Source organism: Gymnoscopelus microlampas (genome assembly GCF_963454915.1).
Source record: "Gymnoscopelus microlampas genome assembly, chromosome: 3".
Classification (NCBI taxonomy): domain Eukaryota; kingdom Metazoa; phylum Chordata; class Actinopteri; order Myctophiformes; family Myctophidae; genus Gymnoscopelus; species Gymnoscopelus microlampas.
This window is the reverse complement of record NC_139940.1, coordinates 51014846-51086934: the sequence shown is the minus strand read 5'-3', so window position 1 is coordinate 51086934 and position 72089 is coordinate 51014846. Positions and strand designations below refer to the sequence as shown.

The window sequence follows — 72089 nt, the reverse complement described above, 5'->3', positions numbered from 1 at the left end:
ATTTGTGTCCATCCATCCATCCATCCATCCATTCATCCATCCATCTGTTCATCTTTCCATCCATCCATCCATCCATCCATCCATCCATCCATCCGTCCGTCCGTCAGTCTGCTAAGATGTTTAACTATGCTGGGTGGAGGAACACCTGTAACTACATCTTCATCGTCTTCGCCGGAGTCTTCATCGTTACTCGTCTCATCATCTTACCTTTCTGGTACGCACCCAAACACATGAACGCACACACACACGCACACACACACACGCACACGCATGGAACCTTAGCGGTTCACCTAGTGGTGAAACAACTAATATTTGCTATTTACAAACTCACCAAAATATAAATGCTTAACTTTGTTACATATTGATATTTTAAACTGCTGAGTAAATATATGAATTATTTGCAGATGTCTGTTAGCATAAAAAAAGGTCTAGGAAGACACATTTGTGCAGCTTGAAGCCCTATTTCATACTGTAAAAGCTTTTTGAAAGATTGAGAAGACCTTTTCACCTATATAACGACGTATCCAACATTGGGAGTGCGTTCGGAAATGCGCACTGGGAGCGCACTCACTCACGTATTAGTTTGTATTGGCCAGTGTGCTCAGTGCTATGTATCTGAACACACCCTGGAACACCAGGTTGAATGTGGTTAATAATTCTTCTCCCTGAGTGTCCAGTCTCCTGGGTTCTTTTGTATATCGTTGCTTTCAGGCAAAAACCTTGTATCTCCATATTTCAACTTGTTATGCTTTTTATACAACTTTATGCAACTTTTTAAGCTCACGACACAACATTGTGATGCATTGGAACGGCTATTTTTGCCCTTTTCTTTTATTATTATTTTTTTTAAATGGTGGTTTAGTCTGTTTGTGGATTTTATAAATATTGAACCAATGAAAAAGTATGAACAAGTGCTTGTGACTAGATAATAACTACATTGGAACACAGGTTATTTTTCTTATTTCCTGAAAAGTTGTTGTTGAAAATGTTTTGGACATACAAGGTTCCCACCTGACAGAAACTATAATACGTGAGAATCATCCTGAACAGGATGACTGGATTCTCATTGCTACTATGCTCAACATGCCTTCAGCCACAACTGGATATAGTTGGAGCTGCTTCATTTCATAGGTCATGGATCACCAAAACTGTACGCCCCTTTTAATTCAACTTCAATAAATAGTCAAATAAGGTCAGGTGCGGGTCAAAATAATGAATGATTATTACAGGGTGTATGTGTGTGTCCATGGGAATAATAATTACTAAGTGAATATCCTTTTGTCAGTTCTATTAGCGTCCACATCGGTCAGTCATTAGAAATACTTAGGATTGTTTAGATTAGCTGCTGGGTCTTATTGTGGTGAATGGACTGTTCAAACAGTCATAAAGGTGCAGGTTGACTTTGGGCCATTGCAGCTGCTCGCATCATGGCTCATGTTGACAGTTAAATAACCGCCTGCCTGGATCCTTATGAAATCAATGCCGTCAAATATAAAATAATAACATGATGGACTGTAACGCTAATGAACACACACACACACACACACACACACACACACACACACACACACACACACACACACACACACACACACACACACACACACACACACACACACACACACACACGCTTGCATGCTCACACCATATTCCATATTAAACTCCTGTTAACTGATACTATACTGATTTGTAACATTTATGAGCGAACAGAGACATGCCACATTTCCTAATAATGATGACTCAACGAGGCAATCCAGTTTTGAGATTCTAACTCCCTTTTCTGTGGAATTTCTTGACTTCCGACATCCCATTAGCTGACAACATTGACGCGGCATCTTAGGTCACCAGGTCATTTAGTGCACTGTTTTACAACTAGTGGTCCATGTCTGTCTCTTCTTGGCTATAGTGGTGGACAGGGACAGAGTCTCGGGTCCTTTTCGGGCTCCAACCTATAGCCCTGTACATATTCTTCAGGTATACCAGTGTGGAAACATCACTCTCACAGAGATATGTAGTTATAAAAGGTAAAATACATTTAGCTTTTACGGTAAACTCTGGGAATTGTGCCTGACAATTTTCTTCTGTAGTAGTTAAGCTTAAAGTACTTTTGGAATTGAAGCACAAGCCTCCTCAAATGAACACTGATCATGATGCTAATGTATTAAATTCCACTGACCTCATATCACACAAATACCAAATTACTAAGTTTCTCCAAAATATAACAAAATACGATCTTCACTTTCCTACATAATAACTGAATGCATGGTCATCCAATACCTTCACAGACCACTTGTGGCCCATGGACCACCAGTTGAAAACCTCTGATCTAAATGATTACAAGTTTTTTTTTTTAAATGTCACGATTAAAAATATATAATAATAAATAAAATAAATCTACAAGCTCACAACGGGTCGCGATGCAAGCCGGTGTGAGCTGGGTGATCGGCTATTTTAGATTAATTAATTAATTAGATTAATAATTCAACCCCTGGAACCCCCTCAAGGACCCCTCGGGGTCCACAAACCCCACATTGAGGACCACTGCACTAGAAGACAATCACAAACGTAACATTTGTTTCCCTTCTATGCGTGTGTGTTCGTGTGTGTGCGTGTGTGTGTGTGTGTAGGATCATCTACTGGACTGTGGTGTATCCTCTGACCATGTATGAGCCATTCTTTGGGTATTACTTCTTCAACGGTCTGATGGTCACCCTACAGTGTCTGCACGTCTTCTGGGCCGTGCTCATCATACGCTGCGCCGTGCGCTTCCTCACCAACAACGTACGTACGCACGCACACACGAACGCGCACGCACACACGCACACACAGAATTGACAGTAAGATCTCTGCCGGAAGGATCTCTGATGAAAGAAGTGTTTCTAAACGTCTGTCTGTCCGTCTGTCTGTCTGTCTGTCTCTGTGTGTGTGTGTGTGTGTGTGTGTGTGTGTGTGTGTGTGTGTGTGTGTGTGTGTGTGTGTGTGTGTGTGTGTGTGTGTGTGTGTGTGTGTGTGTGGGTGTCTCTGTGTCTCTGTGTGTGTGTCTCTCTCTCTCTCTCTCTCTCTCTCTCTCTCTCCTCTATCAGGAAAAGGTGGATGATGACCGCAGTGATAAGGATGAGACGGATGACTCCGGAGAGGAGGAAGATGAGGATGAGAGGAAGACGAAGAGTTGCAACGGCCCTCTGCAGAACGGAAACTCACACCACAATCACAACCACAACAACCACACCAAGACAGACTGAGACACACACACACACACACACACACACACACACACACACACACACACACACACACACACACATACTCATGCACACATCTTATTATCTCCATGAGGCGAAGATTTTGAATTCGGCCCGGTCTGTGTTTTGTCTGTCTGTGTGGCTGTCTGTGTTTTCTGTCTTTGTCTGTGTGTGTGTCTGTCTCCATGTATATCTGTCCGCAGCTACTCTCACAAACTACTTGTCGGATCATACTCTTTGTGCACACTGCCAGTAGGCCAAGGACCTCGATTCCTGAATATTTCTCACATCAGCCAACGACAAACTATGTAATTTCTGTGATTCAATCATCGCAGATCAGTCGTCCCTCAAGGCCGTGGAAAACTATGCGGCTATGGACCGAAATCTGTCCGTCCGGCTTACGGGATCGACTCTACTAACTAGCCAATTACAACGCTCTTGTCCCTCCCGCTCATGGGATGAAACCGGTACTAGTCGATCGCAGACATAAGGTTAGCTGGCACGAGCCAAGGCTCTAGAGTGAAATGCCAACTCGTCAAAGTTGCATTGTAAGTTGATAATCTATGTATGTTAAAAACACGTTTTTACGGCAAATCTCTCAGTTACACCAACATTGTTCCTGTGAAGTAGTTTTCTTATTGGTGACGTTTATAAGCAACGATATGTCTGTTTAGACACAAGCCTACTGGAAACTGACCACCGCCTAGCGTTGCCTGCCTTCCTCTCGCGCAGGACTCACACAGCGGGCGAATGTAAGGCAAAAACAAATTTCAAATCGCAACCTTTCATTGACAGGGGATACAAACATAACTGACACAAGGGATTAACAATCACACTTTGCAGATTACACAGAACATTGAATAACAGAATGACGTGTGGGAACTACTGACATTGGAGCTGGGAGGTTCGCGCACACATATTGTAATGTATTTAAGGCACTGACAGAGTCTATACGTACAGGGTGATACATTGTGTAGACAGACCTGGGATGAACATTCCACAATCGTTTGCCGTATCATAGTCCAGGCGTGATATAGCTTAGTTGTATAAACACGGCCTCCATCAATTTCCAACGTTGCTAGTTTGTAAAAGTACTTATTTTCCATAGTTTGCCGACAAATGCAATGGGTACATTATCAGGACACCAGTCACGTTCTCACATGGCATATCAAATTTTGTTATTGTCCTCTGTCTTTTGAGAGAATGCAAGTTAAATCACACAAAGCTCATTCCATTTACCAGGTCTAAAGACAAGAACAGCTGAAACAGCTTTTCACTGCAATAGCGCATGTCGATGTGAAACACTTTCATGTCGAGCCATGTCGTTACAAGAACACTAGTACGTACGCTTGGCCATAAACATCAAGGTTTGCCTTGACATGCCCAGATGCATGGCATCTTGGCCTTTAGGCTATAACACTGTGACATCATGTTTTCCCCAGTGATGTTTGCCCTGGTGATGTTTGCCCTAGTGATTTTTGCCCCGGTGATAATGACAACATGCCACACTACTTGTCAATGTCTTCACTGTTCAAAGTCCATACAGCCTGTCACTCTGGTTGCCCCCTAATGATGTAATGACAGTTTACCCCCCCCCCCCCCCACCTATGCCCCGTGCCTTTTCATATGCACACAACCCCAATGACATCTCAGTGGCCTTGTGGTTAGAGTGTCTGCCCTGAGATTGTGAGGTCATATCAAAGACTATAGAAAACGGTAATCATTGGTTCCCAAGGCTACTTACGTACACAATCCCCAAAACATTATCATCACACAATCCAGACAGACAGAAAGATGGAGGGAGGTATGGCATGCCTCCTGGAGGAGATTTGCGCTCTACTGAGCGCACCTTTCTAGTTGTACTTTAAGTACAATGTAATCTAATCACAAGGTGATGATATACACTACATAGATTAATTAATAGTGTCTTAACACGCACACGCACACACACGCGCACACGCACACGCACACGCACACGCACACACACACACACACACACACACACACACACACACACACACACACACACACACACACACACACACACACACACACACACACACACACACACACACAATCATCCCAGATGGACACTTACATGAAGTGTCTGCCTGGAGATGTTAATAGTGTTCAATTGTTGACTAGTTTGCCAAAATATAAGTAAAGAAGCGAGGGAAGGGTGGAGTTTGAAACGAGGGATGAAGGACAGGATGGAGGCTTTGTTCAAACTGCAAATGGCAAATCCGATTTGTTTCTCAAATCTGATCTTTTGGACTGAGAGCCCACGCGCCCGTGCCGCGTTGTGAGCTATTTTTGGCACACGGCTAAGTATAAATAAGGCATTGCGACACCATCAAGGCCTGCCAAAATACATTTTAGACGACTAAATCAACTGTAGATGTATTTGACTTAAACTAGATTGAAACATTTCAGATTACTAAAATATGACTAAAACTAAAGAACTAAATCGGAATTTTCTGTCAAAATTAACATTGTTAACAGTGGCCAAAAATCGGATTTGGGCCGCCAGTGTGAACAGAGCCGCAGAAGTGAGGGATGGAGTCAAGTATGAGTGGGGATGTGCCTTTCAGACAAACTTATGTTTGCTGCTTTACTTTAGATGGTTTTCCTATGGTGCCTTTATGTTCACTGCTAAAGAACCAGCAGAGAAGCAATCAATCAATTAATCAATCAATCAATCATCATGTCTTATTTGAAAGATTTATGATCAAATTAATGTCACTTATTTCAATCATTTCTTTATCTATGCAATTCCATGTGTCAGCTCCATTTACATGGTCACCACACCTGATTCACAGGGACCTCTAGTACTGCTGGTTTTCTATCCTACCAGGACCTCAAGTATCCTGCTGGTTTTCTATCCTACCAGGACCTCTAGTAGTATATCCTGCTATAAACAAACTCTCAAAATATGAATGACTTTAAGTAAAATAAGAAACAAGATTACACAGTCATAAGGTCATAGGGTTGTAATAAAAACTGCAGTTTTAAATAACATATGAAACTCCTTTGAACACTGTTTCAGAGACATTCTTATTAATCTATGAATTTGTATGTTTTGACTTTAAAACATTTCTTTAGAGTTTTTTTTTAAATCCATGCACTTTTCCCTGGTGGGTATATAAATGAAATGAAGGGCAACCTTAATTTTGGAAAGAAACGCCTACATTCCTCAGGGTGGACATAGACCAGCTTTAGCAAGCTGGTAAAAATGTTCATAACAATAGAAAATGTGGAAAAAAGGAAACATGACACAGACAAACTGACCCAAGACAGTCAGTGACTCTACCTAAAAGGTATAACTGTTTGTCTCATTTCCCCAATGCACTAAGTTGGGCATTCAGATTAGATTGACCCAAGCTTATCTAAAAAGATACATAAACAAGGAAAGGGAGTAAAGGAGAGTTCAACCCCCCTTCTATAGGAACCAGGTGGACAGCACCGAATAACAAAGCTGTCTTATGAGAAAATATATTCTAACGAAACATTACGTAACATATTTAGGAACCCACAGGTCAGTTTACTCTAAGCATTTTCATAACATCATTATCAAACAGTTTTTCCCCCCCATATCAGTTCCCCCTGGAACAGGGTGTGGATCCAGCAGTACCAGGGTTCCATGGGGGGATGGCCATAGTTGCATGGGTACAGAGTCCGCCTGGGAAACAGAAGGTCCCAGGTTCGATTCCCTGCGCGTCAGGAGGTGTCTCTGAGCAAGACACAGCTCCCCCCCACGCGCTCAGGTCTGATCACTTGGGCAGCAATCAGCTGGGTGAAGCTGAAAACGATGATCAAAACGATGATCAAATAGGTATAAATTAAATTCCAGGGTTTGCATCCAGCACTAGGGTACCAGGGTTCCCGGTGGATCAGGGTGTGGGAACCTGTGTCGTAGATTGAATGTCTGTCTTTCTCAGCACGGATTCATGTGTAGTTTTGTGTCAACATTGTCGACTGATGATCAGATGGAGGGTCAGAGGTCGTGTGACCTGGGCTGTATGGTTCTGCTCATTGAGAATCATTTGAGGCAGTGGTTCTCAAAGGACCCGCGTAACTCTGAGAGAACGGACCAAAACGTTTGGTTCCATCTGTACACTCTCGGAGTTACAGACCTGCAAGGGTCCATTTGGATCCCTTTCGGTCCGAGGAGCCCTGAGGGTCCCTGGGACCCTGACTTTGAGAACCACCGATTTGAGATTTTATGATTCCTATGTATGAAACGGGTTTTCACTCATTGCCAGAGTTTATTATTGTTTATTGTGGTTTATAATGTCGGAGATCGAACGTGTTGAAATCAGGTTTCTTCTGCAGAGGCTCACTTGTATGAGGAAATCAATTAATGTATATTTTGTTGTTTATACGTTGAAGTTGTTATTTCAGTATTTCAAGTGCCTTATCTGTAATGTGTGAGATACTCTTTCTCTCTCTCTATCTCTCCATCTCCATAAAGAGTCCTGATCAGTGTTATTTTGTATTTTTCTTTGTTTTAATGATGTCTGAGTATTGTTAAAAATATAACAATAATAATAATAATAATAATGATAATAATAATAGAAAAACAAACGTCATGAGTCACACAGCTGTTTGTCTGGTGTAATTATTTGTTTGTGTGGGGTCACATTGTGTGTTCACTACAGATACATTACATTAACCTGGTAAACCATCCCGGGCGTGTCACTTCGCAGACGCTGATCTTGGCTCTTCCACTTTTTGGTTTCTGCAAAACGCCCAGTCTGGTCTGCAGAAGACACATGACAATGGGAATACACGCGAACGGGACGGTTTACCAGGCTAACGTTACATCACACACAAGTATCTCTATAGTCTATACCAGGGGTCTTCAACGTTTTCAGGCCAAGGACCCCCCTAGCTGAGAGAGAGATGAAGCAGGGACCCCCTCTATATTGTATAAAAATTGTGTTTCACATGTAACTTTTTTTGTTTACTTGGTCTGCTCTCTTTCCTCTCTACACCAAACACCTCTTTGCCAAAAAATAGCCGATCTACAAGCTACAGAGCTTGTAGATCTGCTATTTTTGGCTAAAGTTCTCATCAGAATCGGGATGCTAGAGTTCAAGTGGTTAAGGTAAAAAGAAAAATCACATCACACAAAGATTTGGCGGACCCCCTGTAGTAACTCTGAGGACCCCCTACGGGTCCCGAACCCCCTGTTGAAGACCCCTGGTCTATACTATGGTCAACTCAGCTTCAACTTACATTGTCACATCACAGGTTTACGCTCAGGTGTAAAAGTGAAATTCGTTGTTGTGCAAGCTCCATCACTGCAGTTTCAAGAAAGCTGAAAAGAGATGGAGAAAGAATACAAAAACAGGTCAGATGTCAATATGAGCAGTGAGTGTGATAACTTGTAAATTATATAATAGGACAGGTACATAAGGTGCATGGTTTAACCATTTGAACCCTTGTGGTCCCCGTTATGGGGCAAACATTGGGAGAAGATGGTAGATTTACAAGTACTCGTGCTCTCTCCTCAGTCTCTTGTAGTTCGCGATCATTTCCAGTCTTGCTGATGTTGAGAGCGAGGTTTTTTGATTGATTGAATAGTCAGAAATGTAAACAGTAAGACATTAAGGCTAAAAAGGATAACACAAATAAGTCCTGGGGTCTTGTTTCCATTGTGGTCCTCCTATGTATTTCAATAGGCTCTATGCACATCAGCCATATTGGTAATGAATTGGGCCCCTTCCTTACTTCCTTCACAGGTGTTACCAATGATACTAATTAAGGCTCTGTTCCATTTAGTGTGGCATAGTGGTTGTCTTATTTTCAAGAACCTGCATAACTCTGAGAGTGTACAAATGGAACCAAATGGACCCGTACACACCCACCATAAAGGGCCATTTGGGAACCAAAATGGAGTGTTTCTAGTGAGCCGCCAACACGCATGATATCAGCACCCTGACCAGAATGGAACAGAGCCTTCATTAGTATCATTGGTAACACCTGTGAAGGAAGTAAGAAGAGGCTCAATTTCTTTCCAATATGGCTGCTGTGCATAGAACCTATTCATCAACATATAGAGTGTCAGAGGTCAAGTCAAGTCAAGTCAAATGTATTTATATAGCACATTTAAAAACAACAGCAGCTGACCCATGGTGCTTTCCAAAACTAAAAAACAGGTCAGAGTCCTGGTTTGACCTCGTCCCTGCAGGCAGTCTCATCGTGAACAATCTGGCCCACCACTGTTGTGTTGTCAGCATACTTCGTCATGATAACAGTACATCTCTGAGCACTTCTCTGGTACTGGTTTTGCTTTGGGACCCATGCAACTTTCTAACATTCTATGGACATGGACAAAATATGTAATTAGATTATAGTTACATTGTCATGGAAGCTTGATTACGTTTGTTTTTTATTGTGTCTTTAAAGAGCTGGTGCCATGTTTTTGCACTTTTTCTGTTTTTCATGTGTCTATAGACGGGTTTCCTGTTAGTAAACATGAGAGGAATATGACCGCGCAGAGGAGGGGGAAGCCTATGGGTGCGTTTGGAAATTACGCACCGGAGCACACTCGCCTATTAGTTTGTATTGGCCAGTGCGCTCACTGCCGCTCAGGGCTGTATTTTCGAACGCGCCTTTCACCCGGGCATGCGCAGATTGCGCATTCTGCTCTGTGATGACGTCGCGCGGAAATCCGTCTATGAGGTTGATAGAACTTCATTAAGCCCCCCGGTGGCGGTTTTATGGTGTTTTATGTCTTCTCTGACTATTTGGAGTTTCTTCCTGGAGGCTGAAACTTTGAGGGTCAAACGTGCCAATAGAGAAACAGCGCTTTAGTGACATAGTAAAAACATACCCTCCCCCTCATTATCATAGCACAACAGGTGTGGGCATGAGGAGGAGGAGGGACTAGGACAGGTGGGTGGTGCTAAGGTGGTGGAGGAGGTGCTAAGGTGAGAACCAGGTATACTTAATGAACTGGAGGCGTGTCCACATAAAAACATAATTTTAACAATTTCTGTACACTTTTTTGAAATAAATCTTCCTCCTAGTATAACCATAATACCTGATGATTATGTTTTACGGGGGGGGGGGTCACTGAAAATCACGGCACCCCGTCTTTAAGGAATGGCAATTTTCAACCTCTACCCCCAAAAGCTCAGCACTGCAGGACAGTCTGGGTTCACCTCAGCTGTTGAACTAAATCATCTGTAGTATTCAGATTAGATTACTGTTTTATTTGTAATCCAAGGGATTAAGTTGCTAAATGAAAAAATTGCCAACTACTTTACTTGAGTATTTCCAATACTTGTACTTCTACTCCACTACATCTCTGATCCAAATATTGTACTTTTACTCCACTACATTAATTTGAAAACTTTACTAGTTACTTTAGATTGTAATTGTTATTACAAAACATACATTGATTAACCACTTCAGCCCTATATACATTTTGGCCACCTGAAAATAGCCGATCACTGGCTACAGTTCAAGCGTTGACATTCAAAAGCTGTGTGCTGACAATGCACTTTTGGGACCCACTTATAAAATGTAAATCAATCCGTTTTAGGCCCCTTTAGAATCTAGTCTAGACATGATGCTTTATGGTTGTCACAACAACACAACTTGTGTTGTGACAACCATAAGCATCATGTCTGGATTTGGTTTCTCTCTTCTCATGATTGCGAGTCACAATCATGAGAAAAGAGAAACAAAATCCAGTGTCACATCTGTCTCAATCGTTCAGTTTTCTGCGCAGCTGTTGTTGACATTCCACATGTTACGCCGGCGTTGGTGACCTATCGACATCTGTGTCAGGTCGCTGCTGCAGCTCAGCGTTTCATTTATATATAATTTTCACATTTTCTGTTTATAATGACAAACTCAAATTACCAGGCACCAGGGTTGAAAGTAGTTCAAAAGCAATTAAATTGCCATTCCAGTCTTTTAGAACAACACGGCATGACGGCAACCTCTAGGGCCACAGTATTGTATGGGTCACCAATTTCTGTGTAATGCAAGAGGAAAATGTGGGTGGAGCCAAACCCTGGATCTCCCACATTAAACGTCATCAGTAAATTGCTGCTTTGTCCAATAGGAAGCTGTAAATCTCAGACACTTTTCTGCAGTGGGGGAAAGTAACTAAGTACATGTACTCAAGTATTGTACTTATAAGTACATATTTCAGGTACTTTTACTTTACTGGAGTATTTCCAATTTTCATTATTTTTTACTTCTCCACTATATCTCAAAGGCAAATATACTTTACTCGACCACTACAATTATTTGAAAACTTTATACTAGTTACTTTGTAGAAGCTCACAACCGTTTGTAGATCTGCCATTTTCAAAGCATTTATATACATTTGGAAACTTGTGAAATGGGAAATTCTGCTTTTACTTTCAGTACTTCAGTATATTTTAATGTGAATACTTTTGTACTTTTACTTGTAACAGAGTATTTCTACATTGTGGTATTGGTACTTTTACTTAAGTACAAAATGTGAGTACTTCTTCCACCACTGCTTTTCTGTGTTGTCCAACTTGTCCAATAGAAAGCAGAGGACTCAACTCACTGCGCCCGCCCATTGACAGCCTGACGCCATCTTGGATGCAAAAGGGGTTTAAACCGGAGGAGAAACAGGAAAGGGGGCCGTAAAAAGATGAATAAACAGCTTGATGTGTTGTGTTTTGAAACGTACATGCTGCTGTTAGGTTACTGGATTAATGGCGGTGGACCATTCCTGTGTGAAATAGAGAAATAAAGGAGCTGGACTGAGAGGGTTGACCCACAACTGTTAGCAACATGCTAGTTAGCACAGGAGTAGGAGGGGGTCTGGGGCTAGGATGAAGATAGCAAGGATAGGACGGTGACGTCAAACAATTGGAAGTGTGTGTACACACGCCATAGAGCACTGTCTGGTTCTCAACCTTTTCAGGCCCTGACCCCCCAAAAGAATCCTATTTGAACTGGAGACCCCCCCCCAAAATAATCCTATTTGAACTGGGGACCCCCCAAAATAATCATATTCGAACTGGGGACCCCCCAAAATAATCATATTCGAACTGAAGACCCCCGAAAATAATCATATTTGAACTGGGGACCTCCCACACTGACAAGCACTTGGAATGTAGGAGTTGAGGCATTACATTTAGTTTGACTCGTTTCCACAGATAAATATTGTGAAAATAGCAGATCTACAAGCTCAATGTGAGGCCTTGTTTTGATTGATTGATTGAATATTTTATTAGGCAAAAAATGTAAAACAACACATTTACCTTTAAAATACTTTGTCTAACAGGTCCGTTCATAAAAGTCCTTGCGGACTTGTTGTTGTGAGCTTGTATATCGTCTATTTTAATAGTTTTTGCCTCTTCCTAATATTATTTGGCCAATATGTGACATTTTTCTTTGTGTAGTTCATTGATTACTGTTGATGTAGTAATGATCTTCTTCCTTGCTTTCTTTTTTTTGGTATTAGAAGGGTTACTTAAATTATGACTTTACTGTCATCTGGGGAGACGTTACCCCCCCGCCCCCCCCCCCCCCAAATCGGGGAACCGTCATCCTCATCTTTCAAATCGGGAAACCTTCATCCTCATCTTTCCCTCACAACCACCTGTAGATTGTCCCGTTTAACTCCAGCTACAGAGAGCCAGCCTTCCTCACCAGCTTGTTCAGTTTGATGTTACCTCCCCCCAACAGACCACTCAAACTTTCATTTCAAGGACCCCCTGTTTGGTATGCAGAGTGTACACATGGACCTGTAAGGGTCCATGTGGTTCCATCTTTCTGTACACTTTCAGAGTTACAGACCTTTATTGCATGCATTTGGTTCTCAAAGCAGCACTATGTAACTTCCCTCCTCTACCTCGGATTTTAACCTGGTTTCCTGCGCAAGTGCTGGGATCCTGTGTCTAAGTGAGAAATTACCTTTGACACCATCTAAATGTCTCAATAGAAGAGCAGGGAGACAAAATACGACCACCCCAATTGTATAAGTTATATTGTATTAACACACTCTACCATGCAGATTGGACAAAATGGCTTTTTAATCATAAAAAAAAAGATACATAGTGAGGCTTTAACGATCAATAATTTAGCCACTTTGAGAACCACAGCATTAGACTGTTCTATCATATCTACTGATTTGACATTATACCAGCTTATTGTTTACTTGTTGACCATATGCCACTACTCATGTAAGTCGCTCTGGATAAGAGAGTCTGCTAAATGCCTAAATTGTAATTTGTAAGTAGAGTACACAGGACAAGGTGTAAAAGTTAAAGTAATGTGAAAGTTATTATGTGGTGGTAGTTCTATAGACCTACATGTAAACATATAGAGACTACATTTTACAGTGAATCTCTCTCACTAACTAATTATAATAATAATATATTATTATAATATTATTATTTATTATTATTTTATTATTATTTATTATGTATTATTATTATTATTATTATTATTATTATTATTATTTAATTAAGCCTCAATATGTTATTCTAAAATTAAGCCTTAATATTATTATTATTAAGGCTTAATTTTAAAATAACATATTGAGGCTTAATTAAATAAAAACATATTCATATGTTGCACAGCCCTTTCATTTTCACTTTCAAAAATGAACATTTGCCAGAAAAAATAAAAGAACAAAACTGTCTTTATGTTAAAGGGTAAGACCACTTTGGTAGAGGTTTGGGTTGTGTAGTTACCTTGCCATGATGTAACTCCAAAGGTGGGCAAGAAATCAAAAATAATTGCTCCATTGATTAGAAATTGATAATTCAAAATATGCTCCTCATTGACTTACATTGTATGGTAAAACAGCTCTCAAAGTCACTCTTTTAGCCCATAAATGAACCCAAACATAGCTGATTCAGACAATATAGAACATCACCAAACCCAGTACTGTTTGTTTTTTTAATAAAAATGTCAACTTCCTGTTGATTTTACTATTTGAAGATCTGGATCCGGATCCGCGGATCCAGTCCAGGTTTTCTACTTACAAAATCAACAGGAAGTTGACATTTTTATTTAAAAAAAAAACAGTACTGGGTTTGGTGATGTTCTATATTGTCTGAATCAACTTTATTTGCATTCGTTTACGTGCTAAAAGAGTGACTTTGAGAGCTGTTTTAACGTACAATGTAAGTCAATGAGGAGCATATTTTGAATTATCAATTTCTAATCAATGGAGCAATTATTTTTGATTTCTTGCCCACCTTTGAAGTTACATCATGGCAAGGCAACTACACAACCCAAACCTCTACCAAAGTGGTCTTGCCCTTTAACAGACCTTATTTTGTTCATAAAAAACCCAAGGATGATAAAAAGAAGAAGAAGCTAACAACATGGTTTTATGACTATGATAATAATAATAATATTACATTATTAAATAATGCAATTTAATGTAATAAGCACCATTGCGACACTTCCGCTTGACGGACGTTTGGGTTGCCATGTCCACTTATTATAAGCGACTTTGGGCTTGTTTTTCTGTAAAGTTGCTTGTAATTGGTTAGTTGCAGGTTGCGGTTTGTTGGCCTTGTTTCTAAAGTGTACTAGCTTATTTTTTTTATTTTTTTTCAAAAAGCCAAAGTTCATACAGGTTTAAAGTGCTCATGTGGCCTAATAGTCGTTTCTTTTGGGCTTGTTTTCCTACACCTGGTCGCTTATTCCTCTCACTAAACATGGCAACACTGGCTGGCTGTGACGTCGGCGTCGCATCCTTCGCTGGAGGAAACATTTCCCGCAGCTGAACTATTTGTTTTGTTTATGTTGTTCGGGTCAGACATGTCGTCCACAAACCCAGGTAAACCACTGTTAATATCATTTATCAGAGTTATAAAGCACGCCGTCAACATTTAAAGACACCGTTCCTCTGTTTGAAGAATGGCAGTTTGTTTTTGTTGTAGTTTAAACAATGCGTGACATTAAAAAACTACAGATAGCGTGACAGCTACCAGAGGAGCTAAGCTAACGTCATCTTAACCTTTTAACATTTGACATATTGATGTTGACGTCTATTTTAATCTGATCATCTTTACTCTCACTACTTTATGTCTAAAGTAGACTGTTTGTATTGTCAGATAGGTTGTATGGTCCAGGAGTCCATGGCTGTCTCTACTATAGGTATAGATACAGTGGTGGAAAAAGTACTCAAGTAAAAGTATCAATACCTCAATGTAGAAAAACTCTGTTACAAGTCCAGATTTCAACATTTACTTGAGTAAGAGTACAAAAGTATTGGTATCAAAATGTACTTAAAAGTACCGAAAGTAAAAGTACTCATGCAGAATGTCTCATTTCACAAGTGTTCAAAAAGTATACAAATCTTTTGAAAATAGCAGATCTACAAGCTCACAAGCTTTATAACATTTCCCTCTGAGATGTAGTGGACTAGAAGTAAAAGTACTGAAAATTGGAAATACTCCAGTAAAGCAAAAATACCTCAAATCTGTAATTAAGTGCAGTACTTGAATACATGTACAAGTTGCTTTACACCACTGATAGATAGAGATAATAGTGTTATTTAACTCATTTCTTGTATGTATATCTTATGTTTACTTGTAAGTGTAATAAGGGGGAAGTTTAACTATCAATCCGTCTGCTGGAATTCCCCTCAAGGACCCCTGGGGGTCCCTGAGGGTCCCTCCTGGAGACCACATTGCGAACCAGTGCATTTGACAACACTACAACACTATACAGTGAACTCTTATTCCTTAACCCTAAGACCGGTAACAATCTGTGTAACCACTCTATCCATATTTTATACTCTAGCTATTCAAAAATAGCAGATCTGCAAGCTCATAGCGTTCGCTATGAGCTTGCAGATCTGCAATTGTTTTTAAAATCGTGGACAATTTTTGCAAATCATTATATACATGTTTTAAAGCGAACATTTTTAACACCGATCTGTGCTTCTCGGGGGTCCCTGGAACAACATATTTTGAGATGGGGGTCCATGGCCAAATACATATCATTTTGACATGGAAAAAGTTTGAGAACCACTGATATTATAGCAACATACGTTTTTATAGAACATTTTTTAGAAGACATTCGTAGAATCCACCAGAAGCAAAGATTTGAGTTACAAATGTTTGCCTTAAAGGTAGGATAAGTGATATTTTTGGGTTAAAACAAAAAGTATTTTGTTAAAAGGTTCAAGCACTATATTCTGATAGTAATCATTGCTATAGAGTGTTTTTTCAGTAACACGAGTCTCCCCGTCTCTCCAGCTCTTTAATAAACATAAAATACATTTTCCGGTAGGTGTCAAAATCTCAGCCAATCAGGAGAAAGTACCCATTTTTAAGCTTCATTTTTATAGTGTTCCAGTTCAAATTTTGCCTGCTCATTTCTTAGTGTCATCACTTCCAATTTCACTTGTTTAATCTATATCCTGATTGAGTTCTCTATCCTGATTGGATAAAATTGGAAATTAAACTAAAACTGAAACAAAAATGCATTTTCTGTTTTATAAAGAGCTGGAGAGACAAGGAGACTCCTTTTACTGAACAAACACTCTATAGCAATGAGTACTATCAGAATATAGAGCTATTTAACACTTATTTTAACCAAAGAAAATCACTTACCCTACCTTTAAAAAAAAAATATATATATATTCAAAGATTTGCACAAATTATTTTGTTTATTTTTCAGAAATAGCAGATCTACAAGCTCGTAGCGCGGCACTCAGTGCTGTGCTATGAGCTTGTATATCTGCTATTTTTGAATAGACAAACAAATCTAAAAATGACACAGATTCTTTCACGGTCTAAATGGGTTAAGTCTTAATTGAACTCTCACCTAATAAGGGTCTATTGCTGGCTCCATTTGTTCAATCAAAACTTTTGACTGTAGCTGCTGGAACAATATGCATAGTGAGGTTTTAACAGGCTTTTTGGATTTGAGATGATATGATATGATACAGCACTGGTTCTTAAAGTCTGGGAAGCCCCGGGGGTCCCTGAGGGGGTGCCAGGGGGTCCCCAGCTAAATGAGAAACAGTTTAAAGTGACTTATAAGCCCTGTTTTATTTTTCCCCTATTCAAAAATAGCCTTTCTGCAAGCTCACAACGAGCGTGTAGAATAGATCAGCTATAAAAAAAAAAAACATTTGTTGAAGATTGACAAATCTTCTCTTAAAGGTTCTATGACATTCATTTTCACTTTTTTAATTTTTTATGTTTTTTGGGGGGCTTTATGACCTCAATTACACCCACAAAATCTTAACTTTGAACATTCAGTGGATTTTCTGTGGTCTGGGGTTTTCTGAATAATTAGGCTGAAAAGTAATCTGAGCTTGGCCCTTCGACAGTGAGGTCACTGTCGATTAATCCCGCCCACTCTCCTCCTCGCCCCTCCCCTCCCCTATCCTTTCCTTTCGGGGGGGGGGGGGGGGGGGCGGAGCAGAGGCGATGATTGACAGGCAAAATCCCTCACCAGCGACACCCGCAGGCAAAGATTTCTTTTTTCATTGCAGTTGAAAAGACTTTAGAAATGTGAGAGAAAAACACCTGCCATGGATCAATGGAGTGGATTTTTTTGTTAAAACTTTCTATACACGTTTGAAGGACCATGACAAAGACTTTTAATGAGTGGTAAAACTGAACGTCATGAAACCTTTAAGGGGGGTCCCTGAAACAAAATCTCTTCAGATGTGGGTGCGTCCTTTAATTTGGGGGTCCTCCTGCCCCTGACATGAAAGTGTTTGAAAGAGAACCACTGTGATATCGTTGCTGTCGGACAGAAAACTCATATCGCCATATTTTAACTTTCTTGTTTGTTTGTTTTTCGTCATAAATAATACTACAGTACATACACGCAAGAAATTGCAGATCTACAAACTCAAAATGCGACGTGTTGAGCTTGTACGTGTGCTATTTTTGCTTCTTTTCTTTTAATAGGCTCTATGCACAGCAGCCATATTGGGAATGTATTGGGCCCCTTCCTTATTTCCTTCACAGGTGTTACCAATGATACTAATTAAGGCTCTGTTCCATTTAGTGTGGCATAGTGGTTGTCTTATTTTCAAGGACCCCCATAACTCTGAGAGTGTACAAATGGAACCAAATGGACCCTTACGGGTCCATTTGGTTCCATTTGTACACTCTCAAGAGTTACACACCCACCATAAGGGGCCATTCGGGAACCAAAATGGAGTGTTTCTAGTGAGCCAACATGCACGATATCAGCACCCTGACCAGAATGGAACAGAGCCTTCATTAGTATCATTGGTAACACCTGTGAAGGAAGTAAGAAGAGGCCCAATTTCTTTCCAATATGGCTGCTGTGCATAGAGCCTATTGAATGCTGAAAGGTTATCCGGGTCAATCCGGGAACGCATCTGTGTCATTTTAGATTTTAGTTATAACCATTATTTTATACTTTGGCTATTCAAAAATAGCAGATATGAGCTTGATCTGACATTTTTGCAAATCTATTGAATATATACATATTTTTTTATTTAAAGCAAACATTTTTAACTCAAATCTTTGCTTCTGGGGGGTCCCTGGAACAAAACATTTTGAGATGTGGGTCCGCAACCAAATACATATCATGTTGGGGGTCCTTGACAATGAAAAAGTTTGAACGCCACTGATATAGCAACATAGGTTTAGGATTTAGAAGACATTTTTAGATGCGTTTCCGCATTGAATGGGTTAAAAACATATCAGGTTTCCACCCAACAGCAACGATATATGTTGAACAGAATTATTGGTGGTTGTTGATTGGTTCTCCAGTGGTTCTTTGGGAGGGGCTGAGGTGCACTGCTGTCCCAGTATCCAGCTTAGTTGTTTTAGACTCTAAAATGCTTCTAATGTAGCACCATTTGACAGGGCTCTATAGCAGTGGATCTCAAAGTGGGCACCGGGGGGGGGGGGGCCCAGGGGTCCTTCAGGGGCTTCCAGGGCGTCCCCAGAAAAACGAGGAACAGTTTAATGTCATTGTCATTTCGAGAATGTATAAGAAAAGACTATTGAGCTCATAGGTTTCACTCTCTCTCCACCAACAGAAGACGATTGTGACCTCTAAAACTAAATCTTATATTTTAGGGGGGTCCCTGGAACAAAATCTTTTCAAATAGGCGTCCGTGAACTAGTACGTATCAGTTTGGGGGTCCTTGTTGACGCGAAAAACGTTTGCGAACCACTGCTATAGTACCGTTGCCGTGCAAAGAACCTGTTAAGCCCCTGTATGGTTGTTTAGAAGTTATTTAGAGGTTTATGAGCCAAGTAATCACTTTTAGTGCTATTTTTCCACACCATTAGTGTGTGTGTGTGTGTGTGTGTGTGTGTGTGTGTGTGTGTGTGTGTGTGTGTGTGTGTGTGTGTGTGTGTGTGTGTGTGTGTGTGTGTGTGTGTGTGTGTGTGTGTGTGTGTGTGTGTGTGTACACTAAAGGCTCCTTTTAACTGGCAGTCTTGAAATGTGTCTTTTTTCATGGTCCTCTGTCAGTTTAAAACAGGGGTCTTCAATAGGGGGTCCTCAGAGCTACTACAGGGGGGGGGCACCAAAGTTTTGTGTGGTTTTTAACCACTTGAACCCTAGAATCCCTATTCCGAGGAGAACTTTAAGCCGAAAATTCTCGGAATTCTTGGAAAAGAGATTTGGTGTAGAGGGAAAAAAGCGCAGACCAAGTACAGAGCCAAAGGTCAAGTTTGCTAAGTATTGACGGTTTAAGTGGTTAAATGTCTGAAAACACACAATAACATGAATCCAACACGCACTGACAGTGCTGTCCATGAAGTCTATGAAGCTATCTATGAAAAAGTTTAATCTGCAACACAATGTTATACAATATGTAGTGGGGGGGTCCCTGCTTCATCTTTCTCTCAGCTAGGGGGTCCTTGGGCTGAAAAACATTGAACCCCTGGTTTAAAATATTGATGAACATGATAATCTTCTTTGATATTCAACCTATACTGCTCCACTACAGCTCACATTATGTATGCTGTCAGCCCTCAGCACAGTTAAACCCTATATACTTAGTTGACCGGGGTCCCCCAGGGGGTCTGTACTTGGTCCACTCCTTTCCCCCCCCCCCTTCTACACCAAATCTCTTTGCCGTGCAACGTGCTGTAAGCTTGTGGTTCTGGCTTGTGTTAAGGCTGTAATGTCCTGCTGCGCGAGAGACGGCACACTTCTTTCTACCACTCTTCAATGACAGCATAGGGAGATATTGGGATTTGGAGCTACAGGCAGTACTACCTGTTAACCAGTAGGTGTCCTACCCGACAGACACCAAGGTCTAAATCTCTCAATGGAAGAGTTAGAGTATCGAGACCTCCAACCACTGCGCATGTACTAGTTCTATTGTATTAGCAGACTCCACTATACAGATTGGTTGAAATAACCTTTTATTCATTAAAATAAGTCCCACATCGCAGCTTTAAACAATTTACTTGTGGTTCCGTTAACCCTACAGTATATACTTAGTTGACCAGAGTCCCCCAGGGTTCTATGCTAGGCCCCCCTCTTTTTTCCCCCCTTTTACACCAAACTTCACCAAAGCTCACAACACGTCACAAATGCATGCAACACGTTGTTAGCTTGTACTTTGGCTATTTTCACTGCACAACACCAACACGATGTGTGTGTGTATACATTAAGCATATAGGCCAAGGCTATTTCTGAGACTATAATGTCATGCCCAAAATAGGGATGCAAGGGTTAAATGGGGTTAAACTGTTTACACTTTACACACCACGACACACTATTACTTAACTTCTTCTCAGTGCTCTTGTATTTACTAATAAGGTTATAACCTTGTTCTTTATCAGCACATATCTCGTTCTGTGTTTGTTTTTATTTTAGCTGTAAGTGTAATGGTTGCATAAACATGGTGTCGGGGCTTTAATTTGTTCCCTTTTGTGTGTTTTGTGTTATTAGATCTGCCAGATGCTAATCTGGGTTTGGGAGCCAGTGGAACGCAAGCGACTGCTGGGGCCGTGGTGCCCAAAGGGAACAACAAGAGACGAGCTGCGTGAGTCTGAGTGTTTTGAGTGTTAAATTGACTGTAATTTTAACCACCTAAACCGTATTATGGTTGACGGGAGTCCCTCGGGGCTTTGGAAAGAGCTTTGGAGCTTGTGGATCTGCTATTTTCTGCGCAAGTTTTTTCCCCAAATATGGATGCTGGGGTTTAAGTGGTTAAAGGGAGTATGTGATATATTTTGTTGAAATAGGGGTTAAATAGCTCTGTTCTGATAGTAGTCATTGCTTTATAGTAGAGTATTTTTTCTGTAACAGGGGTCTCCCCATCTGTCCAGCTCTTTAATAAACCAAAAATACGTGTTCAGGTTGCGGTAACAATTTTATCCAATCAGAAGAGAGAACATAATACAGGATACAGGATAAACAAGTGAAATTGGAAGACATGGAAAGTGGAACATTATTAAATTGAATCTGACAAATGATCTTTGTGGGGTTCTCTCTCCTCATTGGATAAAATAGGTTGTATGCTCTGTTAAAAGAGCTGGAATTAAGGTGGCGAGACCCCCTGTTACTGAACAAACACTCTATATAGCTATGACAGGCTTTACAAAATCAGGATCAGCATTTGTAAGGCCCGAACATCTGGCATGGATCGGGCTGATAATACTCATAACGGTACACTGTTGTCATCTCTCTTACAGGCCTGATTTTGATGATGATGATGACGACGACGAAGGCAACAAACTGTTCAGGTGTGTACATTTTGTCCTGAGTGTCCTGAAACTTTGTCATCTTCCTGTTTGTAACCACGGACCTGAGAAACAACATGCACTATCAGAGACATGTCTGTTTTGTCATGTCAGTGGTTCCCAAACTTTTTAGCTCGAGAACCCAAAAAAATGGGACCCAAACTAGTGAAAATAGCCGATCTACAAGCTTGTAGATCTGCTATTTTCACTATTTCTTAAAAGGGCTTTTTCTTTTCTAATCATGACATTTCTTTGATTGATGTATTTATTTATGAAATTCTTTAGAAAAATGTTTGAATTTGTTTTTAATTTAATGATTTTGTATTTTATTTTAGAAAATCAAAAAAAAAAATTAAAAACAAAATCTAGGAAAAAAAAACATTCAGGGATATTTATACCCACAAATGGGTCCCGATCCGGTGTTTGGGAAACACTGTGTTGGGCTATGTTCAGACTGGCAGCCCAAATCAGATTCTTTTGTCCTATCCAGATTGGAATCAGGTTGGTTTTGTCGAGGCTGAACAGCAGCAAAAAACACATGGAAACAGATTTTTTTGTGATTCCGATTTGAACCACATTCCTATGTGGTTTGAAATGTGATTCAAATCAAATTTCTAAATCTCAGTCTGTCCAGACTGAGTCTAATGTCTCAGTCTGGACACTCACACACTGAAACCTGTCTCCAAAAATAGTTGATCTATAAGCTCACAAACTCACATCTTGTGTGCTTATAGATAGGCTATTAGTATATTTATATACTTACAGTATTAGTATAAGTCAAACATAACTTACGCCTATGTCGTTACCACAGCAACCATTGCAGATAGGTCAGTGATGTCTGAATACACAAATTCGATCTGATCTCTTGCAAATAACAGTGTGGACAGTCAGAGATAAAGATGAGATTTGAGAAACAAATCAGATTTGCCTGCAGTGTGAGCAACGCCTTAAGTAGGAACAGGTATTGTTAGGATTCGTCTTGGAAGCGAACACAATTTAACCACGTGGACCCCTAGTGTCCCTGTTCTTGGGTGAACGTTCGCCGAAAATAGCCGATCTACAAGCTCACAGCGCGTGGATCGGCTATTTTTGGAGAAGAGATGAGGTGTAGAGGCAAACTAGTATAAAGCCATGGGGGACCCCGGTCAGCTACTACAGTATGTCACCTTGCTAAAATAATGGCCTATGTAATTTTCTCAGGTTAAAAGAACAAAATGAAACAAATGCAGACATATGATATTTCTTAATCATTTCACCCAAAAGGTTTACAACGATATATGACTATTGACTTATAATTAACGCTGTCCGTCAATTATGTAACATAAGAGGATTAAATTACTTTTTAATTTGACAATTAATGTTTTGACTTAGGCAATTGTAAACCTGACTTACTGTAGGCCAAATTATTTCTGCAGTAAGTAGCCTCGGAAACCCATGCATTTTTTTTTTGTTTCAAAAGAAAAAAAGCCTGGGAGAACCTTGCAGGAACGCTGGTCTTAGGACCTTGTTATCTCCTAACCAATCAGAGTGCTCCAAACCCAGGCGCTGGAATCCAGCGCCTGGGTTTGGCTCCGCCCTTCAAGACCATCGATTGGGCTCGTTCTTTCAGTCTAGGAGTAAGTGACTTACTTAGGCAATTCGTTTCTGCCTATGTCACATTGTCTTGTGACTTACGCAAAATAAAATGGCGTAAGTCATACTCTTGACATAGGCCATTAAACTACTGAGGTGGGAACAGCATTATCTTCAATAAATAAGGATATAGGCAACTTTGCTAGAGGTGGCCAGTGTCATGAAGAGATGATTTAGGCAAAAAAGAAAGAAAAATCCTCAAAAATGTTCTTATGCCATTATTTTAGGAAGGTTTAAGTGGTTAAAAATGTGACTCAACATGTTGTTCTCGTTGTGTATCATCATAGATGATGTCTCCATTTACCAATTCACGTTTTGAATTGAATACTGTATGTGCGAATCATGAAACAAAATGCCATGTGTTAGTGGTATAAACCATTGGTTCTCAAAGTGGGGTCCGGGGACCCCCATGGGTTCTTGGGAGGGTTCCAGGGGATATTCAAAAATAGCAGATTTACAAGCTCACAGCGCATCACTTCGTGCCGCACTGTGAGCTTGTACATCTGCTATTTTAGATTATTTTTGAAAAATCATTTGAAAAATTTTGAAAATAATTTGATTTACAAATCTTCTCTTGTGGGAGTCCCTGGCACAAGACATTTTCAGATGGGGGTCCAAGGCCAAATATATATCAATTTGGGGGTCCTTGACATGAAAAGGTTTGAGAAACACTGGTATAAACAGCCGGCAGGATGTAGACGAGGGTTTCTATCGTCTCCTTTGCAAAAATAGAATGTTGTGATTAGTCAAGCTGACAAGCTGACGGCATCCCTGTGTGTTCAGGTGTGATGATGAAGGAGGAGGCGGCGATAAGGAACGCTTCGCCAGGTAAGTGTGTGTGTGGGTGGATGGGTGTGCGCATATGGGTGTGTGCGTGAGTGTGCGTACATGTATTACTACTTGTGAGGGCAAAATGTCCCCACAACTATTGAAGAATTTGATAAATAGACATGGTGTGGACAATTTGTGTACAAAAGAAAGTTTTTTTTATGGTTAAAAGGTTAGGCTTCAAATTAGGAAAATATTTAGGTTAGGGATTTAGAGGTCAGGTTTAGTGGGGTTGGAGTTATGCCTGATAGCAGATCTACAAGCTCAGAATGCATTGCACTGCGACACATTGTGAGCTTGCAGTTTGGCTATTTTTGGTTCACAACTGTCAGGCTTTAGGGTTAAGAAAGAATTTGTATGAATTAAATATGAAGAATGATCAGTGAAAAAAGAAAGGTCCAAGGTCCTGAAAAGGAGTTCAGAAGTTCATACTCACTCACTGGACTGGTTTGAAGATGGGGATGAGAACTGAGGAGGAGTTAAGAATTCAGAATCTTGACAGTGAAATAGAAATGGTAATTCTGTACTCTGTCTGATGACCTTATGTCCTGTAACTGTTGGCCCAAACAGCCTGTGTATTATTAGTGCAAGTGAGTTTATGTTCTGTTTGTCACGTACTTGGTGTCTCAGAAGTCACATAGACTGTCTGAGTTTTCTTTGCAGCTGGCAGAGGACCTTGATGTAACTATTTCTAATCATCCTTTTTGTCACCTTTTTTGGCAATCTACGCTCGCTCTTGCAAGGGCCTAGTTCAGTTGCATATGTCCTTCTCTGACCACAAACGGTTCATGTCCTGAATGGTTCATGTCTGTGAAGACTACGGGAAAGAGACGAAGGAGAAAACTGCTAAATCAGCTGGGGGCAGTGTGTGGATGGGGCATCAAGGCCACTGTGGCCTCAGGCTCAGGGCAGATATTTTTTGGAAGGGCAGAAGGCCAAATTGTGGGGCAACGGCGGCCATGGCCTTCATGGCCTCCCTGAAATTCCTGCCCTGCTTACAAGTATAGTAATAATGTGTGTGTTTGTGGTACACCTTCCTTTTCTCCATTACCTTCTGATGATGTTGGTTAGTGTGTTGATTTGTGTGTTGTGTTCCAAGGTTTTTTATTGTCACACTGACTTGGAATGTAGCATCACTGCAGGCAGTGAAGATCTTGTACTTGACAATAGAAAAAAGAACACACACAATGACACCTTGACATCGGTATCGGTAATTATGCAGTCGATGTGTCTCCCAGTCATAGAAAGAGTCTGTGACGTCGTCACACCATTTAAAGTACTAGCTGAAAACCCCACAGGATGGCGCCACCTGTCCATTGAACTCCAATTGAACGGTTCCTCAAGCTATGTAGGCGAAAATGTTCTAACATTTTCTTTTATAGCGGATCTACAGCTTGTGAGCTTGTAGATCTGCAGAGAGCTGGGACAAAAACAAAAACACAGAGCATTTTTGCCCTAGTCGTAGTACTGCTTTCTTTGTTTTGGAGTTGATCAGTATAGGAATTGAGAGTCTCTGGCTTATCTAGGCTTGCTCCTGCACCAGGAGCAGACGAGAGGTACTTCTCTGCGGAACCTTTAGCACCCCCCCCCCCTCCCCCATCCCGCTGCTACCTAGCAGTAGCTGTCGGTACCCGACCAAGCATGTTTGGTCGGCTTCCGGCAACTTTCGACCCGACACGACAGCGTACACACCGCCCATTCAACAGCAGATTTTCCGCCCTTTTCATGTATTTTGCTTATAAGTCTTCTCAAATAGAGTCTTTAATCAAATCTAAGTTTTTTCAAATTGTTTAGATTAGCAATTTTTGACTAAAAATCGGTCAAAAACATTGGTAATCGGTGGTCTAGGACTCTCCACAATCGGGATCGGCATCGGACACGAAAAAAAAAAGTCGGGCTCTATTGATGACATCGACTTTATTACATAGAATAATTTGTGCTGTGACACAATCAGGTAAGTTTCTCCTATCTAGCTCGGTAGGTGGATCGGTCATACGGGAATCAGGCGGTCCCCGGTTCGATGCCGAGCTCCTCCACCTTTCATGTCGACTGGTTAAGTGTCCCTGAGCAAAATACCTATCCCCCACGATTGACCAATCGGAATCGAGCATTCAAACACACCATGTCATAAAGGGGAAACGCGGGCAGTTAAAGCTGCACTATGTAACTTTCCTCATCTACCCCGGATTTGAACCCTGTTTCCTGACTGTCGTAATATTTTTTACCATTGAGCTACGTAATAGAGCCTGCCTGCTTGCTCAGGTAAGATTCATCCTGTGTCTAGGTGAAACAGGACCTTTGACACAACCTAAAATGTCTCAATAGAAGAGCAGGGAGACAAAATACAACCACCCCAATTGTATAAGTTATATTGTATGTAATGTGTGTAACGTTATGTATGTATGTATGTATGTATGTATGTAATATGTGTGTAATGGATTGGACAAAATTACATTTTATTCATTAAAGAAAAGTTACATAGTGCCGATTTAATGTGTAATTTGCCGTCCTAATTGGCACACAACATTAATAGAACACTATGTTGTGGATAAACCTTTTGTACTCTTCTATCGACCTCTTTTCCTCTCTGTCTCTCTATTTGTCTTTCTCTCATAGTTCATTGAAGACACATACTTGTTCTGTACATCCAAACACTTATCTTCCTCCTCTCTTCTCTCTCCTCCTCCTCCATCCTCTCTAGTGGTGCAACAGTTAATTAAACTAAGCGATAAAAAGTAATAATCGATCATTTGTATTATTATTATTATTATTTTTGCATGTCGTTATATGTTTAGTTTAAAAAATATATATATATATATATTTCAAATGTAGTGAAAATAGCCAATTATTAGCCGATTATTCAATTTAACCAAAAAAGTAATCGCTGAGACGACAATCTATATTTGAAGCCCTAATCCTTTCCTTTCCTTCTCTCTTCTCCTCTCAACACGCTGTGCCATAGAAACATTAATTCAGAACTATTCCATCCTTCTCCGCCTTGCCTCTCTCCCCATCCCTCTCTCTCTGTCCCTCCTTTCTCCCCATCCCTCCTCCTCCTCCTTCTTTCTCCTCCCTCCGTTGTTCTCCCCATCCCCGCGTCGCCTTTCACCTCCTCCTCCTCCTCCTCCTCCTCTCAGGGAGAACCACAGCGAGATAGAGCGGAGGAGGCGCAACAAGATGACGGCGTACATCACGGAGCTGTCCGACATGGTCCCCACCTGCAGCGCTCTGGCGCGCAAGCCGGACAAGCTGACCATCCTGCGCATGGCCGTGTCGCACATGAAGAGCCTGAGGGGGACTCCAACCAGCAACCCGGACGGATCCTACAAACCGTCCTTCCTCACAGACCAGGTACATGCACTCAGTGGTGTAAAGCAACTAAGCACATTTACTTAAGTACTGTACTTAAGTACAATTTTTAGGTCTTTTTTACTTTACTGGACTATTTCCATTTTTCCAGTACTTTTACTTCTACTCCACTACATTTCAGAGGCAAATATTGTGCTTTTACTGTATAATTATTTGAGAACTTTAGTTACTAGTTACTTTGTAGATTTTGATTATTATTACAACACATACATTAACCACTTAAACCCTATATATTTTTCTGCCATTTGAAAATAGCCGATCTACAAACTCACAATGTTGTGATGTGCAATGTGTATTGTGAGCTTGTAGATCTGCTATTTTCAAAATATTTTTTTATATTGAAAACTTATGAAATGGGACATTCTGCATAATGAGTACTTTCTACATTTGGTACTTTAAGTACATTTTGATACCAATACTTTTGTACTTTTACTTAAGTAAAATTTTGAATTCCAGACTTTTACTTGTAACAGTTTTTCTACATTGCAGTGTTGATACTTTTACTTAAGAAAAACATTTGAGCACTTTTTCCACCACCGCATGCACTTAGATGACACAACGCATGCACACATTTGACATTTATTTATGTCCACAGTGGAGTAGAAGTGCAGAAGTACAAGAATGCCTTGTACAAAGGACATAAACACTGCCAATGCAGTCAGACAATAGGAAAACAGCCAGTTACAAAGTGCCTAGGCGGCAGAATATTGTTACATACAATACAGTTGACATACTGGATGGATAAAGGAAACAACGCACGCACGCACACACACACACACACACACACACACACACACACACACACACACACACACACACACACACACACACACACACACACACACACACACACACACACACACACACACACACACTCTCCCTCTCAAGGCTTGACACTAACGCTCTGTTCAGACATAAAAACGTGACGTTAGAGCATGACCCTTAAAGCAATAATTGGGCGTGTCCGAGGTCCGCTGTGTCTGTGTGTGTGTGTGTCTGCTCGCTGTGATGAACAAATAGCCTCACTGTATGAAGAGGAGCACATTTTTAATTTAAAAACATAATTTAATTAAATAGCAGCTGTAGATGGGAAAGAAATCAATATTAGTGGCCTAATTATCCGCAAATATGTATAAGAAAATGCAAATCACACCAGAAGGGAGGGGCCACACAAGCACCTGTGTGCATATGTACACATTTGTGTGAGTGTTTGTGTACATTTAGTGTCTGTGTACAAGAGTGACGTTAAGTCGTGTTTGGGAAAGATATATCGTTTCTGTCGGGTGGAAACCTCATATGTCCGAAACTGTTACGTTTCATGATTCAAATTCAAAAGTAGCAGTTCATTTATGAAAAAACACCAATGGTTAAAATATGGAAATAAGAGGGTTCTGCCCAATAGCAACGATATATATTTGTATTTGTTTGTGTGTGTAGGAGTTAAAGCACCTCATCCTGGAGGCAGCGGACGGCTTCCTGTTTGTGGTGTCGTGTGAGACGGGCCGGTTGGTCTACGTCTCGGACTCCATTACGCCCGTCCTCAACCAATCGCAGACGGACTGGTTAGGCTCCTCCCTCTATGACCAGCTGCACCCGGACGACACCGACAAACTGCGAGAACAACTGTCCACCGCTGAGAACAATAACACGGGTATGCGCACGCACGTGCATGCACGCACACACACACACACACACACACACACACACACACACACACACACACACTGAATGTGCATTCTTAAACACTATATCGTCTCTGTTGGGAGGAAACCTCCAAAACTGTTACTTTTCAGTATTCAAATTCAAAAATAGCAGATCTGCAAGCTCAAAACGCACCGCAAAGCTGTAGTATGATCACGTAGGGCATTAGTTTACTTAAAGTAAAAATATTGAGGTAAGAGGATTCTGCCCGACAGCAACAATATACTTTACTTTCCGGGGTTCTCGAGGGGTCTATACTTACTTCCCTCCACACCAAGTCTCTTCCTCGACAATAGCAGACCTACAAGCCCAGCATGCATTATTATGAATTGTAATTACAAATTTAAGCACCATAAACTGTGGAAATGAATATTGTCGCTGTCAGGCAGAAACCGTGTATGTCCAAATCTGTTACTTTTCAGGAAATGGAAAAAAATAACCTGTGTTCCAATCTATCCATTGTATTATTTAGTCACACGCATTTGGTTCAATATTTATAAAACTGACAGACAGACTTAACCACTTTCAACCTGGTGTCCCTATTTCGGGCATGTTATTATAGGCGATTAAAACTTTCAACAAGCGCAACAAATAGCAGATCTACAAGCTCACATAACATGTTTGTGTTTTTGTTGTCCTTTCAGGGAGGATGTTGGACCTGAAAACGGGGACGGTGAAGAAAGAAGGACAGCAGTCTTCAGTGAGGATGGGTATGGGCGCACGCCGCTCCTTCATCTGCAGAATGAGGTTCGTATTACTTTACACTTAATGTCTTATTACAAGGGATGTTAAATGGGTAATTTTCTCAATGGCGATTGATCTCAGCATTTCCATAAGGCACTCGGGTGGGTTTGAATCCACCGTGGTGCATCTGGCTTTGTCGAGTGCCGGGGAGGGTGATACTGGTCATTGCACATACTCCTACGGGCTGGGGTGGCACCTGTCAGCGGGGAGTGTTGGGCGGGAGGAGTAAGACGGAGGCTCCACGTCCTCTCGGTGGGGGCTCCTCACTGGCAGGTGAGGAGCCTCAAAAAGGAAAAAACAAAAGAAGAATTAATTATTAATTTAATTACCTCTGTGCTTTTTATAACGATGTATTTTGTGATGCACAGACATTCACTGAGGTGTGTGTGTGTGTGTGTGTGTGTGTGTGTGTGTGTGTGTGTGTGTGTGTGTGTGTGTGTGTGTGTGTGTGTGTGTGTGTCCAGGTGTGGATCTTGTGCAGTAGAGCCAATGTCTATGAACAGACTAAACTTCCTCAGAACCAGAAATAGGTGAGATGTTGTTTTATTGAAGCTATAATTTTTCCTGAATAGATGCTACAGTGGTTATATGAGACATGACTCTTGTCTCTCAACACATGACGTCCTGTTAGAACCCGCTAGACTCAAGAAGAGTATCGATAAGCTAAAAACCTTATTGAATTTGGGGTCAATAAGGAATTAACTCAGTAAATTCCGAAACGTGTGCTTAATAGAACTGGGTTTTGATCCCCATTCCTAACCTTTACTATCGTTAACCCTTGGTCACTTAAGAGTCATCCCATGCGTCAGTGTCACTGTATTCAGAGTCATACTCCAAACCAGTGGTTCTGAAACATTTTCATGTCAAGGACCCCCAAATGTATATGTTTTAGGCCCCCGCACGCACATTTGAACAAAATTGGTGACTTCAACCCCTGTAACAGGAGATTTCTTTGTTTGGATTAATATTTGTACAACTGTCTAGACTGTCAGTGGGGAGAATGCTATGCCCTATAGGGAGCAACAACACAAAAAAACAAAGACAAAACAATAAAAAAGGTCCGTCACATAAAAGAGATAAAACAGTTTATGTTAGGAGCAGGTACTATAATAAAATGGGTGGATGTTGCCTTTGTCTTACACAAAGAAGACTTAAACCTGAATTATACTTAGTTGTGTGCTGGTGTCGCGTAGCTAAAATAGCAGATCTACAAGCTCACAATGCATCGCATGGCGACATGTGTGTGTGTGTGTGTGTGTGTGTGTGTATGTATGTAATAGTTTACTTGTGTGTTGTAGGAATGGACTGGGAGCTGTGAAGGACGGAGAACCCCAGTACGTCGTGGTTCACTGTAGCGGTTACATCAAGTCCTGGCCCCCTGCTGGTAACACACACTCACACTCTAACACAATAACACACCATAACACAATCACACACTGACTATAATGTAATCAAACATGCCATAACACAATCACACACACTGACTATAATGTAATCAAACACGCCATAACGCAATCACAAACAGCCTACCATCTTAGTCTTCATACACATGACGTGTGTGTGTGTGTGTGTGTGTGTGTGTGTGTGTGTGTGTGTTAGGAGTGTCATTAACAGAAGAGGAAGTTGATAACACGCAGAACAGTCGATACTGTCTAGTGGCCATCGGAAGACTACAGGTAAGATTGTGTGTGTGCGTGCATGCATCTTGTATGTGAGTATATCTGTGTGTGGGCGTGAGTTTTTTATTTTTACCACTTCACACCAAGGGGCAAGGCTGAGATATTTACTATGAGGCCAACCCGGATGTTTAGTAAATGTCCAGCGAGAGGCGCTGTTTCACCCGTGCCGACCTGTGAGTTCCGAAAGAATTTATTTTAACGCAAGCCGATGGGTTTTTACCAACTTTCAGACTCGATTTTCTTACTGTAATAAAAATTGTCATAAATTCTATATGCTTCCAGTCGCTAGTTTAAAGTCTCCTTTCAATCATCAGGATATGCGTTTTGCTAAATTATGGTTCTATTTATTATAAAATTGACGATAAAGTAGGCTATTCTCTAGGAGGGGCGGGATGATTTGATTGACACGCTACACAACCAATAGCATTCATTCCCCGCCCCCCGCTCTTGATTGACAAGTTACCCAACCAATAATGGTCTGAACTCATTCTGACGCGTAGTGAAAGATGGCGGAGCCACAGTCAGCAGCAAAGGATTCATTTTCGGTCTGTAGAAAGCAGCGGAGGGGGTTTGTCCATCTCATTTATACAGTCTATGCTTCACACCGAGCTCAGAGAAATGTTTCTAATAATTTAGCCCATCTCAGTCCATTTTTGACCCATCATTTTGTTTATTTGCTCAGCACTACTAATATTTTGTTTTTATTGTTGTTTTTGCCTTTATTGCTAGTTTGGCTTAACAATATGAACATCTTTGGTGTGTGTGTGTGTGTGTGTGTGTGTAGGTGACATGTTGTCCCAGTGAGTCGGACATAAACAGCATCAGTGTTCCTGTGGAGTTCATCTCTCGTCACAACTGTCAAGGAACCTTCACCTTCGTAGACCACAGGTGTATGAACACCGTAGGATACCAGCCACAGGTACACACACACACACACACACACACACACACACACACACACACACACACACACACACACACACACACACACACACACACACACACACACACACACACACAGACCGCAGTATCGTGTGACATGTGTGTCTTTCAGGAACTCCTGGGTAAGAACATTCTAGAACTAGCTCATCCTGAAGACCAGGGTCTGCTCCGAGACAGTTTTCAGCAGGTACGTCTGTCTGTCTGTCTGTGTTCAATCAAGTGGAATAATGTTTTCAGTTGCAATGTTTTAAGACTATGAGAAAACAAACAACAACAAGAACAAAAACAGCATAGTTCACATTGTCGGCTTCCCCCTCTGGACACAAAATGTCTGGAGGTCAGAGCATGTGAGAGGAGGTTGCCTACCCATTTGATTGGCACGGCAGCAGATTTGAACTGGAAACACATTAAACCTTCACATGTGCTTCCAGTTCAAACCTGCTGCTCAGCCAATCAAACCAAAGTATGGGGAAATGAACTGGAACAGGAAACCCAGGACTACAGTTATGCATACTGCCTACAGTATGTAGCAGAGTAGCTCACAGCCTCTGCCTGATGACCAAAAAGCCTAATATCTCCCACGTTCAAGGGGGAATTCCCCTTTAGGCTAGTGGATTAGTTATTTAATCCCTGCATATACCTAATCTCTGATCTTCTGTGTGTGTGCGCAGGTGGTGAAGTTGAAAGGTCAGGTTCTGTCGGTGATGTTCCGGTTCCGTTCCAAGAGCAGAGAGTGGATCTGGATGCGGACCAGTTCTTTCACCTTCCAGAACCCCTTCTCCGAGGAGATCGAGTACATCATCTGTACCAACGCCAACATCAAGTCAGTACACACACACACAAGTTTGTACTACCATACTTGTGAGGACATGAAAAAAAAGTAGGATGCCATTGAAAATTGCAGAAAAATACCGGCGCGAAACTAAGGATAAATCACGTACGACTCCTAAACCTAACCGCTAAATGTGGAATCCTAACCCTGACCCCAATCTGAAACTTTTCCTAATCGTACACCTAACTCCCCAAATCATTTTCAACCATAAATCAACCATTTTACACGTGACGACCAGGGAAAATGGTCCTCACAATTTCTATTTCTCAAATTCTACTATACTGCCACATGCACGCACATCCACTTACACACACACATCGGAGCTGTACGTTTCAAACTCTGTGTGTATGTGTTTGTGCACTTGCGTGTGTGCTCATGAAAGACTGTTGTGATCCAGTAATCTGTCTGTTAACATTGTCTCCCTCCATCTGTAAATCCATCCCATAATACACCAGTGTTGATCATCTCTCCTTCTACCTCTACCCCCCCCCCCCCCCCCCCCCCATGATAAACCCATATCCCTCCTTCCTCCATCGCTATCCCTCCATCCCTCTCTCCTTCATCCCTCCCTCCCTCATGCCTCCACCCCTCATCCCTCCATCCACCCCTCATCTCTCTCTCTCTGATCCTGGGGGGTCAGTAGAACGTCCTCCCAGGACTCTCTCACCCCTCTCTCCTCCCCCCCCTCCTCTCTGGGACAGAGCAGTCCCTCTGCTCCCCCCACCAGCGGACAGGTAGCCAGCAGGTGAGACCACCTGACCTCTATAAACCCCTCCCCCTCTCACCGCCGCATGGACCAGAGCAGGGGCTTACTGGTCGTTAACGGGAGACTGGGAATACCTGACCTCCAAAAACACATGTGTGTGTGTGTGTGTGTGTGTGTGTGTGTGAGAGAGAGAGAGATACTCAGCAGCAGTACCAGTATCAACACCATGGCTGCATACACCATTTAGATCGTGATGGTTTCACGGTGACTTCCTGGTCAAATCAAGGTTAAAAGTCAATGACTGTGTATATTTTCCAACCAGAGACCAACCAACCAGAGAGAAACAAGCAGAATAAATGTTTTCATGCTGATTGTTCTGAATATCAAAAGGTTTATACAGTACCACCCCTCTCAAGAATTCCTTCAGGTCAGAATATTCTCTTCCATTTGAGGTATTCACATAAAATATTTTTATTCTGATTGAGCTGTCATTCTGAATACAAGTTGAATATTAGGGTCCATGTAAAACGGAGTCAACGCTCCTTTCCTGAAAAGCATCGTTGGGCCACCTATATTATTGTGTGTGCGTGTGCGTGTGCGTGCGCGTGTGTGTTATGTCTAATGTTGTGACAGGTGAAGTTTAAGGGATATTTCACCCATAATGCATCTGTACTGTATTGAGTCTCAGCCTATAGTAGAACTGATTCCCCAACAAATATTGAACTCCTTGCCGGGGGGTTAAATCCATGCTTCTTTTTTTTTTTATACCTCCCCCCACGGTCAACATATTTTTTATGGCCAGTGGGATATATTTTATCCATGCTTCTGGTCAGACTGAATTAACCCTTTAAGACCTGAGGCGATTCTTAAAAATAAAACATTCTAAATCCTAACAGTGTTTTGAAACCCCCCCCCTCCCCCCCAAAAAAAAAAAATCAAGATTTTTCAAAAATAGCAGATATACAAGCTCATAGCGCGGCACAGAGTGCCGCGCTATGAGCTTGTATATCTGCTATTTTTGAATAGCCGAAGAAATCTAAAGTGACACAGATGCGTTCCAGGTCTCAATGGGTTAAATGTGTTTCCTTTTTGGAAATGTAGACTGTCTGATAGATATGATAATTATGTTTCATAATATCACTACCACAGTTTGGACAAATTTGTCAACTTGTGTCAAAATCGGACCCCGGCCCGATCTCACATCTCACAAGGTGCCGTGGTGCTACCCCCTGTGAGCTTGTAAATCAGATATTTTGGCCATTTTTCGAATAAGTATATAGCGCTTAAGTGGATAAGAAAATGCCTCTACAAATTGAAACCTGAATATATTCGGTATTTATGAAATAAACCAATGTTTGATGACTGTGATATTATAAGTACAGACTAAATGGGTATTGGCTGCATTAGTTGGTGACATATCCCTTTAACATGGAGGTCAGACGGTGTAGCTTCTTTAGCGGTGTAGCATGTTAGCGCCGTCTCCTGACGGTTGCCACGGTGATGGTGTCGGGGTGTTCTTTCAGTCGTCGGTGGAGGAAACGTGGCCAACTGGAAAAGAAACCGTTCAATTGGTTAACTTTAATACCTCTGTCTGTCTGTCTGTTAATCTGCAGGCAGTTACAGCAGCAACAGGCAGAGTTAGACGGCGGAGGAAGAGAAAATGTTTACGAGCCAGGAGCCATCACCATGCCACAGGTCAGTGCACCGTGTGTGTGTGTGTGTGTGTGTGTGTGTGTGTGTGTGTGTGTGTGTTTGAGTTTGTGTGGACAAAAATGACATGAGAAGTTGTTCGGACGGTAAGTAGACACACCAGTTGCTCATGTAGGTTAATGAAATATATATTTTTCAATATATATATTTTTTATGTATCTGAATTGACATGAAAACATTTGGTGACGTGTAAAAAAAAAATGCAAACATAGCGGATGTGATGCATTGTTGAGCTTGTAGATCGGCTATTTTTCAATATTTAACCCATTAAGACCTGAAGCCGATTCTACAAATATCTTCTAAATCCCAACAGTTTTCTTAAACAAATATCTATATCAGTGGTGCTCAAACATTTTCATGTCAAGGACACCCAAAATGATATGTATTTGGCCACGGACCCCCATCTCAAAATATGTGAGAAGCAAAGATTTGAGTTAAAAATGTTCGCTTTAAAACAATATAAATATATTAATTTGCACACATTTTCTCGATTTTTCAAAAATAGCAGATCTACAAGCTCGTAGCACGGCACTCGGTGCCGCGCTATGAGCTTGTATATCTGCCATTTTTGAATAGCCAAAGTGTAAAATAATGCTTTTTAGCTCAGGTCAAAAAGTGACACAGAGGCGTCCCAGGTCTTAATGGGTTAAAATAACAACAATGGATCATTAATCGGAAGTGAGGCAAACGTTTGAAATAATCATGATATGGATTTGAAATCACACTGCCCCAGCCCTAACTCCCTCTATCTCTGTCTCTCTCTCTCTCAGATGTCTGTCCAGTCCGTTCCGGCAGGAGCCGGTCCGGACCACAGTAAAGGTCTGGAGAAACCAGATCTGTATTCCTCCATGTACCCCGGTGGTCCCGTTCCGGTGGCTCCTGGTCCGGTCTCCGGTGTGGTCCCGGTGCCAGGTCCGTGTGCGGGTCCAGGTCCGGACCAGTCCAAGTCTCTGCCCTCCACCTCCACCCCGCCCAGCCAGATGTACCCCCAGAACAACGGCTACACCCCGACACGCACCCCCAACGACTCATACAGGTACACACACTGCGTTTTGTGTTTGTGTGTGTGTTGATGACTCACTATTAAGTTATTGATAATATTAACTCATTACCTGCCATACACGCATAAAGTCGTTCTATTAAATAGTCCACTTGCCCGCCAACACGCATAAAGTCGTTCTATTAAATATTTTGCGCTGACTTGTCGCATGGCTTCACCCCTCCTCCCCATGCGACAAGTCAGCGCATCAAAACCACGTGACTTCCATTGGGAATGAATTGAAACGGCTTCACCCCGCCCATGAATCATGCGTGAAGTGCTTTAAATGTGTGTACGAGGCCAAAGAGTTACGTTGAAAACGAACGTTCCCGGCCGCTCGTGTTAGTTCACTCAACGTTCTGCGTACGTACAAGGTTTTTACAACAAATGGATGGGTTTAGAAATCACTTGACAACTAGGCCGGTGCCCCGGCAGTGAGTCGCTAGACAAGCGAGTGTCTGTGCGCAAGTCACCGCTTCTCTGTCTGACTTTAATGTAGCTCATCCGTTAGCAGGCTACAAGCTAACCACTAGACTCTGCTCCTCCTCGATACTATAGTAGGCCTATAGGATTATAGAATCATCTCTAAGAGAATAATCAATAGTTGCAGCCCAGCCATAAAGAGCAGCATGACTTCTGGGAGGTGCTACCAGGGGTCTTTTAGTTGTGTTTTTTGTTCTGATATTTGACAACAAAACCACCTCTAAATGAATCCCAGGTCTTGTGTCCTCAGGCCATGTGACAGTGTAGTTGTCTTGTCCTCAGGTCATGTGACAGTGTAGTTGTCGTGTCCTCAGGTCATGTGACAGTGTAGTTGTCGTGTCCTCAGGTCATGTGACAGTGTAGTTGTATGTATCCAAGACAAAAAAAAGAAAGACAAGCCATCTCCGGTTTACTTCCCGTATCTGCGTGAAGTAGGCGGTTGCCTTTTTAGGAGACCGGAATTAGGTTGGAGTCTATTATTTACAATAGGAGAAGTGAACGTGAACACAGCTTCTGAACCATTCTTTAGCCCCATCATGGTCACTTAATTAAATATTGGACCCAATCGCCTCGCCATTTTTTTCCAAATTGTTTTGACACTAATATAGCTTTTTTCAGAGAGAGACATCTACTTTATTATCGATCTTTCTCTGTTGGCACCAACACATTCTCGCGAGATCTAGCACCAGTAAACATAAGACGTTCACGAGATCTGCCGTCAGACGGAGCCCACTTAGGATACCATTTGTATTCCATTTGTGTACCAATTCACCTCTAGTGGTTCCAATTGGGATGGCGTATCTTTCTGAATCCACCATCTTTGGTTGCATTGTGTCCTCAGGTCAGCAGGGCAGATGTTGGCCCAGATCTCCAGGCAGAACGGAGTTCCGCCCCCCACCTCGTCCACCGCCCCCCTGCCCGGCGGCCCCCTACCCAGCGCCGGCCCCCTGCAGGGCGGTGGAGCCACGGCATGGACAGGAGCCTCGCCCCCTTTTAACAACCAGGTATGATAGATAGAGGGAGGTTGGAATGCGTGCACCCACTGCCAGCGATTTTTTTTGATTTTCTTACCTTTTGAAGTAGTCACAGAATATCTCCAGTATGATCGATCCCCTGATGGTTGCTAATCACAGCGGGTTTCACTCTGGCCAAAAATACATAGTAAAAAAAGAAGTACACAGGAGCCGAGATACAGCCTTTTTAAGTAATAAGTTAACCAAGAAGTGAATGGAGCAGCAAATTTTCGAATCACGATATCTTGGGTTCTGAACGTTTTTTTCTCAAAAACAAAAACACTCACATTTTGTGTGTGTGTGTGTGTCCTTCCAGCAGGTGGCGTCCCAGGCAGTGAAGTCCATGTCTCCTCAGTTCGTGTCGATGGGGGGTGGGTACGGAGGGTCGTCGGGTTCGTTTGGTCAGGTGACCGCTGGCGCAGTGGCCCCGCCCCCTCCCAGTACTCCCAGTTACCCCCCCATCACCCGACCCAGTCTCAACGTCAACGGATATGGTATGCCGCTTGTGTGTGTGTGTGTGGGTGGCGTTTCCAGGCGCCACCCGCAGGTTACGCTATCAATAAAATATATGGAAGTGGTTCTGTACACACATTTGTAAACTGTAGCATTTAGCCAAAATATGTTGCTAGAACCACCAGCTAGAACCACCAGTGATATAAGCTGATCCAGCAATTATGCAGAATATCCTATATAAAAGTGGTGACCTGGTGAATAAACCGTGCTTGTGTGTGTTTTTCTCTCAGCTGGTTCCCAGTCCGAGGTGCAGTTCTCCTCCAGACCAGCAGAGGCAGTGTGGCCCCAGTGGAACCAGCAGAACAACAACACGCAACAACAACTTCCACACAACAACACACAGGACATGTTCCCTGTACGATACCTGTCTGTCTGTCTGTCTGTCTGTCTGTCTGTCTGTTAGAGATGCACAGATCACGTTTATAGCCGTGGATGCCACGCCGGACGAGGGGATTTGGGTCATAAACTTTTTACTCATAAAATAATAGCGCATCAGTTTGCGGTCATTACTCGGTTAAGACATTTGATTATGTTGACAAAACATATTTGGAAACCACAAAATAACTACTTCTCCCATGAGCCATTGTGACATACTTTTCCAACCATTCCAGCCAAAAAGAATTATAAAAAAAAAAAAGCCCTCCGGGCTATATGATTGAGGAAGTAAAACCACACGTGACATTCGCGAGGGGAGGTAAACTGAGACCTCGCGTGGGTTATTGCTTTTCTAAAACGGTTACAAATATGGCAACATGAAAATTATAGACACATCCAAATAAAAACGGTTCTTAATAATTCACTACAAGAACAACTTCTACAAGAAAGTAGTTACCGGCTACCAGGAAGAGCAACGTCCTCCTGACAGAGACTAGTGCCTGTTTACTCAGCCAGTCAATTGAGATGGCTGTGTGTTAGACGTCCTCGTTTCACAAACAAACGCATAGAGAAACAAAACTTAACTGCTAGCTTAATCTCATAAAGCCAGATTTAGTTGTGAACTTCCCGTGTAAACTGCTAGCCTATAGCTACAGTACTTAGCTTTGCAGCCAAGAATCCAGCACAGGGTGGTTTGTGAGGGATGGGGAGCACTTGTTTTCCTTACAAGCCCCGCCCGAAGCCCCTCAGTCACTCGCCGTCCTACGTGGGCGGTGCTTAGAAGCCCCACACGGCCGGGGCTTGTAATGAAAACAAGCTAGAAACAAATAACGAACCTGTGATTGATATAAGCTGATCTAAGTAGTAGATTATAGTGTATTTTATCACGTCTAATAAACTGAAACCAACCGGTCAGAATCAAGGATTGGGACTATCCGTTTAAGGAGCCTATAGCATCATTTTACAACCAGGAGCCTAATGGTAAGTGTACATCAGATTGTTACGACATTATGGCTGATAATGAAATCGCCCATGGTGGAAATGGAATGGATTTTTACTTCTGCAATTTTACTGCGAGGCTCTGTAGGCTGTGGATACATTTTGTGTCCTCTTTATAATCATTTCCCCTTATATTTATTGTATCCTCACCAAGGATACGTAAGACACGAACGTCTCTTTTCCTGTGAGAGTTTGGATGCGTTTGCCAGGTGTGTCCAATAGTCCATTGCGTGTGCAAATTGGTTCTATTTGTATCTCAAGAGTTGCATTCGGGAAAGCAGCCTACTGTACATTGCAGCAAAAACAAACTGGCTTCGTAATAATAATGATTAATAAGTTCTATCCTTGCGGGCCAGGTAGGTGGCAGATTTACATCACAGAGAAATAATGAATTTAGACTTATGGTGGAAAGATGATTTATTAGTACACGCGTGTTCGGGGCCGCCAGAGCCCTCCATGCATCTTTACTCTCTGTCTGTCAGTCTGTCTGTCAAAGTAGAAAGGTCCTTCTATTGCTCTCTCTCTGTACTAACTCATTGTCTCTTCTCTCTGCTCTCTCTCTCTCTCTCTCTCTCTCTCTCTCTCTCTCTCTCTCTCTCTCTCTCTCTCTCTCTCTCTCTCTCTCTCTCTCTCTCTCTCTCTCTCTCTCTAGGATGTGTTGTCTATTCTCGATCAGCCCCCCAACTTCAACAACGATGACTTTGAGATTCCAATCTACCCTTCCTTCAATGAATGACCACGTCAGCACAACTCTCTCTCTCTCTCTCTCTCTCTCTCTCTCTCTCTCTCTCTCTCTCATATCTATCTTTTAATCTAGTCTTTTATCTCTCCTCTCCTGTTTGACTGTTGTTTAATTGAATCTGATGGTTTCTCTTTCATGTTAAATATGTTAATTCACATCAGAGAATCCAATGATGGGTTTGTCTCCCATAATGAGACACTAAAACTATTCACCTGTGTGTCTGTCTGTCTGTCTGTCTGTCTGTCTGTCTGTCTGACATTAGCGTGTAAAGCCATACAGTGTGTTGTGTTGCGTGGAGGACAGGGTTCTCCTGTATAAATGTATTTTTATCCATGCAACATGTCTCACATGTTGAAGCTACTGTATATGTATAATAGGGTTGGGCGGTATAATTTTTTTCGGCCCGTCAAACGGTTCCCCGAAAATTACCCTGGTATACGGTATTACTGGGTGATTAAAGTAAAGGTACACTCCGTACGTTGCATTTTCGAACCCGGGTCCCCCGCGACCAAACATGTTGACGCTCATCCAAGATAGAATCCCCGCTTTTTACAGGGGAGATACTGGGCCTATGAGCGTCAGGCAATACCACTTTTCAAACTGTAGGTGTCCTTACCGGACAGTATGGAGTATGGAGTATGGAGACCACCTCCAACCACTGCACATGTTCATGTTCATAAGATGTATTTACATAAACATAAGGGTTTATTTGACATATACTCATAATATGTACAAGCAATGAAATGTTGGTGTGGCATGTTCCACAAGACTGTACAATAACAACACAATGTACAGTACAACAAGATGACAATACTATACTGTAATAATAATAAAAAAGAAACGGATGAGAATAGTACTGGTTAAGAAAGATGGTAAGATGGGAGTAGGGGAGAATAATTTAATAGCCGGATGTAGAGAATGTTTAGTAACAGGTATACAAATGTATATATACATACAGTACATAATATATACATTAGATACACAGTATGTAGAGATTAGTGCAAGTGCAGTATATGCAAAGTACAATAAGGGATGTTTACATACATACATATTGATGGCAGTTTTGTTAAGGTTGGAAGAAAAAAAATAATGTCCTTTTTCAAGGCTCTGACAGCCTCAGAAATAAAACTCTTACTCTGAGTCTTGAGGCTCCAGTTTTGAGACGCCCCAGCAGCTTGCCTGTCCACATCGGCACTGTTGCTGGGGAGATAGTCTCGCGAGACAGACTGTTGCCTCCCAAAAATGTTCAAATGTTTCGGTCATACAGTCTGGATCACGGAAGCGCTGAAAATGATCCGGAGGTAAAGCTGGTGTATGTGTGACTGTAATGAAACTCTGTTGCTATTTTCAAACACCCAGGGATACCGTATTACCACCCCAACCCCAGACTAAAGTCTTGTTCAGCATCAACTATGATTGAATCCAAGATATGTTGCCTGGATGAAAACAAAGAGGACAATCTGCTTGTCTTGTATCATGTCCGACCACGAACCAAATATCTGTCTGTCTGTCTGTTCTTTTGTTTGCGGAAAAGTAGAGGATCTGCAAGCTCGAAACGCGGTGCGAAGCGGCGCGTTTTGAGCTTGTAGATCTGCTACTTTTGCTGTTTTTTTTTAATTTGAATCCTGAAAAGTAACAGTTTTATGTGAGGTTTCCACCCGACAGACGATATTCATATTATTACAGGAGTGTATTTAAAGTAGATTGGCTCCAGTGAGCATACACATTTGATAGAGGTCTTCACGGGTCTACCCGAGCCGATACCCCAATACCCCAGACCCCAGTATGGGTGCAATTTAATTTAATCGTCTCTCATTGTAGGCTGCTACGTAGCTGCCATTCCATTATGGTGTAGCCTATAAGTGGCGTCTACTGGTAGAACGACATTTTAATAGCAATTGTAGCCTAATTATTACTAGCTTCGTCGGGTCAAACAATCTGGGTCGGTTTTGTGACATCTCGATACAAATCGGATCTCTGAAAGAATTGAATGGGTCCATTTTAAAAGAAATGTCGGGACCAACTGGACACATTTCAGGGGTCTATTAGGGTGTCTATCATTTTGGATGCGTGAAGAGCTCTAACACTGGAGTGTATCGAAAGTAGATTGGCTCCAGTGATCATACTGTACGTTACATGTACTGTATTGATTAACACAAGCAGATGTAAAGGGCTTTAGGGGTTGTTCCTGACAGCATGTTGATGTATTGATTATGTTGTATTGGTCATGTTGTATTCATTCTTACAGGCAAAATGTTGTACAGAGCAGTATGTGACACAATGAACGCACAATCACGCAGTACAACGTATGGCTAGAGAGAAGCACACGCACACACACACACACACACACACACGCGCATGCACGAAGGCCTTTCAATCGTATAATTGTACTACATTCTCTCAGGCTTTGATAAGGAGCTCTATCGTGTTGGGCCTCTTATTGATCCCCAATAGCTTCTCGATGATCGATCTGATAGGTTCATTGGTTTAAAACTCTCAGGAAACAGAGGGGAGACGCAAACCCACCTCCTTCTGTCTGTCCGTCCGCCCGCCCTTCTATCTGTTTGATTCCCACACCATGGACCTTGCATGTCTAAACACGCGCACAGACACACACCTGTCAATGTTATTCAGGGTAATATTTGTTTGTATGTACATTTACCTTCAGGGAGACATGTGGGAGCGTTTGGATTGAATTATCAAGTGTATGAACACATGCTAAAAAAAACAATACATGAATGTTTCCCGGAGACCAGATAAACAAAACAAGTGTCACTTCGCTGTTAGCTTTGATGTACACTAGTTTATGGTGAGAAAAACATACTGGGACAACTTCCATGGTCAACTTCTTTAATTGCTAATATGATCTGCTAGTTGGAAGAGCACGTCACACACGTCATTCACTCCTTATGTCCTCCATTCTCCGTCTGTTGCCCTGGGTTCTCTTCTGTCGTAGACGGGAGAGAAAAAAAAATACAATCCAAGATTAGATTTTATGGCAATAATTAACAATCAGGAATAACTTTTAAAAGCCATTGTTTGAGGATTCTAAATGTTTTTGTTGATTATTTGAAAATGGAATGGTTTATTAGCGATGTAAACGTTTAAGTGGCATTTGTTTGTAATTTGAGTTTTTCTTTTAAATGTTGATGTCTGTTGGTCTCCTTTTTAAATGACGGCTGTTTTTGATATGGGTGTTTTGATAACGGTGTAATCAGGGTTTTGTTGAATTTGAAACAAGAGTGACATCATGTTTGATGTTGTCTCAGCGATGCAAACATTTTGGACTGTCGACTGAAGTGTTTGTTCATCACATCCAATCAGAAAGAGCTTCCTGTGTCGGACAATCACGTTAGTTAGAAACATTATGCACGCAAAGGTTTTGGAGACTTGAATTTTTTTAATGGTTGGTAAATTGCTTAACCACTTGAGCCCCTATTTTCCAAAAGTATGATCTCACAATGTGTTGCAATGCAACTGCAATGATTTTTCCCTGTAAATTCCTGACAATTTCTGAAAATTGTCGCCTATAATGACATGCCCAAAATGGAGACACCAGGTTTAAAGTGGTTACATCCTTTTTACGTGTGTGTGTGTGTGTGTGTGTGTGTGTGTGTGTGTGTGTGTGTGTGTGTGTGTGTGTGTGTGTGTGTGTGTGTGTGTGTGTGTGTGTGTGTGTGTGTGTGTGTGTGTGTGTGTGTGTGTGTGTGTGTGTGTGTGTGTGTGTGTGTGTGTGTGTGTGTGTGTGTGTGTGTACGATGTGGTTTGGAGGGTCAGGTTGTTTTTTCTGCATCCAGGTTTTGAACTGCAGTTTATATCACATAGAAACACAAATATATGAATATTCTGTATATGAAAAGAATTGTTCAAGCAGAGGCAGACAAATGTATGTTTTCTTTGTTTTTTATTAAATTGTTATATTGTCAAAAATAGTCATTATTATACTTTAGAAGCAATACCATTTATATACTGAATACATGCATGATAATAGCCATGTACCATGATACATTATACTATTCTATACTATTAATACTTCAGCGTGGTCTTCAGTTGGTCTTAGAACCAAGGTGTAGCTCTGGCCTTAGAGGACTTTGCGCGGAAGTCAAGGCTGGGCGTACGAATGGCATGCCCCAGCCACCTGAGTTGATGTTGGTTCAGGATTAAAAAAAAAGCATGGGTTTCCGAGGCTAGTTCAGGATAGACTACTATACTGCAGCTGCCTGCCTGCCTGTCCATTCCAGCACTTCTGTGTGTGGCAGCAGTGGCATAGCCTGGTAAACCCTCCCTCCGGAAATCTAATTTCCATTTTATTCCAGGAGTGAGTCTGGCCTGATTGCCCATTGTGGGAGTTTCTAGCGGAATTACCAACTAACCGAGCCAATCAGCGTCCTCGCTCATTGTTTTGTGATTGACAGCGGGGGTAGGCCAATCAGGTGGAACCAGAGTGGTTCACACGTCATTAATCAATACACCTTTCATACAAGCTGCTCATTAACATCAAAGACAAACCAATTACTCCTGATGATAATCACTGCAGCCTAAAGTGGCTTAATTGGACATCAAAGGGCCACTTGGACATTAAAGCTACATTACTCCCGCCCATCTCCAGCCCACAGCCAAATTGCCCATATAGAGCGTCGCAGTTCCCGCCCACTTCCTGGTGCCGGAAGTAAATACTCAATGCATTTTTCCCATTGACTTTTACAAAGATATTTATGTAAATTAATTTAAGCCTAGAATCAAGCTATCCAGGATACTGGTGAATCATGACCATAAAACGTTTGATTCTGTGAAAAAACTTTTTTGAAAACGGCAAAACAAAGGGTATTTATTAAATATAGTATATCATATCATTAAATATAAAATTTTAAAAAATCACAGAAAAAAAGGTTTTATGGTCATGATTCACCAGTATCCTGGATGGCTTGATTCTAGGCTTAAATTGATTGATATAAATATTTTTGGAAAAGTCAATGGGAAAAATGCATTGAGTATTTACTTCCGGCACCAGGAAGTGGCGGAACTGCGACGCTCTATAGGTCTGCAGGCCAGACTCACTCCTGAAATAAAATACAATTGAGATTTCTGGAGGTAGGGTTTACCAGGCTAGCAGTGGCACTCTGTCCTTCAAATCTGACACGGAAGGCCTCCAGGCATCTGAGCAGTGTTGCCAGATTTTGCTAGAGAAATGAGCGACCAGGTCTATGAAAACAAGCCCAAAAGAAGCGACTAACACATGAGCCCTTTAAACCTATACATCGGCTATTTGTAAATAGCACTACAAGTTCACAACGTATCCCGACGCGACGCGTTGTGAGCTTGTAGACCGTTTGTTTTCAAATGGACTAGGTATAAAATAAGGCTAAAGTGGTTAATGGATAATTTATATCTGCAAAGTAACTAGTAACTAAAGTTTTCAAATAATTGTGGAGTAAAAGTACAATGTTTGCAGAAGAAGTAAAAGTATAGACAATTGGAAATGCTCCAGTAAAGTAAAAGTACCTCAAAATTGTAGTTAAGAACAGTACTTGAGTAAATGTACTGTAGGCCTACTGAGTTACTTTACACCTGCCATTCAGGTGGTATAGAATTAAGCAATACCTCACAATATAACACCTCATCTCTGCTAATCACTATGATGTCATTGAGGCAGTATAGATTTTTTTTGAGAGAGAGAACGCTAGTATAGGCTGGGCCTAGATGCATGTGTCGACGCGCTCTTATTTTTGCCTGATGTTACCGATTTATTAGGGTTGTCCGATATTGGCTTTTTTACCGATAACCGATATACCGATATTGTCCAACTCTTAATTACCGATACCGATATCAACCGATACCGATATATGCGGGGATTATTGTGATTAGGGTAAGCTCAAATTTCATATCACACACACCATATACAGTAAGAACTCCTGTAACTTATTTATAAAGCAAAAAAAACAAAAACGATACCGATATTTTCCCGATATCAATTTTTATGCTAATATCGGCCGATAATATCGGGAGGCCGATAATATCGGACATCCCTACGATTTATTATCCAAAAAAAGGCCCACTCATAGCTGCATCCCTGCAAACAAAGTACAGCCCATAGCAGCCCGCTTTGCGGCGAGATCAAAGCGAGACGGAACTCTCTCTCTATGGGTCTGGGTCTCAGCTCCGTTCCATGAGCAGAAATAGGACATCCGGTTTTCGAGCTAGCAGAAATAAGGTTTCCGGTTGCCTTCAAAATAAGATTGTTTTTTTATGTGTATGCGCGGCGTGTTTTCATAGACCTGGTTCCTGATTTGTCTCACAGAATGTGGCAACACGGCTAGGCCAGAACGCATGCTGGTGTAAAGTAACTAAGTACATTTACTCAAGTACTTTACTTAAATTTGGTCCCATATATTACTCTGTGTCACAGTGATTTGAACCGACGGCAGGCGTGTGTAATAGTAGCCATAGAGGCGAGAGGCGTGTCTAGTAGCCATAGCTTGGGAGGACGAGACCGCCCGTTCAGAGTATGGGAAAGTATGATGATCGAAAACATGTCGAGAATATGTCGAACACGTGACAGTAGTGGTCAGTCCCTTCTTAGACCAGCTTGCAAGCTGGTAAAAGTGTCATCGGGATTCCCGTTCGCTTGTTATACCCAGTTGAAAATAGAATATTTCGCTCAAAAATACATAGTAAAACACAGGAAAACAGGGAATTTTTTCTCCGTTTTTATTTTAACAGGGAAGTGAATGGAGCAGTAAATCTTTGGATCGCGTTATCTCCTAACCTGACTCAGCCAGATGGGGGCGGTATTGAGTTTCACAATACACCCTGCATCTGGGATCGCTCAGGGAGTAGAGCTAACCGGTCGCTGCATGTACAAACCAATCAGCGGCTGCTAGGGGCGGGATCATCGAATCACCTGCCAAGTAGCTTGAAAAAACGAAACGCTGTCTCGATTCTGCTACCGGAGTCTTAGATGGAAGTAGGCTGTGAAACAAAATGTGTGTTGCAAGCTTCTTCCATTTGGCGGAGTAAGGTTAGGTATCTCCTGGTTCTTTGTTAGACGTTTTTTGCCGTTGACAAATGTCGTCCATTTCACTCGGTATAGAGAACTCCCCAGTTGAGCCCACTCTGATATCTCTGCCTCGACACTTCTTCTCCAACTGTTCCTGGGGCGATCTCGTTTTCTTTTCCCTTGGGGGTTCCATTTCAGGGCTTGTTGGCTTTGAGACAGGTGTCGATGAATGTTTGCAGCCTGTGTGTTGTGTTTTTTGTTGTTCTCCAAGTCTCAGATCCATACAGCATCACCGGTTTCACACTGTTAGTTAAAGATGCGCATTTTGATGTTGATGGAGATGTTCTTTGAGCTCCAGATCTTCCTCAGCATGTTAAACACCACTCTAGCCTTCTTTATTCTGCTTCTGTCTGTCCCTCCGGTGGTGTCCAAAACACTGCCAAAGTAAGTAAAAGCTGTGCCGTTCATAAGGATAGGGTTGATGATTTTGGATCACCTGTGTCTTTGCTACTGTATATTGGGTTACATGGCGGCTTTCCGACATGTCGCCTTTCCGACGTTAACGAACCCTATACCTAACCCTCACCCTAACCCTAACCGCACGCGGAAGCCACTAGTCGGAGTGGCGAGATGTCGGCATGGAAGACTGTTACCTGTATATTGGGAGTGAGACTGAGTTTTATTGCAGTTTGTCTTGTCTTCTCTTGCATTAGTGTTTGTGTATGTGAAGAACTATGTCATCCGCAAAATTAAGATCATCCAGCTGCTCCCTCATTGTCCACTGAATTCCATTTTTCCTCCCCTCAGTTGTTTCCCTCATGACCCAGGCAATTGTCAGGAGGAACAGGAATGGTGAAAGTAGGCATCCCTGCTTGACGCCCGTCTTGACATCCAAGCTCTGAGAAAGCTGGCCTGCATGCATGACGTTACATGAGGTTCCGTCGTATGAGTTCTTAATGAGGTTTATGATCTTGGTGGGGATTCCATAGTTGTCCATTAGTTGCCATAGTGTTGCCCTATCTAAACTATCAAAAGCTTTCTCAAAGTCAATGAAGTTGATGTACAAGGACGTTTTCCATTAAATCGACTGTTCAATGATGATGCGTAGTGTTGCTATGTGGTCTGTGCATGAGCGATCTTTCCTGAAACCTGCTTGCTGGTCCCGGAGCCTCTTGTCTACAGCTTCCTGGAGACGGTTAAGGATGACGATCGATTGAAGATCTTACTGGGCACAGAAAGTAAGGTGATCCCTCGGTAGTTTACATTTCCTTAGGTCACCTTTCTTTGGCAGTTTCACTATGTATCCCCCTGCCCATTCTGTGGGTGTCTTTTCCTCATCACAAATTCTCCAAAAGAGGCTGTAGAGCATGTCTGTGGATGTGTTTATGTCCACTTTAATTAACTAACTATAAAATAACTGTGTTGCTTGATTGCAGCTTTTTTTTCAGTTTTTGTTGGTCTGTCACACTTGATTTTTAGTGGTATCTTGGCCTTAGGAATATATGGCTGTTCTGCTGGTGGTGGCCTGTTCAGAACCTCTCTGAAGTAATTACCCATCTTTCGAGCTGTTCTTCCGGGGTTGAAAGCAGTTGACCGTTCTTGTCTGTGATTGGTTTGTTGCTATTTCGATACGTCCCAGACAGCTTCCTTGTGATATTATACAGTTCCTCCATGTTCCTTTGAGGCGCCGCAAGTTCTGCCTCCTTAGCTAGCCTCTCTACCTGTGTTCTCTTGTCCCTCCTGATGTTCTGTCACACTTCTTTATGGCACCTGTTGTACTCCTTTTGTGCCGAGGCTTTTTCAGCTCTTGTTCTTGAGTTGTTTATCTTTCAACTCTCTCCTCTGTTGGATTATGTTGAGGGTTTCTGGTGTTATCCATTCCTTGTGTTTTTGGGATCTTCTCCCCAAGGTCTCGTCACAGGTTTAGCTCCAAGCAGCTTTTAAGTGCTCCCACTCCTCATTTATTGTCCATCCTACCATCTTTCCTAACTGTAGCTCTGTGCTTTTCTCTGAGAGGATATCCTGGACCTGCTTCGTCACCTGAGCATTGCTGAGATATTAAGTGTTGTATTTCGCTCTTTGACTTTTGGCCCGGTGATATCTCTTCGACCTTAGCTTACATTTCCCTACCAGGAGATGGTGATCTGAGGCTGCATCTGCCCCCCTTCTTGTCCGTCCTAACATCTTCCATGGCTCTTCTGAACTTTTTGCTGATACAGATGTGGTCAATTTGGTTTTCTGTGACATGATCTGGTGACACCCAAGTTGTTTTGTGGATTGTCTTAATGGGGAATACACTACCCCAACATGGTTCTGATGTTCCATATCCCCATAAGAATGGATTTTCTTGGCGTCAGAAGGTGTGTCTGCTTCCAGCGCCCTTGCGGGTTTGGCTGGGACGCGTGATAGTCCCCACAGCTGGGGCGCCTTCCTTGACCAGGTGTGTGATTTGGTTTTCATTTGTCATCGTTTCTGTAACAACCGCTTTTTTAGAGGATGGGGAAGTTATCCCCACGCCCAACCCCCAACCTGGAGGACCAGGGATTGCTTCGTCTGCCTCCTTACCCTTGACCTGTCTGGTTTGGTTGAACCTGCCAGGGGTATAAGCTCCCTCCGGCATAGCTCTCAGGTTCACTGGAGTATGCAAGCCTCTCCACCACGACAAGGTTCCAGTCCAGGAGAGGGACTGAGAGATAGGCTTACACAAACAATTTCGAAGTAACTGAGGGACTTTCCATATTAAAGCATAGAATGTTCGGGAAAATCAGGTGTTGTTTTTAAATATGGTTTGCCCATAGAGTGTTACCCACGACTAAAATGTAATTTCCCTCAGCTTCAGCGAGTCACTTTGTTGACCAAAACCGGTGGCGACTGAAAAAGAGAGTGAGGATGGTCGACTCCATATTGGATCTTCTGCTTGAGGAAGGTTTCAATTTCCGTTTGGGCAGGAGTAATGTGAGGTCTAAGTCCACCGCTATGGAGAAGATGAGTGAGCTCTGTGACCTGGAAGCCAAATACATTTTCTACAAAGGTCTTGAGGAAAACGAGCTGTTTCTTCTTAAAATTCAGCATATACAATACCCTTTGTACCCGTTGTACCAGTCTGTGTCCCTTTTTTTGCCCATATATGGAGATTGCTGCATCTTTCTGTGTGTGTCCGTTGTATGCCCATATATGGAGTTCTGTGTCAGGCATGCCCAAATACGGAGTCTAGGATAGTCTGATGTCATCATATTGATGACATCAGTGTCCTCCATAAATGGGGATTTGTGGTTTTATCAATATTTCATTGATGATAATAAGTATGGTGCACATTGTTGACTTCTGCTCTATGAGCGATGAAGAGTTTGAAACAACCATTCCACATAAGTTCCCATCGTTTATGACTGTCTTGAATTACGCCCATGGCTTCTTTCTTTAGGAGAAGAATTGTATCTAAGCTGTCCAGGATTTTGCAACAACCTGAAGATGTTTTCATATCAGCTCTTTCAGCAGTTCCAGTTTCAAATAAACAACAGACTCCTGATTTCAGATTGTCAATCGGCACACTGTTAAATGATGGGATTCTACCATCCAACGGAGACCTCCAGTCGCAGGGAGAAGCCTTACTTAATGAGTTGAAGCAGGACAGTGTAGTAGAGGAGATATCTGCTGGACGTGGAGTGATCAACTTCAGAGTTCATCGGAAGCTCCTTGTGCAGAAAATGTTGGAGCCCTTTGGAAAGGGGGATGATACATTTGGATTAAATAGTGAGCTTTTTAACAGACTGGAGAAAGGAAAAACATTGGTTGAATACGGTTCTCCAAATATTGCCAAAAAATTTCATGCTGGACACCTGAGGTCCACAATGATTGGTAACTTCATCGCTAACCTTAAGCGGTCCCTAGGAAATGATGTTATTCGATTTAACTACCTTGGAGATTGGGGGATGCAGTTTGGAAAGCTGGGAGCTGGCTTTGAGCAGTATGGAAGCCAGGAGAAGCTTAAAAAGAATCCCCTGCAGCATCTGTTTGATGTCTACGTTCAAGTCAACAAGGAAGCAGAAATCGATGAGGACCTAGTAAGGCACGCTGCCAGAGACTTCTTTAGACGGCTGGAACGTCACGAAGGCAAAGCCATGGCACTATGGCAACAGTTCAGAGAAATTACAGTGAAGGAATATCAGCAGGTTTATAAGCGCTTAGGAGTCCACTATGACATTTACTCTGGGGAGTCGTTTTATCAGGGACAAACCCAAGAGGTGGTACAGCAACTACGCAACCTGGGTCTGCTAAGAATCACAGAGAAGGGAACTGGTGTTGTGGACCTGCCTCCTTCTGGAGACATGTCCAGCTACTCTACAGTACTCCGCAGTGATGGTACAACATCTCTCTACATTACCAGAGATATTGCCGCAGCCATAGACAGAAAAGAAAAGTACACTTTCCACGAGATGATTTATGTGACGGACAAACGTCAGGAGAATCACTTCCACCAGTTGTTCCAGGTCCTGCTGGCTATGGGACATTCTTGGGTTCAGAGGTGCCGACATGTGCCCTTTGGCCTGGTGCAAGGCATGAAGACCAGGGGTGGTGAAGTGATCTTTCTGGAGGATGTGCTGGATGAGGCGCGTGCCAGGATGCTGCATAACATGAGCCAGTCAAAGACAACAAAAGAAATGGAAAACCCTGAGGACACTGCCGAGAAAGTGGGAATCAGCGCGCTTATTGTTCAAGATTTCAAAGGTCTCCTGGAGTCTGATTATAAGTTTGACTGGGACAGGATGCTGCAGGCAAAGGGAGACACAGGGGTGTTCCTGCAGTACACACACGCACGCCTCTGCAGTCTGGAACACATGCAAGGTAATGGTCAGGAGCTTGAATTGGATCCTTCTGTTCTCCTTGAGCCAAGTTCTATATCCATTCTACAGCACCTCCTTTGCTACGATGAGGTGTTGTATCGCTCCGCCCAGGATCTACAACCCAAACACCTTGTCAACTTCCTGATGAAGCTATGCCACCTAGTTGCCTCAGCGCTCAGGGAGTTGCCAGTGAAAGGAAGCCCTCCCAATGTTGCACAGGCAAGGATGCAGCTTTTCAGTGGGACCCGCTCTGTTTTGGCCAACGGCATGAGAATTCTCGGCATCACACCTGTTGACAAGATGTAAGTCTCTAATCCGTGTCCATTATATACATTTTCATTGCTGCTAATGCGATACAGTTGATGTGGGTATTGGGGGGGGAGTTTGTATAATTAGTGTGGTTGCCCTAACAGGGCAACCAGACTATAGTACGCTTCCGACTTTATTATTAGTGTGGTTCAACCAGATTATAGTAATCTTTCGACTTTATTAGTCGTGTGGTTGCCCACACTAATTGATTTATTCTAGATAAACTTTATTTTTGGCGTGCTACTCCTCCCACAGTTTGTTTTTCCCACACTCGTGCCATATTAATTATAATTGATGACCGGCTTCATCGGGAATCGATGGCTATCATTTTGCTAAGAGATACGTTGTATAGTTTAATTGATATTGATTTATTAGTGTATTAAATTTCCCCATTGACTTTAATGGGAAAATGAAAAAACTGCCATCCCATCCCATTCTCGGCAACCGTAAGGGCTAGAGTTACACGACTATGAGGGGAGGTTTATAGTTTATCTCCAAATTATTAAAAAATCACACCAGTCGGCCTCATGGTGGCGCTATAACAGCCCACTTTACATTTTGGCTTATAACTCTTGTTAGTGTGGTTGCCTGGCAACCAGACTATAGTAATAGATGATGCGGCACACACTCATACCTATGATCTGCTAGTTGGAAGAGCATCTCATTCACTCCTTATTCACTCCTTATTTCCTCATTATCATACTTTAGAATATATTTAGAAATGCATGATAACAGCCATGTACCATGATACTACTATTCTATTCTATACTATACTGCAGCGTGGTCTTCAGTTGGTCTCCGAACCAAGGTATAGCTCTGGCCGTAGAGGTCTATGGCTGGGCATACGAATGACATGCCCCAGCCACCTGAGTTGATGTTGGTTCAGGATAGACTATACTATACTGACTATACTGCAATTGCCTGTCTGTTCTACAAGCTCACACCGCGTCGCATCGCGACACATTGTGAGCTTGTAGATCTGCTATTTTCCAAAAGATCTTGGGAAAAAGCTGAAATATTTTCCCCACATTTTTGGTACAGGGGGCCCTGGCACAAAATGTTTTCAGATGGGGATACGCGGACAATTACATATTAATTTGGGGGTCCTTGACACGAAAATGCTTGAGAAGCACTGCTTTAAGCAACATTAGGAAGCAAGCCCAAATAAACAACTACCCTTTAGAAACAAGCCCCAAAAAAATGCAACACGCAACTACCAATATTTACAAGCGACTTAACAGAAAAACATGCCCAAAGTCGCTTATAGTAAGCGGACATGGCAACACTGCCTCTGAGATGGTGTGGCTGTAGATGGTCCATGCCTAACATCCATACAGTAGCGTGGAGATGCAGACTGATTTGTACACAAACACTTTGGTGCGTAGATTGATGTTGCTAGTCAGAAAAACCTTTCTACATACTTGACCAAATGATGTTGAGACTTGATTAAGGCGGTTTTGGATCTCGTCCTCCATTGTGCCGGTGTCGGATACCATGCTTCGCAGGTATTTGAAGGTGGGAACCATGAGCAGCTGTTGCCCTTTTGCTGTGAAGGTTGTTGGGTGGCATGGGAGGCAGGCCAGCAGTCAACTGACAGATTAGCTCTGTTTTCTGGGTGTTGATCGTCAGGCCCATTCTGCCGTATGCAGTTACAGCTGCCAAGAGAGTGTTTTGTAGGGCCTCTTCTGGGGCCAGTTGCACCACCTCACACTAAGTTCAAACTTAGCCTAGTTATAGCTTAAACACATTCAATCCGGGAAAGTATCTCTGTCATTTTAGATTTCTTTGGCTATTCAAAAATAGCAGATACACAAGCTCATAGCGCGGCACCGAGTGCCAAATCTTTGAATATATATATTGAAATATATATATATATATATTTAAAGATTTGCACAAATTTTCACATAAAAAACAAAAAATAGCTGATCTACAAGCTCATAGCGCAGCACTCGGTGCCGCGCTATGAGCTATTTTTGAATAGCCAAATAAATCTAAAAATGACACAGATACTTCCCCGACTAAATGGGTTTAACTGGCTTTTTTAAAAGCCATTTAAGCTATAACTAGGCTAAGTTTGAAATTAGTGTGAGGTGGTGCAACTGACCCTGGTGTGTGGGCTACCAGGGCACAGTCGTCGGCATACTGTAGCTCGATGTTTTCAGAGGTCAACTTGGTGGTTGCCTGTAACCTCCTGATATTAAACAGGTTACCATCCACCCTGAAGTCAATGGTGACTCCAGCCTGCTCCTCCATCATCCTATGTAACAGTGTCGTAACACAGACTAGGAAGATGTGTAACATGACTGGAGCTAGCACACAGCCCTGCCTTACTCCAGTCTGTACACCAAAGGGCTCAGAGCTGTGCTTAGCTCGGGCCATCATCCCCGTAATGAAACTGTCCAAGGATGGTGAGAAACTTGGATGGACATTTCTTCAGCACTTGCCACAGCAGGTCCCTGTTTTGATTGATTGATTGAATACTTTATTAGACAGAAATGTTAACAGCACGAGGTACAGTCAGACATTGACAAGGTTAAAAGGATAACACAAAAAAGTCCTGGGGACTTGTTTCCATTGTGGTCCTACTATTCAATTCATCAAACATGGCTTAAAAGTAACACAAAAATAGCCTACATATCATTCATTTTTTCATTCAACCTTTATTTATTTTCTCGGGGATACATTGAGGGCAGAGCCCTCATTTTTAATGATGCCGAGATTGCAGAAGCATAATACAACAGTGTAAATAATAATGATGAATAAAAAACAAGGATAAAAACAGAATAAAACAGTAATAAAGACAGCTTAATTAAAACAGTGACAATTTAAAACAACAAGATTAGCTAGTAAGTTTTTTAATTGATCCAGTGAAACCATGGAATCCATTTTTAAAGTGCGTTGTAATTCGTTCCAAGTGAAGGGAGAGCGAAAACTGAAAGCTGTTTTGCCTATCTCGGTGTTGGCCTTGGGGACCAATAATGGGATGTATTCCTGAGAGCGTGTATGATGGGTGGAAGTATTTGGTTTTAACAGTGATGAAATATTATGTTGGTGATTTATTTAATAGAGCTTTATAGATGTACCAATGATGGTCTCGTCTCATGGAGAGAGAGGGCCATCCAGCTTTAGTGTATTAATAAAGTGCAATGATGTGTGTCATATGGATCACCTGTGATGAACCTAGCAGAGTGGTAGATGGCATCTAGGGGCTTAAGGGTGGTGGCAGCAGCATATCTATAAATGATGTCCCCATAATCTAGGACTGAGAGCAGCCTGTATGATTCTCTTTCTGCAAAATAAGGGGAAACAAATAGACACTATATGTTAAAGGAGAAAATGGGGGAAAATGTAATGTGCATTAAGCAATATGTTTATGTTCTAATAAGGGTTAAATAGCTCTATATTGTTGCTGCTAAAGAGCAGTAACAGGGGGTCTCTGTCTCCAGCTCTTTAGTGAAGAAAATGCAACTTCAGGTAAGGATACCAATTTGATCGGATCAGGAGAGAACACAAACTGGATAGAGGACAAACAAGTGAAATTTGAAGTGATGACAAATAAATGAGCTGAAAAATTGGAGGTGGAACACCATAACATTTAAAGGAGGAGTTCACCCAAAAAATGACTTATTTTCTATCAATTAAACACCCTATGAAGCCTTGAATACATGGATTTTTTTTTCCTTCGCATTCCTAAGCTAATAATTTGATTCCCGTCTCCTACCGGCTAATGTATCTGCTAGGAGACACAAAGTAGATTATTTGTGTCTTAGGAATGCCACAAAAACAAAAATAAATCCATGAAATCAAGGCTTCATGGGGTGTGTAATTGATAGAAAATAAGTCATTTTGTGAACTCCTCCTTTAAGCTGATGAAAGGTACTTTCTCCTGATTGGCTGAAATTGTCAAACCATATGAACAGTATTTTCTGTTTACCAAAGAGCTGAAGAGTTTTTTAAACAAATAACATATAACCATATGCAGTTCATATAGAAACATCTTGTCAATCATGGCATATTTGAAAAGTATCCTAGACATTGCATTGTGTTTATGAGCCATGATAGAGCCAATTAGGCTACTTGGCAAACTTGCTGCCTTACCAAATTAAATGTCAAATTAACTTTTAGGAAAATCAGGAAGTTTGAGTGGAAAATATGGAGTCTAAAATGTATTTTACCATTGGGTTAGGGATTCTATTCTGTTATTTGAGAGAGAGAGAGGTGCATATGTTTTTGTTACAATAGGTGTAAAATCTCCATACTGTGATTGTAATCATAGTAATAATTTGCTCAACTGATGTGAACCCTATTTCTCCAGTTGTTTTATAAACAGAAAATGTATTGTCAGAAGATGGGTAGAGTCTAGAAATGTATTTACCATCAGATTCTATTCCATCGTTTGAAAGAAACTGGACTGGTGAAAATATAAGTGTTCTGTATAATAACGTTTTATTTAATTTAATTACGGGGCCAGGCTTCCAGCATGGACCCGTTTTGTTATTGGCATTATTCCGTTTCTTCTTCTTCTGCCACTTTTCGCAGTTCTGGCTGAACCGTGCTGTCGCTTTTTACGAAACTCGGCCATATGATAGATGGTCATGAAAAACTATCAAGAAATAATTCTCACAATCTTTCGTCAAAAGGTGGCGCTATAGCACTCAATTGAAAAATGCCAACTTTGAACAGGTACAACTCATGCCCTATTTGACCTACAGCCATGAAACTTCAATACACATATGCGTCTCCTCATGCTGAACAACTGTCACACTCTGACTTTTGACCTCTGACCTTTAGATCTCCCACCATTTTGAATTATATGAAAAACATTTAAAACCTATCTCCTCCTGGGATTTTTGAGCAATCTGCACGAAACGTTTTACACATGAACTTTGGACCTATGCCGACAAACGTTTGCAGCGGATTTTCCATAAGTGAAAAAATGAAGCTTTAATGAGCCAATGAATATTGCAGTTTTATGACAATTATTCATCTGCCCCTAACACATACATGCAGACTTACCATTCTTTGAAACTTTGCAAAAATGTAAAGGGCCATTCCAAATATCACTGAAACCAATCTTACTCCAATTGGTCAAACGGGGGCGCTATAGCAATTTTTTGAAAATGCAAACTTTAAACAGGCAAAAGTCATGCCTCGTTTGGCCGACAGCCATTAGACCTGCTTACATATGTGCCTTGACTAATGAGGAACACATCTATCACGTTGACCAGTAAGCACCGCCCTTAGATTGTCCGCAATCTTGAGCAGTTTGAAAAACACTTAAACCCAGGATTTTTCAGCTATTTGGGTGAAACTGTATGATCAGTGTGATCTCTTTTTTCAGAGGTTTGTCTGTTGGTCCAATAGCTTCCCGCTTAAGTGTATGTCTCACAACCTCAAGGTCACAGGTTCAAGCCTCACTTGGTGCAGACTTCATCTAAGTTGCATTTCACACAACATGACTATCAATGAATACATCTGCAATTGTTAAAGATAACATGAAATACTTAATTGAGTGTTTTTTACATACTTCATTGTGAAAATAGCTGATCTACAATCTCACAACTTTTCAGATAGCAATGAGAGTATGTTTTTTCAATGTGTAACATACTTCATTGTGAAAATAGCCGATGTACAATCTGACAACTTTTAATGGTTTGTGAGCTTGTAGATCGGCTACTTTCACTAGTTTTGCTTCTGAGGAGATGTACAATTTCTTCATTGGTAAATGGTTTGTGAACGAGTGATCTTAGTGTTAGTGAAACAGGGGCTTGGGTCATGACAGAAGGCAAGAGTTTTTGATCCTCAACAGACAATAGCAGCCTGGACAAAGCTATAGCATTATAGGTAGTGTTGCAGCTACCTAAGAGTGCCTCACGACCGCAAGGTTGCCGGTTCAAGCCTCACTTGATGCAGACTCATTTAAGTTGAATTGCAAAAAACATGACTCAATCTATTCCGTTTCCATTGCTCTCTCTCTCTCTTCAATCTATTCCGTTTCCATGTCTTTCTCTTCAATCTATCCAAAAAAATCTAAAAGTGCGTATAATTTGAAAATTTGAGATTTTTTCATCTGGACCATGTACATAACACAGCTATGAATTACTGTAGGAGAGGTTTTATAGCATTTTTTTTTTTACAGTGAAGTCAAGACCTAAATAACAAAAGAATCTGGGGAAAAAAAGATTTTGTCCATCATTCAACCATAATGTCTCAGAATGCGACATTATGTATGCGAATTAGACTAATGATTATATTTCAAAAACTGATTTCCTGGGAAATAGATATTTCAAAATTATGGCAGACGCATCATGCTTATTAAAGGATATTGTGCAAAGTACAACAATTACATTAACAGTATCAACTATAGGCTACACTTGATGAGATGAAATGCAACTCAGAAGATGAATTTGAGCAAAATCCAGTTTGCTTCGATTGACAAGTGTAGTGTACTGAACACTAGGTTACATGCTCATGTGTGGCCATGAGATCATGTGTCCCCTGACAGTTAAAGCTGTTAAACCAAAGGTCCATTCGACTGGTCCACTGTCCTGTCCACTGAGGTCACAATACTGAATGGAATTCATTCATCATTCAATTTGACAATGCTGCTGGCATTTCACTCACTTAATCAGTAAGAACTTAATCTTGTTTCCTGAAATAACACACAATGAATAATTCCATGAACACTTCAGGTCCAACTCCAGCTGAACCTGAAGTGAGGGGACAAAAGAAAAGAGAATACAGATGACAAGCAACGACACAACAGCAATAAGGCATCACTGAATTGGCCAACAGATGTCACCCTTGTATCATTTCCAGGTCTCCTCTTTATTATGATCAAATTCACTTGTCCTGTCTTGCCATGACATATTTGTAATCCTAGAGAGTATTAGAGTGTTTCACTATAATATATGAGCTCACTGGAGTCTGGAGGAAGTGGAGAGAATGTGGAACTAGTGAGAAATTATTGTACTAAATAAAAATACACATTTTCTGCCATAGCCTACTTTACCCCAAATAAAAACCCCTGCTTATCTTACAACCTAGTGTCTCCACCACCAAGCTTTTCCACACAGAGGGGAAATGATGGTGTAGTGTGAGAGTCCAGCTGTACAACGTTCAACCACAAGCTGAACTTGTTTGTGCTACACATTCACTGTCTCTTTAAAACCACTGGCTGCTGCAAACATCCAGGAAGTCCCTCCCTTTGACTCTCCTACTTTTCTTCACAATAAACGAAACTCAGAGCTGTTGTTTTCTCTCTCAGTCTCTCTTCAGAGTAAACCAAAGTGTTGTGTTTTCTCTCAGTGTGAGTGTGGTTCCAGGTTGTCAGTCAAATGGCACAACAGCAGCAGCAACAGACATGTGAGCTGGACCAGGACCAGTTCTGCTGTCCTGTCTGTCTGGACCTTCTAAAGGAACCAGTGGGTCTACCGTGTGGACACAGTTACTGTAGAAGCTGTATTGAGGGTAAAGCAAAGCAAAGTAAGCAAAGTTTGTTGTTTACCCAGGGTGTCGGACTAAGCACGAAGCTTGTTTCCAGCCGGACCCTGCATGGAAGCCTTGCTCAAGGGCTATTCAGCGGTGATTCATGATTGATGTGATGAATTGGGGAATCGAACTAGGGACCTTCCGGTATCAAGGCCGCCCCTCTAACCACTAGGCCACCGCTGCCACTCAGGGTTACTGGGACCAGTATGAGGAGACTGGAGTCTACAGCTGTCCCCAGTGCAGAGAGAGCTTCAGTCCCAGACCTGTTCTGAGGAAGAACACCATGCTGGCTGAGGTGAGATGACCTTACAAGTTACAACCACACATTAAACTACATGTTCTGCTACACAAAACTCCCTGTTGACTATGTTGATAGATGGTAGTTATACTATATGTTGGTTACTTACTACACATTATGTTATGTATGTTGATAATATCCACTAAGAATACCATTTAGATAGCATGTTAGACCAGTGGTTCTCAAAGTGGGGTCTGGGGACCCCCAGGGGTCCATGGGAGGAGTCCAGGGGGACCCGAACAAAATGTGTTAAAAGAGCATCACAGTCTGTTTAACCACTGTAACCCTATACATCAGCTATTTGAACATTGACAATTTACAAAATTACAATGCAATGATATGCAATATTTTAAAAACATTTTAACAACCTAAATCTTGTATGGGGGTCCCTGGCACAAACAATTTTTCATATGGGGGTCCGTGGCCAAATACATATTAATTTTGGGGTCCTTGACATGAACATGTTTGAAAACCACTGGTTTAAACAGATGCTAGGTTTGATGGTATCTTAGTTTCTTTGCAGTCTACAGTACTTACATTATGCTGTCACTTTGTTGACTAGGGTAATTTACTCTGATCTTTGACTGTGTTAGTCACTGGTTAATCATTAAACTCTAGCGTCCCTATTGTTGCCATGTCATCATTCATTGTAGGCAAACATAATAGCAGATTCATAGGGTTCTAGTGGTGAAGAGTGTCTGCTAAACGCTTACATTGTAAATGTTTTAAAGCAATCAACTTTATGGAATGCAAAGTTCAGAACCACAGTGTTCAGATAATGTTACTATTCTTATCAGATGAATTTACCTGTCATTTCTCACTGTGTTTATCACCATGAACCTCACAATGACTGTGTTGTATTTGTCATCAGTGAATGACCTCCCCTCCTCTTCTCTTTACTTCCAGGTTGTGATGAAGCTGAGCAGTACAGGAGGTCAGCAGTCTTCTGTCTCTGCTGCTCTGCTGTACGCCGGTCCAGCAGACGTGGCCTGTGATTTCTGCACCGGAGCCAGACGTCGCAAAGCTCTCATGTCTTGTCTGGCGTGTCTGGCCTCTTACTGTGAGACTCACCTCCAGCCTCACTACAATGTTCCTGTGTTGAAGAAGCACAAGCTGGTCCCAGCCACCAACAAACTGCAGGAGAAGATGTGCTCCAGTCATGACAAGCTGATGGAGGTGTTCTGTCGCACAGACCGCCAGTGTATCTGCTATCTGTGCACCATGGATGAACATAAGGGCCATGACACGGTGTCAGCTGCTGCAGAGAAGGCAGAGAAACAGGTAGGACCACGATCACTTGAAGACAAATCATGAGAGAGATCATGTTTTAAAGACAGAAGCAGAACTAAATGACCATGTCAGAGACATTAAAATCAGGGTGTTTTACAATGGAAAGTATTAAGTACACAACTTTTGGACCCAATGAAAAACAGAGGCGATTGATAACTTTTCAAAAATTATTTCATGTACGTTAATCTTGCACCTACAAAAGTGTATTTGTAAGTTACAAAGTTAATTTAAGATGATGTGTGGACCCATACTAAACTGTTTCCAATTGCACTTGTTTTTACCCTTTTTACCCTGTTTTTACCCTGTATCATGTATGAGTTCTCTCTCTCTCCTGATTGGATAGAATTGGTATCTCAACTTGAAAATGTGCTTTGTTTACAAGCCAAACTGTCTCCTCCTGTGTCTTGCAGAAACAGCTGGTGACAATTCAGGAGAAAGTCCAGCAGAAGATCCAGGAGAAAAAGAAGGAGCTGAAAGACCTGAGACAGGTCCTGGAGGCCCTGAACGTGAGCTGATATTATTATGATAATAGTTCTTGTTCTTGTGTTTACTGTGATGCTATATGGATGAGACAGTGCCTTGTGTCATCAGAAGCATTAAAGCAGTGGTTCTTAAACCAATTAATATATATTTGGCTGCAGACCCCCATTTGAACATATTTTACTGTAGCTGATGTCCTGAGGCCGATTCTAAAAATGTCTTTCTGAAAAACGTTTATTGCTATATCAGTGGTGCTCAAAACCTTTTCATGTCAAGGATAACACAAAAAGTGTGTGTGTGTGTGTGTGTGTGTGTGTGTGTGTGTGTGTGTGTGTGTGTGTGTGTGTGTGTGTGTGTGTGTGTGTGTGTGTGTGTGTGTGTGTGTGTGTGTGTGTGTGTGTGAAGCAGAGCTCTGCAGAAGCAGCAGTGGAGGCCAGTGACAGGATCTTCAGTGAGATGATGGTCTCCATTGAGAGAAGACGCAGTGAGCTTAAAGAACTGATCAGAGATCAGCAGCAGACTGCAGTGGCTCAGACTGAGGCTCTCCTGAGGCAGCTGGAGGACCACATGGAGCAGCTGGAGAGGAGACATGCTGACCTGGAGGAGCTGTCCAACACTGATGACATCATCACTTTCATTCAGGTTCCACACATGGCATTTTACTGTTTGGTTTTGACTCATTTAGGAGAAATCAGCTTCATATTTCATCTCTTTCCATCATGTCATATTATATTACATTCCATTACATCATAGTATATTACATGACATGGCATAGCATGACATTATTAATGCTGGTAGTTACTAATACTAATATAGTTCTAGTATACAGTAGTTGTACAGACCACAATAACAATGTCAGAATTAGGCCTGTCACAATTATTACATAATAATGGCCTAATCACAATTATTTGAGAAAAAATATTTTCTATAATTGTAAACATTTTCAAAAAATAGAAGATCTACAAGATCAGCTCCTGAGCTTGTAGATTGGCTTCTTCCACTGTTTTGTAAAATATTTTGAAAGTATAACATTATCCAATATCTGCCCTGTACAATTTATGTTGGTAGTGTGTGCTGGTTGAGCAACAAGGACATCAGCTCAACTCCTCCAATTGTGATCAATATTTTAATCTATCTCTGTCTATACTGGTTTACTTGTCTCTCTCCAGAGTTTCCAGTCTCTCTCCAGTTCCAGTGGATCTCCAGTCTCACCCAGTGTGGTCATCTGTCCTGTGAGGTCCTTCACAGATGTGATTGATGTGGTGTCTGGTCTGAGAGACCAACTAGACAACATCCTGAAGACAACTTGGCCAGAGATATCAAAGAGAGGTGAGATTTAAATGTGTTTCTTGTTTTTCTAACCAGCCATCATAGTAAACATGGATTGATGAAGTCAGAAGGCAACTGGAGATATTTGAACTGGAGCAGACTGATGGTACACAGGTTGGCTGTCTGTCAGATTGAACAGAAACATTGAAGAATTTAAGCAAGAATATTCCTCAAAGGAAAGATTAGGGTTAGATTTAAAAGTCTTTATTGTGTTTTAACCGGCCCCTATACTGTACAATACGTTTCTAAGTGTTGAAACAGTTTGTACAGGTGGAAGTATGTCTCGGAAGGCTACTAAAGCCTGTAGTATGGGGGGCAATAAATTAGTGTGACTTGTGTTTCATGTCACCCGCTACAGTATATAAATGCACCATTTACCATTTATTATTATTATTATATTTTTGTGCTCAATAAATGATCTTGAGGAGTTCTCTCTCCTGATTGGATGAAATTTGTAACCCACCTGAAAATGTATTATACTGTAAATGTAAAATGAGAGACGGGGAGACAGCTGTTACTGAACAAACACTATATAATAGCAATGATGCTATAATAGCTTGAACATTTTGACAAAACCCTTGGAACTTCAGTTTAATCCATTCTTCAGTATGATGTCTGTCATATATGCTATATATGTGACTGTGCCTTTAAGAGAGCTACGTTACGACACTGCCGTAAAGCAGGTCTGTTGTTGTCTTTTACGTCAGTCGTATGTTGTGACCTCCTGTAGGCCAAGCCCCCAGAGCCCAGTGCTTGCATTGAAGCGAAATGGACATGCTGGCATAGAGTTAAAAATAATAGAGAGGGCACCGGATATCGCCTCCCATCCACTTGCATTGAGTTGCTCACCCAGCGCATGAAGCGAATTCACCCCTTCTTCCGGGTTGTAAAGTGTGATGGGCGTAGCCTATTTGGGGCCACTGTGATACGTTCTGCGTCACAGAAGTGACGCGTTTTACGTCACAGAGGTGCGCGGCCCCGTGCGCAAGCTTGTGCGCAAGCTCGTGAGTCAAGCCCATTGGTCGAAACCGTTTTCGCTCGTACATTTGCAGTGGCCCCGTCCGTTTAAGCTGCAGTACCTACGAATGGCCAGCATGTCCATTTCGCTTCAATGCAAGCACTGGGTTCTGGGGGCTTGCATGCTGGCCATTCGTAGGTACTACAGCTTAAACGGACGGGGCCACTGCAAATGTACGAGCGAAAACGGTTTCGACCAATGGGCTTGACTCACGAGCTTGCGCACAAGCTTGCGCACGGGGCCGCTTACCTCTGTGACGTAAAACGCGCCACTTCTGTGACGCAGAACGTATCACAGTGGCCCCAAATAGGCTACGCCCATCACACTTTACAACCCGGAAGAAGGGGTGAATTCGCTTCATGCGCTGGGTGAGCAACTCAATGCAAGTGGATGGGAGGCGATATCCGGTGCCCTCTCTATTATTTTTAACTCTATGCTGTAGGCTCACGCTGTATGTTTTACATGCCTGAAGTCAGCAGTAAAGTCTATTGGATTTGACCCTTTGTGTGGACATTGAAATCCTTTACAATGTCATGATGACCTTTACTGTTTTCTTGTGTCTCCAGTTGATGTTTTACATCCAGCGGAGCCTCAGACCAGAAAGGACTTTTTACAATGTGAGTCCATGTTGATGCAGGTTCTGAACGTTGAAGTTTCATTCTGATATGTTGTTATTTAAAGCTCTAATGAGTTTGATCTGAGAGACTAACTCTAAACACAATAAGGTTCATGAGGTTTGATTTTTCTTTTGTCGTGTGTTCTCACAGATTCCTCTCCTCTGTCTCTGGACATGAACACAATAAGCAAATATCTCTCCCTGTCAGAGGAGAAGAGGAAGGTGACTTTTACACTACAACAACAACCTTACCCTGATCATGCAGAGAGACTTACTATTTATTCTCAGGTGTTGTGTACAGAGGGTCTGTCTGAACGTTGTTACTGGGAAGTAGAGTGGAGTGGTGTAGGGGTTCGTATAGCAGTCTGTTATAAAGACGTCAGCAGACAAACCCTCTTTGGAAACAATGATAAATCCTGGTGTTTACAGTGGTTTAATAAAAACTACAGTTTCATACACAACAATGTTGAGACTAAAGTGTCAGGGCCTTTCTCCTCCAGAGTGGGGGTCTACCTGGACCACAAGGCAGGTACTCTGTCCTTCTACAGTGTTTCTGACACAATGACCCTCCTACACACAGTTCAAACCACGTTCACACAACCTCTCTATCCAGGGATAAGGCTTGGATGGAAATATGGAGATACAGCAGAGCTGTGTAAGACATGGTAGACATGTTAAGAATACTGATGATGATATTCAGTTGAAAACCGAGTTTTCTTCATTTGATTATAGATGTTATCTTCTAGATAAAGCATGTCGTCACCTTATTAAACTAATGGCCTAAGTCATTTTTTGAGGAAATGATATTTTTGCCTAAGTCAGGTCCTCATGACACTGGCCACCTCTGGTAAAATGGCCCAACTCCTAATTGAAAAGGATCATGCTGTTCACGCCCCTTTTAGTATAATGGCCTAACTCCCTAGTGTGACTTAGGACAAAATAGGCCTTTTGTTTGGCCTAAGTCACATGTTTTTGTGACTTAAGCCAAATTATTTACTGATTTAGGCCATTTTGTAATTTGTTGTGCTTTTTATTTTGGCCTAAGTCAGATTTAATCCTATTTAAACCTATTTCAATCTCTTATGTTACATAACTGACAGACAGTGTTATTTCTATTTAAATAGTCATAATTTGTTATAAACATTTTGGGTGAAATGATTAAGAAATATCATATAGTTTTGTTCTGGATCAGTTTTTTATTTTTCCTGAAAACTTTGAAAAAATGACTTAGGCCATTAGTTTAATAAGGTGACGATGTGTAAGAATGATGTGTACAGTACACCATCATGATCAATCAATCAATCAATCAATCCATTGTGTTCCTCTCATTGCATTTCTTTAATAAGCCTGCTGCAGACAATCATTTTACAGTATGCCCTGTTATCTTGTTGATATTACTACAGAGCCCTCTGTTAGTCTGTGTAGATTGGTTATACTAAATGTAGTGGTTCTCAAACTGTGGGTCTGGAACCCCAGGTGATGATATTATGCTTAATGTGCAACATTGTTTTCTCAATAGTGTATACAGGGTATCTGCACTTTTCTAAAGTGACAATTTAAGGACTTTTAAGACCTTTTGAATAACTTTAAAAAATAAAAATCACACCCTGTGTGAAGGAAGCGGTGCCTTTGGGGCGGGGCTTAACTCATTTCAGTTTGTCCCTATTGGTGGTCTGAGTCCACTTACCAAATTTGTACTTGGTAGCATGCTGCAAACTGGAATAATGTCTGTTTAAAGCCCAGCCAATGGGCAGACAGAGGGGGCGGGGCTTAAGTAATTACAGTTTGTCCCTATTGGTGGTTTTAGTCCATGTCCAAAATTTGTACTCCGTAGCATGCTGCGAACTTGAGTTATGGCTGTTTAAAGGCCAGCCAATAGGAAGACAGAGGGGGCGGGGCTTGAGCAATTCATGCTCGGCCCGTGTTGGTGCTCTAAGTCCACATACCAAATTTGGACTTGGTGGCATGCTGCAAACTGGAGTTATAGCTGTTTAAAATCCCGTGCTCATCCCGTGCTCATACGGGCGGACGTCCCTGGGGGTCCCTGGACCCCTCTTTGATAACCGGTGGCACGTGTGGCAAATGAGAGGAGAGATGGCATAGGCAATCTCCAAGTCCGTGTGTGTGTGTGTGTGTGTGTGTGTGTGTGTGTGTGTGTGTGTGTGTGTGTGTGTGTGTGTGTGTGTGTGTGTGTGTGTGCGTGTGTTTGTATGTGTTGCTTCTTTGCCGTGCTCATCCCGGGCTCATACGGACACACAGACGGACACACAGACACACAGACACCGAGTCAAAGCCACGTATAGAGCGGTTGGCACCGCTAAAAATAAAACATGGCATTACTCCGTCAAAAGTAATCAACAAACTATACTATAAAAAATGGTCAAACATTGGCCAAATATAACCTGACTTGGTTTCACATAACCTGAAAATGTGAAAATAGCTGATCTACAAGCTCACAACGCCTTGCAACGCCAGGCGTTGTGAGCTTGTAGATCTGCTATTTTTACAATTTTTAAGTCAAGCTAAATGTAATGCTTCAACTCCTGCAATTCCAAGTGCTTGTCAGGGTGGGGAGTCCCCAGTTCAAATATGATTCTTTTCAGGGGGGTCGCCAGTTTAAATATTATTTTGGGGGGTCCCCAGTTCAAATATGATTATTTTGGGGGGTCGCGGCCTGAAAGGTTTGAGAACCACTGGTGTAATGTCTCCTCAATGTGTCAATAGGGTATTGTGTGTCAACAGTCGTTTATAAAAATATATTTGAATGTTATGAACAATGTTTTTTTTTTTGCCCACCCTTTTTTCCTCTCACATTTTGTAAATACAGTAGAAACCTTGGAGTCCTTCAAAAACACTTAAAACCTGCCATGTTAAAAACAAAAGAGGGGGAAAAGCTTCTGTAATTTCTTTAAATATCCGATCTACAAGCTCATAACATATCTGGCAAAATGAACAAAATGTTTCAATTCATATAAAGGAGTTTTAGACCGTCAGGTAATTATATATTTTTTTTATTAACTCTACTTCATTTACACTGACTTGTCTTTTCAAAATAAATGTGAGCACTGTGGCTGCAACCTCCATAGCAGAGTGTTTTAGTCTTATTTTGAAGAATGTTTCTGTTTCTGTTTCTGTCTCTCTGTAAACGTTGTCTCCATGTTTAGATGATGTTTTATTCACCTGTTGCCTAGGCTGTGTGTTTTCCACTTCCTGTCGATTTGATCCAATGAAATCCAATGAAACTGGTCAGATGACCAATGATATCCAATGAAATCGTCAGGAAGTGGAAAACACACAGCCTAGGAAACAGGTGAATACAGGATGTGAAGATAGATGTTAAAATAGTCTGAGGACTGAGAGGTGTGTGTGTGTGTGTGTGTGTGTGTGTGTGTGTGTGTGTGTGTGTGTGTGTGTGTGTGTGTGTGTGTGTGTGTGTGTGTGTGTGTGTGTGTGTGTGTGTGTGTGTGTGCGTGTGCGTGTGTAAAAAGTCAAACTTTTGTCTATGCTACATTGTTCCCTGGACAATAATAATATTTAAATATTATACATAGTGTAAATATAATTCTGAGTTTGCTTTTATCCACTTTCTATGTTTTACTAACTCTACACTTAAGCCGTTTTTAGCCAGTAATCTTCAATACATTTTATATATACATGTAATTACTTTCCATCAGAGGCTTCCACACACAGATTCATAATGAATGACATCATTGACATGACATATCATGGGTTAATGACTCATTAACTTTGGATTACTGAGAACTGGACTTTGTATCATTTATTACTTATTTTCCTGTTGCACAATGATGAATGAACTGTCTCTTTTCTTCAGTCAGTTTATTAGAACTTCTTCAGCAAAATATAACAACAGTTTTCAAGTTCACATCACTTCCTCAATAGTACAATAGACCAGTGGTGTAAACTAACTAAGTACATGTACCCAAGTACTGTACTTAAGTACAATTATGAGGTATTTTTTACTTTACTGCAGTACTTCCAATTGTCAATACTTTTACTTCTACTCCACTACATCTTAGTTCCAAATATTGTACTTTTACAAATTACCATTTAAGGGTTTAACTGTTAAATGGTTGCCGGCTGTTATATTGAAAAACAATAACATAGAAAAATAACAAACATGCAATAATAGAATTTGGAAATACAAATACATTAACCTTAGGAATTAATTATTAGGTGAATACACACGCAGCACAAAGAAGAATTATGCTGCGGAGATCAGTCTGCTAAGCGGGCGGGGATAGGACAGATCTACTGTATCTATGGCTGTGTCTTTGGAATACATGAGATGCATATAAGATCACAGCCATTCTAGGGCAGTGGTTCTCAAACTTTTTCATGTCAAGGACCCCCAAAATGATATGTATTTGGCCACGGACCTCCGTCTCAAATATTTTGTTCCAGGGACCGCCAGAAGCAAAGATTTGAGCAACAAATGTTCGCTTAAAAAATATATATATATTCAAAGGTTTGCACAAATTTTCATGATTTTTCAAATATAGCAGATATACAAGCTCATAGCGCGGCACTCGGTGCCGCGCTATGAGCTTGTATATCTGCTATTTTTGAATAGCCAAAGTATAAAAGGTCATAATTATTGTGATGCTATATTAACACATTTTGCTGGGTACCCCCTGGAACCCCCTCAAGTACCCCTGGGGGTCCCCGGACCCCACTTTGAGAACCAACGTTCTAGGGCTCATCCACACGCTGCAAGCTTGTAGATCCATGTTGAACCTTTTTGTTTATTCACTAGAGTTCATGTTTACTCTGCTTATTCTGATCTCACACTTGGTCGCTCTAGAGCAGTGGTTCTCAAAGTGGGGTCCGGGGACCTCCAGGGGGATGTAATTTTCAGGTCTCCCCTTCATTGTGATCAAATCACCTTGTCTTGCCATGACATATTTGTAATCCTAGAGAGTATTAGAGCGTTTCACTATAATATATGAGCTCACTGGAGTCTGAAGGAAGTGGAGAGAATGTGGAACTAGTGAGAAAGTCGAGATATTTTACAGAAATACACATTTTCTGCCATAGCCTACTTTACCCCAAATAAATACCCCTGATTATCTTGTAACCTAGTGTCACCACCACCAGGCTTTTCCACATGTAGGGGAAATGATGGTGTAGTGTGAGAGTCCAGCTGTACAACGTTCAACCACCAGCTGAACCTGTTTGTGCTACACATTCACTGTCTCTTTAAAACCACTGCCTCCTGCAAACATCCAGGAAGTCCCTCACTTTGCCTCTCCCACTTTCCTTCACAAGAAACAAAACTCAGAGCTGTTGTGTTTTCTCTCTCAGTCTCTCTTCAGAGTAAACCAGAGTGTTCTGTGTTTTCTCTCAGTGTGAGTGTGGAAGTCAGTCAAATGGCACAGCAGCAACAGACATGTGAGCTGGACCAGGACCAGTTCTGCTGTCCTGTCTGTCTGGACCTTCTAAAGGAACCAGTGGGTCTACAGTGTGGACACAGTTACTGTAGAAGCTGTATTGAGGGTTACTGGGACCAGTATGAGGAGACTGGAGTCTACAGCTGTCCCCAGTGCAGAGAGAGCTTCAGTCCCAGACCTGTTCTGAGGAAGAACACCTTGCTGGCTGAGGTGAGATGACCTTACAAGTTACAACCACACATTAAACTACATGTTCTGATACACAAAACTCCCTGTTGACCATTGTGACAGATAGATGGTAGTTATACTACATGTATATGTTGGTTACTTACTACATGTTATGTTATGTTATGTTATGTTATGTTATGTTATGTTATGTTATGTTATGTTATGTTATGTTATGTTATGTTATGTATGTTGATACATTAATAATATATTGTTTATCCACAAATACTATAAGAATGTCATTTAGATTGCATCTTAGACCAGTGGTTCTCAAAGTGGGGTTTGGGGACCCCCAGGGGTCCATGAGGGGGTTCCAGGGGGTCCCCAACAAAATGTGTTAAAAGAGCATCACAGTCTGTTTAACCACTGTAACCCTATACATCAGCTATTTGAACATTGCTGATCTACAAGCTCACAATGCATCACAATGTGATATGCAATATTTTTTTTTTAACATTTTAACAACATAAATCTTGTATGGGGGTCCCTGGCACAAAATATTTTCATATGGGGGTCTGTGGCCAAATACATATTAATTTGGGGGTCCTTGACATGGAAAAAGTTTGA

General features: G+C 41.6%; 5 protein-coding genes across 8 annotated transcripts in view; all 5 read left to right on the top strand.

Moving 5' to 3' along the window:
• Positions 1–5696, top strand: part of LOC311042403 (ceramide synthase 2-like) — a 39107-nt gene extending 33411 nt beyond the window's left edge. Inside the window, exons 9-11 of the mRNA XM_084053101.1 lie at positions 108–214; positions 2628–2781; positions 3084–5696. Coding sequence (XP_083909227.1) covers positions 108–214; positions 2628–2781; positions 3084–3242 — 420 coding nt within the window. The 3' untranslated portion in view covers positions 3243–5696. The remainder of the gene's footprint in view (positions 1–107; positions 215–2627; positions 2782–3083) is intronic.
• A 9278-nt stretch (positions 5697–14974) lies between these two features.
• arnt (aryl hydrocarbon receptor nuclear translocator) lies at positions 14975–45144 on the top strand. 4 transcript variants are annotated; one of them, XM_084053809.1, is made up of 20 exons: positions 14975–15039; positions 21120–21213; positions 21866–21916; positions 24329–24373; positions 27511–27724; positions 29180–29393; positions 30088–30190; positions 30652–30717; positions 31486–31571; positions 31787–31863; positions 32651–32785; positions 32921–32995; positions 33480–33631; positions 34284–34385; positions 35960–36041; positions 36827–37092; positions 38420–38582; positions 38908–39085; positions 39335–39459; positions 41131–45144. In XM_084053809.1, the coding sequence occupies exons 1-20, from the start codon at positions 15003–15005 to the stop codon at positions 41212–41214; spliced, it is 2349 nt and encodes a 782-aa protein (XP_083909935.1). In that variant the 5' UTR covers positions 14975–15002; the 3' UTR covers positions 41215–45144. The 4 variants fall into 4 exon arrangements, with proteins under 4 accessions (XP_083909935.1, XP_083909936.1, XP_083909934.1 ...); XM_084053810.1 differs by having other exon boundaries at positions 34281–34385; positions 38911–39085; XM_084053808.1 differs by having other exon boundaries at positions 34281–34385.
• Positions 45145–51621: 6477 nt separating this feature from the next.
• Positions 51622–53364, top strand: LOC311041511 (putative arginine--tRNA ligase, mitochondrial; the record flags this gene model as incomplete). The annotated part of the gene is made up of 1 exon (XM_084051913.1): positions 51622–53364. The coding sequence occupies one exon, from the start codon at positions 51622–51624 to the stop codon at positions 53362–53364; it is 1743 nt and encodes a 580-aa protein (XP_083908039.1).
• Positions 53365–55666: 2302 nt separating this feature from the next.
• On the top strand, positions 55667–66640 carry LOC311041902 (tripartite motif-containing protein 16-like; the record flags this gene model as incomplete). Its single annotated transcript, XM_084052384.1, has 10 exons — positions 55667–55775; positions 59873–59892; positions 60693–60791; positions 61031–61153; positions 62063–62437; positions 62857–62952; positions 63335–63568; positions 64096–64255; positions 65840–65890; positions 66041–66640. The coding sequence occupies 10 exons, from the start codon at positions 55667–55669 to the stop codon at positions 66556–66558; spliced, it is 1785 nt and encodes a 594-aa protein (XP_083908510.1). The 3' UTR covers positions 66559–66640.
• A 4636-nt stretch (positions 66641–71276) lies between these two features.
• The window catches only part of LOC311038780 (E3 ubiquitin-protein ligase TRIM47-like), a gene marked incomplete at both ends in the record, with an annotated part of 4060 nt that continues 3247 nt past the window's right edge, over positions 71277–72089 (top strand). The window contains one exon of the mRNA XM_084048379.1: positions 71277–71507. Coding sequence (XP_083904505.1) covers positions 71277–71507 — 231 coding nt within the window. The remainder of the gene's footprint in view (positions 71508–72089) is intronic.

What these genes read in the sequence shown, in the direction of transcription:
- arnt (XM_084053808.1), top strand. Translation starts at nt 15,003, where the DNA reads ATGTTGTTCGGGTCAGACATGTCGTCCACAAACCCAG. An exon ending in CGTCCTTCCTCACAGACCAG is followed by an intron (nt 27,725 to 29,179) that starts GTACATGCACTC and finishes TTGTGTGTGTAG; the next exon opens with GAGTTAAAGCACCTCATCCT. An exon ending in TGTACCAACGCCAACATCAA is followed by an intron (nt 33,632 to 34,280) that starts GTCAGTACACAC and finishes CTGGGGGGTCAG; the next exon opens with TAGAACGTCCTCCCAGGACT.